The sequence below is a fragment of the Gymnoscopelus microlampas genome, assembly GCF_963454915.1.
Source record: "Gymnoscopelus microlampas genome assembly, chromosome: 5".
Lineage (NCBI taxonomy): Eukaryota > Metazoa > Chordata > Actinopteri > Myctophiformes > Myctophidae > Gymnoscopelus > Gymnoscopelus microlampas.
The window spans coordinates 4,346,630-4,418,718 of NC_139942.1; the positions used below are offsets into that span (position 1 = coordinate 4,346,630).

Consider the following 72,089-nt stretch of genomic DNA (forward strand, 5'->3'; position numbering starts at 1 on the left):
GCAGCGCTTGTACCACCAGGTACCTGCGGTCCGTAGGCCGCAGGACCCCCCGACTTATCGCCCGCCGAGGGGTGCTTAAGAGCGGGTCCGCGGGACCGGCCGGTGAGCCGGGTCCGACGTGTTAAGTCCATAATAGTCCCATGGGCGTGCGTCGCCGCTTGTACCACCAGGTCCACGCGGTGCTTTGGCCGCGGCCTGTCAGTCCACTTAATACCCGCCGAGGGGTGCTTAAGAGTGGGTCCACGGGACCGCCTGGAGAGCCGGGTGTCCCCCGGAGGCGGGGGTCCCCTGGACCGGAGCCAGTACCCAGCCTCGGGGCTCCCTGGGCCAGGTCGAGGCCTCGCCGGGGGTCCCCGTGGGTCCCCGGTCCGAGTCTGACGGCTGTTTTTCTGGCTGTCGAAGTAGCGAGGTGTCGGAGTTGCGAGGCGTCGGAGTAGCGAGGTGCAGCCGAAATCAAGCACCTATAGGACTATGGCCCACCTGGACTATTCTTCTGCCTACACATACGTCATGTCCTAGTTTGAGCGAATAGGGGAAGGGGATCAACGTTCAATCTCTGTTTGCTCAACTAGAACAGAGAAAGAGTAGCCTACGACACGTGTTGTCTTTATTTATTTATACTGAGATAAAGAAAAGAGCAATATCCTGTAGTAACTGAAACCCGCAATCTAGTTCGCTGATGTTAAACTTGCATGGAATACTTTCTTGACTTCCACGACTGGCTTCTGCTGTCTACGGGCGTCCAAAGTATTTAGCAGACAAAAATATTGTTGTGACCATTTTTAGACTGTGACTACATCCAAAAGAAAACAAGAGAAAAGAAACCGAAGCACCTTTCCCTACAACGCTGAATGAAGGTAATGTAAAACCAGCCATGAAAGGTTTTGTATTAGTGGGGCGGCGTGGCACGATATATCAGCCTAATCGTTCCCTTTTGTGATTAAAGCGCCAAATTTGGCAGAATTGTTGATTGATATATTGGGAACAAAACTGGATATTGGGCCATCACGAATTCTCACGCTGGTGGGTGTGGCAGCCATTTTTTCAAAATGGCCACCAGTGGTTGATCAAATCTTTCTAGTTTTTGTCCTACTAGGCCGAAATGTTGCTCAAGTATGTGAGTATGAAGGTGTGTGGGTGTGTTCATGTTAATTGCCTAAAAGGGGGCGTTGCAATGGGAGTGGCCTAGATAACAGCAACATTTGGGAGAATTGTTCAAATGGTGATACAAGCGGGACATTTGGTACAAATCATCTTTGGAGATCACGCTTCGATTTAGGAAACCAGGCCACTCATAAATCAAAGATGGCAGCCATTTTTTTTCAAGATGGCCACCAAAAGACTGTATTTTAATTTCTGCATATCTTTACCTATTATTTGAGGTCAATTACCAAATCACCTATTAGCACGACAGGAGTTACCATTTACAGTGACGGTGCCAGCATATGAGTAGCACATAGACTGTAAAAATGTATGGATGTAAGTGACGCCATTGGTTTCTACAGACCGTAAATGAAGCCGATTTTATAACGCATATCATGGTGATTGAAAGAAGACTTGAAACTAGCGACAAAAACCCACCCACTTGAATGGAGAAAAAATCTTTCTGACATCAGCAGGGGTAAAACAGCGAACCTACTGGCCATTCATATGAACTTTTACTTCCTATTTAGACTCTATTTCAAAGCAGGAAGCTGGGCCCTTGGAGCCTGCAGTACTCAAGCATGGCTTGAGTATGGCTTGAGTACTAGGAGCTGGTGTTAGGTGTGAAGATGAAGAATAAGAACAATGCTGTGTGGAGCTCAGGGAGGAGATAAGAAAGGCAGCCAGAGAGAAAGTAGGGAGGAGTACAAAGAGATGAGGGGTAAGGCAGAGAGAAAGGTGGTGAGGGTTAAGGAAAAGAGTATGAGTAGTTGTATGAAAGGTTGGACACCAAGGAGGGAGGACCGGCACATTTTTGGCTAGACAGAGGCACTGAGATGGGTCGGATGAGCAACAGGTTAAGGTGATAAAGGAGGGATGGAAATGTTCTAGCAACCAAAGACAGTGTGTTGAGAAGACGGAAGGATCACTTTGAGGAAACAGATGGAGGAAAGTGTCAGGAGTTTTATTTTAACAGGAGTATACCAGTGAGAGGGAAGATGTATAAGACGGGAGGGGTACCAGCCATGATGCTGTACGGCTTGGAAACGGTGGCACTGACGAAAAGACAGGAGGTGGAGGTGGCAGAATTGAGGATGCTACGATTCTCATTAGGAGTGACTTACAAATAAATGGTAACTCCTGTTTGAAAATGTTCAAAAACATACTATGGGAGTGCTATTTGGTGATCTGGTGATTGACTTCAAATGATTAAAGGCAAAGATATGCAAAAATGCAAAAACAAATTTTGGCGGCCATCTTGAAAAAAGGCTGCCATCTTTGATTTAAGAGTGGCCTGGTTTCCTAAATCGAAGCGTGATCTCCAAAGATGATTTGTACCAAATTTCCCGCTTGTATCACCATTTGAACAATTCTCCCAAAATATTGCTGTTATCTAGGCCACTCCCATTGCAATGCCCCCTTTTAGACAATTAGCATGAACACACCCACGTCTTCATACTCACATACTTGAGCAACATTTCGGCCTAGTAGGACAAAAATTAGGAAGATTTGATCAACCGCTGGTGGCCATTTTGAAAAATGGCTGCCACGCCCACCAGGGTGAGAATTTGCGATGGCCCAATACCCAGATTTGTTCCCAATGTATCAATGAACACCTCTACCAAATTTGGCGCTTTAATCACAAAAGGGAACGATTGTCGTGCTACGCCGCCCCACTATATTGAACCAACTGCTGTCCAGTGATGTAAAGTAACTAAGTACATTTACTCAAGTACTGTACTTAAGTACAATGTTAAGGTATTTGTACTTTTACTCCACTATAATTATTTGAAAACTTTAGGTACTAGTTACTTTGTAGATTTTGATTATTATTACAACACATACATTAACCACTTGAGCCCTATATGCATTTCGGCCATTTGAAAATAGCCAATCTACAAGCTCACGCGTTGTGAGCTTGTAGATCTGATATTTTCAAAAGATTTGTATACATTTGAAAACTTGTGAAATGGGACATTCTGCATAATGAGACTTTAACTTCTGGTACTTTAAGTACATTGTGATACCATTACTTTTGTACTTTTTACGCAAGTACATTTTGAATTACAGACTTCTACTTGAGGTGTGGCTCCTACTGGCGGTAGGAGACACAAAGAAGACTCTTTGTGTCTCCTACCGGAACCGCTGCCGGTCATCAAATTATTGTCTTAGGAATGCGACAAACTAAACAAAAAAATATCCATGAATTCAAGTCACTCCAGGGGGTGACTAATCCATAGGAAAACTAGAAAAAGTGCTCCTTGGAGCACAGGTCTCCGCCAGGTCAGGTAGGTTATTGTGGGCCAGCAATGTTCAGAATTTGCCAATCAGGATGGAATATAAAAAATCGGACAGAACCATCTTGATCACTTGACTATAGAGATATTGGCCCTCATTTATCAACGCGGTGCAGCCCGAATAATGAGCGTACGGCGTAATCACCGCACCTTTCGGCATTTATCAATATATCCTGACGTGGGCTTTATACTAGTTACTTTGTAGATTTTGATTATTATTACAACACATACATTAACCACTTGAGCCCTATATGCATTTCGGCCATTTGAAAATAGCCAATCTACAAGCTCACGCGTTGTGAGCTTGTAGATCTGCTATTTTCAAAAGATTTGTATACATTTGAAAACTTGTGAAATGGGACATTCTGCATAATGAGACTTTAACTTCTGGTACTTTAAGTACATTGTGATACCATTACTTTTGTACTTTTTACGCAAGTACATTTTGAATTACAGACTTCTACTTGAGGTGTGGCTCCTACTGGCGGTAGGAGACACAAAGAAGACTCTTTGTGTCTCCTACCGGAACCGCTGCCGGTCATCAAATTATTGTCTTAGGAATGCGACAAACTAGACAAAAAAATATCCATGAATTCAAGTCACTCCAGGGGGTGACTAATCCATAGGAAAACTAGAAAAAGTGCTCCTTGGAGCACAGGTCTCCGCCAGGTCAGGTAGGTTATTGTGGGCCAGCAATGTTCAGTAATAACATCAATTTACTAAATATATTTGCTGATTAATGTTGCACTATATAACTTGTCATCTTCTACCTCGGAGTTGTGAATGACTCTGAAATTGATATGGTTGGATATTCAGTCATCAAGGAAGATATAAGATGGGCATGGAGGAGGGGTGTGTATCTATGTGCGATCCAACATTAACTTAGATTTACTGTCAGACATAAGCAACAACTCTACTGAATCTATTTGGATAAAGGTAATTTATCCCAAAGCTAAACCTCTGATAATTGGTGCCATCTACAGACCCCCAGACCAAAATGCTGTTTTTACTTAATTTAAGAGTATGTGACAGACATAGGCAGCTCGGAATTCATTTTGATTGGAGACTATGACAAACTTCCTCGCATTCTTTGGACAGTTCAGAAACCTGCCTAACAGTGACATCATCGTTAGGCATATAACATTTTTTTTTCAATCAAGATTTTGACATTGGCTTCCATTATAGCATTCTAACTTTCTTTCAGGAATAGTAAGCCTGCCGTTCCTAATAGCTTGTATACCTCATTGATGATGTCACTGGTAGGCAATTTTCTGAACTGCCCACAGCCCTCCTCTGAGACACAGACCGAGTAGACAAAAATGGTATCATATTATCATGAGCATGCCGTGCGTGAGGGCCAATCATATGAAGATAGATTGAAAATGGATGACTTTTTACTTTTTAAAGATATTTGAGGGGCTTTTATCCCTTTATTAATATAGTGGAGATAGACAGGAAACAGGGACAGAGAGACAGGGAGTAACACGCAGCAAAGATCGGTGAGAAGGGGTGCACACGATCACACCAAACAAACCCTTAGGGCTGAGTGAGATCTAGTGAAACCCCCTGTAGTAGGCTGTTTGCACCACTCCGCTCACTCAGACTCTAGGTGAACTGCACACACAGGACTCAGTATATGTAGGGGGAAAGAAACACACATTAGTACAAAATAGCTCAAGCAAAGTATCAAAGCAGCAGTGCCAAGATCTAAGGGAGGAATATAAACAAACACTTAGTACACTATACAAACAATACATTCATTATTTTAACAAGTTGTTTGTGTTCTTTACATCGTCCGTGTGTTCGTATACCCTCTTGCAACATAAATGCAACTCGGCACATGACATCAGTGAAGCATGGATCAACCTGAGTGATCACACAATGTCATTATAAATGCCAGAACATAAGACATCATTAAAACATACATGAGTAACCATCGGCCTCAGGTCTTAATAGGTTAACACTCCATGTATTTTGGGGGATATTCTATGGTTAGATTGATGATAGGTTATTGGTTTACATATATGTATTAGTTTATTAGTCAATTACTATTGCTAAGCAATTAAGAGTGTCTGCTAAATGCCTAAATACATTGTAAATTGTGAATTGTAAATTGTAACCAGGACACTAAGGCCCGGAAACAGAATACCAGACTACTTCACCCTGGGAGTTTCACCCAGAGAATACCACATAAATTCACAGTTCGACCGTGTTCTTTTTTTTTACTCACAGTCACAATGGTGAGTTTTTTTTACCAAAAACCTGAAACTGCTATTTTGTCACTGCTAACTAAAAGGGCTGCTCTGCTCATAGACCGAACATTACACTACCATGCGAGGTCTCCAACTTACATAAAAAATAAACAAAGCTATTTCGCTACTCACCGAAACTTTCAACAACACAAAACTGCCTTTGTTTCGGTGAATAGTGAAATAGTTTTGTTTATTTTGATTAAAGTTGGAGACCTCGCACGGTAGTGGAATGTTCGGTCTATGAGCAGAGCAGCCCGCCAGTCAAACCGTTAAAGAGTGAAAAAAAAGTCACTTAACACTCTGGACCTCCCTATAGTTGCATTACCTTGTTACTTTTAGTTAGCAGAGACAAAATAGCAGTTTCATGTTTTTGGTAAAAATGCACCTTTGAGAAAATGACGTGAACAAACACGGCTGTATTTGGGTAGGTTGTTGAACGTTAAATCTTTGTGTGGTACAGCTGAGATCCAAGCCATACTACGTCTCTTGAATACATTGCTAGCCTCACACTGTATTCAATCTTGAAGAGGAGAGCTGCGACATGTGAACAGCTTTCTCATAGACCAGCCACGCATGTGCAGTGTGCACTGATCACTATGTAGTCGGCAAAGAAGTTCATGTTTACAACACAAACCACCGTCACTCTCTAGTCTTAAGTGCGTCTCTATGTACAGTCTGACCCCTCAAGGGCTGTAGCGTCGAAAAGGTGGGCGTGGCGAACTTTTGGTGACGCGACGTTGGTACACCCTATAGGACTATGGCCCACCCGGACTATTCTTCTGCCTACACATACGTCATGTCCTAATATGGGCGAATAGGGGAAGGGGATCAACTTCACGTGATTCCTTGTTTGACCCGGCAAAAACTTGGATGTGTCTGAAATAACATGTGTATTGGCAGAATCGTGGAGTTTAGAATATTTGGTGGTCCTGTTTTCATTTTTTTACAAGATCGGTGGTGCAGGTAAGCCTACTGGGAAATCAAACTTTCATTTAATGCAAAAATATGTCACATGAGCTGAGTTTGTCTGTTTTAGATGGTTAAGAAAGAGTAGCCTATAACTACGACATGCATTGTCTTTACTTTTTTATACTGAGATAAAGAAAAGAGCAATGTTATCCTGTAGTAACAGAAACCCGCAATCTAGTTTGCTGACGTTAAACTTGCATGGATTAATTTCTTGACTTCCACATCTGGCTTCTGCTGTCTATGGACATCCAAAGTACTTAGCAGACAAACATTTCTTTTACATTAACCACTTGAACCCTAGCATCCCTATTCTGAGGAGATATTGTTTTTAAAAACCGAAGCACCTTTTCCTACAACTCTGAATTCAGGTAATGTAAAACCAGCCACGAAAGGTTTTGTATTGAACCAACTGCTGTCCAGTGTTGTAAAGTTACTAAGTACATTTACTCAAGTACTGTACTTAAGTACAATGTTGAGGTATTTGTACTTTGTATTTCCAATTTCCAATACTTCTACTCCACTACATTTTGAAGGCAAATATTGTACTTTTACTCCACTACAATTATTTGAAAACTTTATAGTTACTAGTTAATTTGTAGATTTTGATTATTATTACAAAACATATATTAACCACTTCCCTATATTCATTTCGGCATTTGAAATATCCGATCCACAACGCGCTGTGAGCTTATAGAACTGCTTTTTTCAAAAGATTTGTATACATTTGAAAACTTGTGAAATGGGACATTCTGCATAATGAGTACTTTTATTTCTGGTGCTTTAAGTACATTTTGATACCATTAATTTTGTACTTTTTACCCAAGTACATTTTGAATTACAGACTTTTACTTGAGCTGTGTCTTCTACGGCGGTAGGAGACACAAAGGAGACTTTGTGTCAAAGGAGACACAAGACACAAAGGAGACTTTGTGTCTCCTACCGGAACCGCTGCCGGTCATCAAATTATTGGCATAGTAATGTGACAAAAACTAAAGAATATCCATGAATTCAAGTATCCATGGGGTGACTAATCGATAGAAAGAAAGTCATTTTGTAGTTAGGGAATTTTAGCAATATGTGTGGACCATCTGTGAAAAAATTTACTACCAATAGCTTTCTTCACCAATGTATTCTTATAGGTGTCTAGAATCACCTCTCAATTAATGCAAACCCAAATCCTCGTGGAAAATCCTGGAGAGCCAATCAAAGTTAAGGAGCCCAGAGGGCTTGGGTGAAAGATATTAAAAAAAATAAAAGTCTAAAATGAACTTGTGAGGTGTCTAACTAGGGGGTTTCAGGGGTGCTGAATCCATTCCAACCATTATTTTTGAGTAAAAATGTCTCCCTGGCCATCTAATATTGGTATATTGGTTATTGTTAGTGTATAATCAGTGTATAATCAATGGTAGGGGATTGGGGTGTTGTTGAATTGATTCTATTCTGAAAAATAAAGTAAGAAAATATTGCTAAACACTTGATAAGAGTGTGCACCTACTGTGCACATGCTCAGTGGGATACACTGTCTGCATGTAGGGAAGGAGCGGGAGTGTTGCATCCTGGCAAATATGTCTGGACGATTTTAAGGTACGGTAGTTTATCTACTTTTTGGCATTTATTTTCCTCTGCTGGCAAAACTTTTGATTACTGTGAATTTAGATGTCAATTGTCTCTAGCCTATTGCTTACATTGAACAACCATTAGTTAAACAATCATGACACTTGTCTTTTAGTAGACAACATGGAAGAGGATTCTGTAGCTTGTGGCTTAAGGTGCTTCATCTGTGGTGGTCCTGAGACTGAGATTCAAAAGTCACCCAAAAAGGCTATGCACATTTTTGTCTTATTCTGAGAGTGTGGATGATGCAGCATTAATCAGAAGACTTCATGAGGACTGGAAAAACTGAGATGACCCCAAACTAAGATACCATTTGGAATGCAAAACCGAGCTATACAGTCGTGCAAGAAGTACAGTATATCCACTGGATATCGTACGTTTTTTTTCATTGTGATGAAAGTTGCCACTTGCAGATTTCAATCCTATTCTATGACATCATAATTTAATAAAAACTTTAAACATAATCTATTCTTTAGAGCAAGATGAGCAAGTCCAACGGCCAGACAGGAAGAAAAGACGCAGGGCATTGTCTGGGTCAAGTAGTTCAAGTGCTAGCTTGGCACACTTGATCTACCATAATACTTGCATCCTTTGCAATGAAGGTATCAATGTTGGCACATTGAAAAGAAACCCTGGTAAGTCTTTTGTATGTAAGATTCAAATGAATTTTGATAATTGTTTTTCTTGCTCCTCATTGTAGGCTTCCACTCAAAGTCAAATAATTTAATCATGCACATACTGTATGTGGCTACCTTTTATCCAGACAGAGCTTGGCAGTTGTATCGTGCACCTGATAATGTCTACCAGGACCGACTGAAAAGGAGTTTGATGCAGAGAGCAAAGCGACGAGGTGATGACTGGGGACTTGAAGTCGCTGGTCGCCTGGTGGCAGAAGAGGCAGTATATCATATTCGATGCAGAAGAGACTTTGAGAACCCTGTTACAAAGTCTGACGTAACATTATATGGATACACAATGCAGCTGTACAATACAACTCACATTTCTTATCCTTTATTAGTCCCCCTCATTCCTGGACCCATATCAATCTTGCAGAATACATTATTTTGAAGTCAAAAGTTTCACTATTAAAAATTATATTTCTTCCCTCAGGATAAGAAATGTGAGTTGTATTGTACAGCTGTATTGTGTATCCATATAATGTTACCTCAGACTTTGTAACAGGGTTCTCAAAGTCTCTTCTGCATCAAATATGATATACTGCCTCTTCTTCCACCAGGCGACCAGCGACTTCAAGTCCCCAGTCATCACCTCGTCGCTTTGCTCTCTGCATCAAACTCCTTTTCAGTCGGTCCTGGTAGACATTATCAGGTGCACGATACAACTTCCAAGCTCTGTCTGGATAAAAGGTAGCCACATACAGTATGTGCATGATTAAATTATATGACTTTGAGTGGAAGCCTACAATGAGGAGCAAGAAAAACAATTATCAAAATTCATTTGAATCTTACATACAAAAAAAGACTTCCCAGGGTTTCTTTTCGATGTGCCAACATTGATACCTTCATTGCAAAGGATGCAAGTATTATGGTAGATCAAGTGTGCCAGCTAGCACTTGAACTACTTGACCCAGACAATGCCCTGCGTCTTTTCTTCCTGTCTGGCCGTTGGACTTGCTCATCTTGCTCTAAAGAATAGATTATGTTTAAAGTTTTTATTAAATTATGATGTCATAGAATAGGATTGAAATCTGCAAGTGGCAACTTTCATCACAATGAAAAAAAACGTACGATATCCAGTGGATATACTGTACTTCTTGCACGACTGTATAGCTCGGTTTTGCATTCCAAATGGTATCTTAGTTTGGGGTCATCTCAGTTTTTCCAGTCCTCATGAAGTCTTCTGATTAATGCTGCATCATCCACACTCTCAGAATAAGACAAAAAATGTGCATAGCCTTTTTGGGTGACTTTTGAATCTCAGTCTCAGGACCACCACAGATGAAGCACCTTAAGCCACAAGCTACAGAATCCTCTTCCATGTTGTCTACTAAAAGACAAGTGTCATGATTGTTTAACTAATGGTTGTTCAATGTAAGCAATAGGCTAGAGACAATTGACATCTAAATTCACAGTAATCAAAAGTTTTGCCAGCAGAGGAAAATAAATGCCAAAAAGTAGATAAACTACCGTACCTTAAAATCGTCCAGACATATTTGCCAGGATGCAACACTCCCGCTCCTTCCCTACATGCAGACAGTGTATCCCACTGAGCATGTGCACAGTAGGTGCACACTCTTATCAAGTGTTTAGCAATATTTTCTTACTTTATTTTTCAGAATAGAATCAATTCAACAACACCCCAATCCCCTACCATTGATTATACACTGATTATACACTAACAATAACCAATATACCAATATTAGATGGCCAGGGAGACATTTTTACTCAAAAATAATGGTTGGAATGGATTCAGCACCCCTGAAACCCCCTAGTTAGACACCTCACAAGTTCATTTTAGACTTTTATTTTTTTTAATATCTTTCACCCAAGCCCTCTGGGCTCCTTAACTTTGATTGGCTCTCCAGGATTTTCCACGAGGATTTGGGTTTGCATTAATTGAGAGGTGATTCTAGACACCTATAAGAATACATTGGTGAAGAAAGCTATTGGTAGTAAATTTTTTCACAGATGGTCCACACATATTGCTAAAATTCCCTAACTATTGAGGGTGAACTATCCCTTTAAGAGAACGGTGCCTGGGTCGTTTAGTGCGCATGCGTCAAGCACGTTGACCCCCGACCAGAAAGTACATGGCTTTGTTTAGCTACACATATAGAAAAATAACATGCGGTGAGCAACAAAAATCGTTGTGAAACTACAAGTCTCAATAGTTTAAGGAAGGAGGTAAAAATGCGTCAGATGGAGTCTGTACGGCTGAAGATAAATGAACATATGACGTCGGTGGGAGAGGAGATTGTGTTTGTTTTGGAGAAACACACAACAACAAAAACAACAACAAAAACAACACAAACACACATTAGCGTAAGAGTGTGTGTGTTGGAGCGCCTCAGTGCGGCTGCAGAGTTCATGTGCAACCTCTTTCAGAGAGAGATAGAGACTCTAGAAACTCTGCTGGAGAGACGAAACAAACTGCTGGACGTGATGCTACAGCCACACATCAAACTACACAGAGCAGGTTGGTTTAAACTACCTTTAATACGAGTTAAATAAAAGTAGCTAGGTTACTTATAGCTTATCTAATAGTAGCTACTACAAGTTACTAGACTATTTAGTGGCTTAGCTACTACTAGGCTAGTAGCTCAGCCACTTAATAAGCACGTATAAGGTATATACCAGTGGTTTTCACAGTGGGTCCTCACCAGGGGTCCTTGAGGGGGTTCCAGGGGGTCCCTATTTAGGAACCAAATTGACCTTATGTGTCTGTAACTCAGAGTGTGCAAATGGGACCAAATGGACCCGATTTGTAAATCTCTCAGAGTTAAATTAACACTGATGATATCAAATGGGGGTCCGTGGCCCTAATGCATATCAAACTGGGGGTCCTTGACTCAAATGGTTGAGAATCACTGCTATTGTGTGAGGGTCCCTGGCATATCTTTTCAGATGGGGGTATTAAAAGTCACTTTGCGATTAACGATTTAATTGTGTTTTTGTCGTTGAACACCGGAGCATATTATGAATACAAAGTACATTTCTGTATGGCTGTTAGGCTTTGAAGTTGCATAGGGCAGATATGGAAAATAACCCACAAAGAAATGTCTGACATTTAATAACTTTATATTATAACTTTATACTCTTAAGAATACATTAATTGTGGTAATAGCCGATCTACCCAAGATATCATGATCCGAAGATTTACTGCTCCATTCACTTCTTGGTTACCTTATTACTTAAAAAAGCTGTATCTCGGCTCCTGTGTTTTTACTATGTATTTTTGGCCCAGACACGTTATTTTCAAAGGCAGGCAATTAATGTCAACGAGGTCGCGATTACCCTGTTGACATTGTGAAACCACACAGTGAAGCCCTCAGTTATTAGCAACAATCAGGGGATTGATCATACTTGAGATAAATATTAGTAAGTAACTACTTGAAAAGGTAAGAAAAATTGAAAAATCTCTGGCACTTGGCAAACACAGCCATTATATTTATCTTTAGTATGATCGATCCCCTTATGGTTGGTAATCACAGGTCAAAGTCAATCTGATCTGCCGTTCACTTGCTATGGGCCGTTGAAAATAGCATGTCTCGCCAAAAATGCGGGGAGAAAAATAACTCAAGTTACAGCTGTTTCCCCACAGACGCTAACCAGGAAGTATATAGTGAGATGAGTCTTAATAATGTAGTAATCTCTCAAGAACAGAATCTGCACTGCGTTGGAATCTGTCCTGAAGGTTCGTCATAACATGTACACACTGTCAGATCAGGAAGCAGGCCGCGCTTTACCCAATCAAATGTAGTGGGCGGGATTCACGTGTCCGTCGATCCTTCCCTACTCGAAACTAACCAAAACTAATTTAACAATAGCGTCCGCGGAGCAGACAAAACCACGGAAAGATATTCACATTTGAACTTTCATCATAGAAACAAGTGGGCTTATAACCAAAACGATCCATGTTCTCTGGGAGAAGTGGTGTTAGTGTTCCGTGTAGAAATATTGTTAGTGGGAATGAAAACGTAGTCGCACCACCGGGAAGTGGAGCGGTGAAGACAGACTTAAACCCCGGTTTCCTTGCGCACTGGTGCTACGTCGGCATTGTCCCAGAGTAAACTGAGGAGGAACGAACAGCAGAGGTCGCCGTTTTTCCTTTTCAGTTGTCTCTGGGTTCCGAGATTGATAATGTAGTAACGATCCAACGTAGACTTACCACAAGGCTCCAGCTGGTTGTAAAACAATGATATATGCTCCTGTAGAAGCCACATGTCACATGTGCAAGCCACATTTGCGATGTCTTGGAAAAAGCGTTCACTACCCACAATCCTAGTGTACTATTTAGCAGTGATGTCTCTGATTGTTGGAACTGGCGTTACTGTATGTCAGCGTTTCCCAACTGGGGTGCCGCGGCACTTTAGTGTGCCGCCTGAGATGGCTTGGTGTGCCGTCCAAAATGTCGAACAAAAAAGAACGAAAACACCCCCCCTCCCACCCCAGAACAATGGATACGTGGGCTCTGTATACACCACTGTACGACAAATCTACAAGCTGTAGGACACAATCTGTTGAGCTTGTAGATCAGCAATTTCAGCTATATAAAGAACAACAAAGACAAAATCTGGTTGTGCCACTGAAATTATTTCGCAAAACATATCAGTAAGTAGGATAATGATTGTTATCCAATGTTATTGCACGGCTTGGTTGAATACTTGATTCTGATTCAGCTATGTGTTATTTTTTAATAATGGCCGCTGAGCTCAATAACCGCTGTCTAACCAAAGACTCAGAGCACCTGCTGTGTTGCTTGATTTATTCCCCATTAAAATTGACAGCCATGTAAGCAAACGCACAATGTCATTTACAGCTAAACAGCTGTTCTCAAGAATGTTTTTGAAAACATTTTAAGCGAAAAATTATTATATTTTATCAACACTTCCCGTTGTTTTCCGAGGTGACACATTGCACTGGACGCACTTGGCATAAATTAATGGACTGCTTTCATTGCCGCAAGCAATGAAATCCTTTGTTTTGTTGTTACTTTTGGGTCAATGTATTAATTTCTTTATGAAGTAGCCGTGTAATAAGCGGTATAGTTGACGGCAATCCGGTCATTGTTGAGAAATAAAACCCTTCAGGGTGATTATCACCCTGTCGTGTTTTATTTATATCACCCTGCCGTGGTTTATTTCTCAACAATGACCACCTTGACGTCAATTATCCATTGCATAAAAGCACTTTTGAGTACTACCTCTTTTCTCCTCCTGTCTGTGCGTTAAGAGGTTTTCCCTGAACATGAGAGGAGTCCCAGTCTGGTGCAGGAGGAACCACAACCTCCACAACATGAGGAGAGGAGCCCCAGTCTGGTCAAGGAGGAACCACAACCTCCACAGATTAAAGAGGAACACGTCACTCTACCTTGTCAGAATGTCTTCATTGTTATCCCCAATATCCCAACACGTGAGTGTGAATGTGCAGTGTCACTTTGGCGTTGCCGTGATGCAGGGTGTTCCACAAGCATATGTTTCATATTGTGCATTTTATTAAACCCAAATGCTCCTGACCAGTGTAAAGATTTGTTTTAGTTTTTAAAGCTTCAATAGCCACAAAAAAGTGCAATGTGCCTTAAATTTCCACATGCTTCATCTACAGGGTGGGCTATCTACTACAGTATCAAAACACTGCAACATAAAGACAAGAATAGGCAAAATTTTACCTGACCACCGACATTAACTTTACGTGCTCCAAAAGTCTCCAAACAGTTGGCAAGCCAGCAGAGAATAAGTCAGTGACGAATAAAACGTATTGAATCTTGATGCAACCTCTTCTCTCCTTCTGTCAGTGTGTAAAGAGGTTTGCCCTGAAGTTGCAGAGAGGAGCCCCAGTCTGGTGCACGAGGAACCACAACCTCCACAACATGAGGAGAAGAGCCCCAGTCTGGTCAAGGAGGAACCACAGATTAAAGAGGAACAGGAAGAGGGGGCTGATGTGTCAACATTGAGGAGGAGGTGTGACACTCTCTCAGGTAAAAAACCTACGTTGAAAAAAGACTTTGAACCGTCTTACACAGACCACAGCTGTGATCTTGCTGGCTAGAAAGCTGTCATAAAATCTAATAATGTACTGTAATATAATAATATATATTGATATGGCTTTTAAATCACACACAATGAAATACTGTGATGCAATACTAAGGGCGGGAATTGGTAGGTACCTGACGATTCAATTCGATTCCGATTCTGAGGGCTACAGATTAATTTACTTCCATTATCTTTTATTGACAATAAAAACAAATGGAAAAGATGTGTCACTGTCAACTGGAAGGTTATGTTTGCCAACATGAACAATTGCAGAAAACCAACAGTTCCTTTTTGGAAAATAATGACTTGTATAACAAAGGCTGCTCAATATTCTGCGGTGGAAAAATGTAGACACTCGCCTGATGTTCCCCAACAGCTTCACAACACGGGGCAGCTTCAGTGCTCGCTGAGAGGCCAGGTTTAGGGTGTGGGCATAACATCTTACATGCAGGAATTTACCCTCTTGAGCAGCAGCAATCATGTTTGTAGCATTGTCATTAACTACAGCCAAACCATTGGTACTGATATGCCATTCTTCTGCTGCTTCATTAACATCTCCTTCATGTGTTTGCCTGTGTTTTGCTCAGTCATTCTCCTTGTTTGGAGAACATGAGACATCAGCTGCCACTCATCGCTGATGAAGTGCGCAGTTACGGTGATATAGGAATCAGTGGCAATCGATGTCCACGCATCCGTCGTTATAGCAACCCTACTCGCTTTTTTTTAGTGACTCTGGCCTCGTTGTACAGTGCGGGGATGAGCGTATCTCTCAAGGTTGTCCGAGATGGGACGATGTACCTTGGCTCCAAAGTGCGCAACATAGCACGGAATCCATCATTCTCTACGACTGAGTATGGACTGAGTATGGACTGAGTATCTAACTAACTAACCTGCTGGCTTCAGACAGAATCAATCAACACAGTATGCTGCTGGCTGGCTCTGCCAGGCCTGGATGACTCTAGGAATGGTGTAGTGGCGCTGATTGGCGGAATAAGGTGTTTGCATTGAATGCACTGTAGACCAAATATATCCGCAGCATTCTGATGGTCTGTTAGGCCGTAGCGGTTCTCAACCTGTGGGTTGGGACCCCCAGAGAGGTCTCCACATGTTTTCAGGGGGGGGGGTCCCCTCATGATTCTGGGCAGGTCCCCAGATGACAGTGAAGTGAATTTTTGGCTAAAGTTCTCCTCAGAAAAGCGATGCTAGGGTTCAAGTGGTTAATGTAAAAACAAATAATCATATCACACAAAGATTTGGGGGACCCCCTGTAGTAACTCTGAGGACCCCCCCAGACCCCCTGTTGAAGACCCCTGGTGTAGATATCAAGTAATTCCCTGTAGAGCAGGGGTCTTCAACAGGGGGTCGGGGACCCCTAGGGGGTTCTCAGAGTTACTACAGGGGGGTCTCCAAATCTTTGCGTGATAGGACCTTTTTATTTTATTTACATTAACCACATGAACCCTAATATCCCTATATTCTGAGGGGAACTTTAGAAGAGGTAGAGGGGAAAAGAGCAGACCAAGTACAGAGCCTAGGCTCAACTTTACTAAGTACTGAGAGTTTGACATGTCTGATAAATACACTGATGACAGTGCTGTTAAACAAGTCTATGGAGCTATCTATAAAATCTATGAAAAGGTTTAATCTGCAACACAAATGTTATACAATATGTATTGGGGGTCCCTGCTTCATCTCTCCCTTAGCTAAGGGGTCCTTGACCTAAAAAACCTTGGGGACCCCTGCTGTAGTAATCAGAGTAGACCCTCTCCCTCACGCTAAACTTAAATGACTTCTAAGTTCCACTTCTCCCCAAAATGACAACTTTATTTTCCATCCTGAATGACAAGTCTAATATTATTATTGTATTTTGGCTATGTGCGATAACTGCAAGCCAATGTTCAGAGATTCAGTATTTGTCTTCATTTCTTTAATTAACATTTATTTTGTTGGCAATAATTCAACTGTCAGCCAGTGTTTTGAGACATATTGTCTTTTATTGCTACAAAATAAATGATAAAAATAAATTCTACATGCATAAATTATAATATATATTTTTTTAAATGAAAAGATCGGATCGGCAAATACTCAAAATCAAAAGATCGGGATCGGATCGGGAGCAAAAAAACGTGATCGGGACATCCCTAGAAAAAATACCATTATTGCATCAGAAGAAATAAAGAAACAGTAGTTTAAATACTCGTCAAATCATTGGCCAAATTGTCAAATAATATAATTTTTTAAAATAGCCAATCTACAAGCCCATAACACCTTGCGTCGTGAGCTTGTAGACCTGCTAGTTTCACAATATTTATCTGTGGAACCGAGTCAAACAAAATGTAACGCCTCAACTCCTACAATTCCATGTGCTTGTCAGTTCAAATATGATTATTTGGGGGGGTCACGGCCTGAAAAAGGTTGAGAACCATTGTGGTAGAGCATACAGTATAGCCTGAAAAAAGCTTATAGCTGCACTCGGCAGCAGGTTGCACGCAGGCATGTTTCTGTGAAGTATTGGCTGTTTTTTGCCAAAACCTCTTGAAGCCACATGCTGAACAGACCTATGGAATATATTCAAATGATCAGCCGTGTACTGTCTCTGTGTACATGTGTACTTATGGCTGATGAAGAAAGTGAGAAAACATGTTTTTATGTTGAAATCATATTAAAAATACCAACATAATCGTGAAGTGATAACCCACTTCTAAGTGCATTACGATCAGACAAAAACGTGATTTTTCTAAAAGTTCACAGTCCAAGAAGATACACGCCACCAGAACATGATACAGGTGCAGGATAAAAAAAAATATCTTACCTGCTGGATCTTTACAAATGTTCCCCCCTGTCTGTGACCCATTGCTTTTGTAAATCACTCCGTCGCTCACCGGTCGCTCCGCTCAGGCCTGACCTGAGTAGCAGCAAAAAAAAATGGTATTTTGCTGCGTGCCCAAAACACTTTCTCTTTTGGCAGAGATGCGTCCCAATCAGAATAAAGAGCCTAGGTGGACAGCAACTATGTTGTGCAAAACACGCCATCCAAGTTTCCTTTTTGTGTAGGCATTGTCTTTTTTTATAAGACGGGCAATATTCAATCCTGTGGGTTAATTAGTGATTAATCACCATGGTAGAGAGAGAGAGGTTCGTTCAGCCAAAACCTGTCACTTGAGTTTCAAATCGTATCCTTTGATTGGCTGATGATAGGCTATAACATAGCCTAACTGACACAAGAAATGTATGTAGGAACTGTGTGGATTACGAAGACATTTTAATGAAAGATTGATCAGGGACGTGCGCTGTGCATTTCTGTTGCAGTGTTGAGTGAGGATTTCTTTGTCTGTCCGTGCGAGTGGGCATGCTCAAACATGTGGTGCGCGGCCCCGACCGGAGCGGCAAGCGGTGCTCGCTCCGAGTTTGCTCCTACCTTTTCAGAAACCCGCTCCCCGCTACTTTAAAAATTGTCCCGCTCCAGCTCCACTCCGCTCACATGCTCTGGTGCAGACACCATATTTTAGAGAAGGTAGTCCGCTACATAAGGACAGCAGAAGTTCCATTGCACTTTGACAGCCGGGAAGATGCCTTTTCTTTGAGGATCACGCAGTCTTTAGTGCAGTTAACTGATCTGGTGGAACAGAATAATATTTCTGAATTATGATGCCCATGACCGAGTTGAACAGATAATGGAGACTTTGGCGGAATATTCTGCCGTCACAGACGACGAACATCAACGAGGTGGCTCTCTCCAATCTCTTTGCTATCCGTGATCGACTTGTTGCTCCCATAGATGCGCTGCCTGCTCCGATCAGTGAAAGGGGGCGGCCAGCTCTTGACATCCCATTCGAAGTGATCGAGAGGTATCTACTGCAAGGTTTTAAAGTGAAGGAGATAGCGGAGCTGTTTGGCGTAAGCCACCGGACCATCCATCGAAGAATGCGAAGCAACGGATTGAGGTAAATTCTCAACTCGACTGTATGTGTAACCACAAGCAACTTCGCATGCTATCTGCATCTATTGCCCTCCATTGACAGCCAATTTCATTAAACAAATGTTCTATGTGATTGTATTAAACAGCGATGTGTGTGTGTGTGTGTAGTATAGTATATGTTCTTTTTTTAAATAAAGGCTTAATACGTCTGCTAAAGATATTTTCAGAAAGGTGTATTCTTCTTTTGTTACAGAGTATCTGACACATACTCTGAAATGAGTTACGGTGAGCTAGATGAAGTTATAGCAGAAATCCTTATAGCTCACCCTAACACCGGATACAGAATGATGCGATCATTTCTGCTCGCCAGAGGACTGCGAGTGCAAAGTAAGTTTTCCGTTATTCAGTAACCACATGAATGCAGCAAGGCCATAGCAAGTGTGTGTGTGTGTGTGTGTGTGTGTGTGTGTGTGTGTGTGTGTGCGCGTGAGTGCGCGTGTGAGACAAGATGGATGGACGGATGAACAGTTTAGTGTGTGTGAATTAATATAAAAATAATATTTTATAGACAATTCTTTGGGGTACGGCAGTAAAGTTAAAGTTCTATTTTGTTATAGTAATCCTTGCTATAGAGCGTTTGTTCAGTAACTGGTCTCCCTGTCTGTCCAGTTCTTTAATGACCAGAAAATATGCTTATAGGTGGTACACCAATTTAATCCAATCAAGAGAGAGAACTCAATTATCGGCATAGGTTTTCTTAGTTTCCTGGTTCCAATTTTGTCCACTCATTCTTTTGTTTCATCACTTACAATTTCACTTGTTTATGCTACAACATGTATGAGTTCCCTCTCCTCATTGGATGAAATAACACATGTATTTTCTATTCACTAAAGAGCTGGTGAAACCGAGAGACCCCTGTTACTGGACAAACACTCCATACTATATCAATGATTACTATGGGAATATAGAGCAATTTAACACTTAAAACGTATTAATGATGCATGTTTGTCCACCAGGGTGAGCATGTCTTTCTTGTTCCCCCCATAGTTCCAAGAGTGCGTGATTCTTTAAGAAGAGTGGACCCAGATGGGGCGGAATTGCGAGCCATAGCCAATCGCACACTGAGACGCAGGCAATATTCAGTTCCAGCACCAAATGCAATGTGAAACATAGATGGAAACCAAAATGAATCTGGTATTTTATTTCAGTATTTTTACATACCTGAATACATGTATTACATTATCTGAGAGTATCATTTCTTATTGTTTCAAAGTTGACATACTGTATAAGTAACCTTGCTTTCTTTATTTATGTTAAAAACCCAGTTGTCTATTAGTATGAACATTTTTAAAAGTTCTTTAGATTTTAGGTTGGGGTGTCATCCCCTTAAGAGAGTCATATTGTTTTCAAGCTTTGTGAATGATAAATGGGATTGGCATAGCCTAGTTAATGTGTTAGAAATTAGTCTGTCAAATGGGATTGGCATAGCCTAGTTAATGTGTTAGAGATTAGTCTGTCAAATATATTTCTAATCTGTAATGTACTGTATGTCTTTTTTCCTTCTTATTAATAGCTGGAGATTTGTGGTTCATGCCGGAATAGACGGCTTCAGTCGTTTGATTTCTTCGTATATCTGTCTGCTGCTACAAACAACCGAGCCTCTACGGTACCGGAGAGTTTCCTTGGTGCAGTCAAGGCAGTTTGCCATCTCGTGTACGCTCCGACAAGGGTGGTGAGAACGTTGAGGTCACCCATTTCATGGTGGAAAACTGGGGTCCGGACCGGAACTCGCACATCACAGGAAGGAGTGTCTATAACCAACGGTACGTTTTTAATAGTACCGTGTTTTAACCACTTGAACACTAGCATCCCTAGGAACATTCTCAAAAAATTGCAGATTTACAAGCTCACAACACATCGCAATGTATTGTGAGCTTGTAGATATTGTATTTTCAGCTAAGATATTTGGAGTTGACGGGAAAAAGACCCTTTTAAATGTGAAGCTTTGATCAACTTAATAACGGACATCATACTAGTCATACATTTTAAGGACTCCTGGACCAACCACACAATTCTGGAGTGAACATTCCCTTGGAAAGCAATAATTGAACATCAAATTGAACATCAAATTACACTCCAAACATTCTAAAGGCCTACCATTTTAAACATCAGCGAACCACTCCACCGTTCATTACCGCTAAGGAACCAAACCAATGTGCTTAATCTTTTGTACTGTCACTCAATATTATTCATCACTATCTTTTTTTTTAATCAAAACTGTCTTTGTAGGACAAAGCGCCTATGGAGGGTCCTTGATGTGTTCCATGTTCTCTTCCGTAACCGTGAGAGAGGGGGGGACGTTGAATCCTGATGACGAGGCGCATCTTTTTAAACTCCACTGGACTTTTTTGCCTCAACTGCAGCGACAACTTGCCTTCTTTATAGAGGCCTGGAACCATCACAGCCTGAGAACAGCAGATAGCCAGCCAATTTTGGGCCAGGGTTTCCTGAGGGACCCTGTTTTGAAGGGGGCGCCCTGGGACCTTTGCTAGGGTTCTGTGTGTGTGTGCCTATTACTGCCCAATCAGATTCTATTGCAGTGCTGGTTTGGCGGGTGGAGTCGGAGATGATCAGTGGAAGGGGAGACACCTGGCCATTGTCTCCTCAGGCACTATAAAAAACCTGCTCTACCATGGTCTGGCTCTTCAGTCCTCCTCAGGTCTCTGGAGCGGCCACACAGAAGAGCATGTTGCCTATACTTATCCTTATCCTACTTATCCTATTAACAATATCAACTTTGGACACAATCTGATGTCTGCAGATATGCCTTTGACCAGCCATAGAGTGGCACACATAACTCAAAATGTTAATGTGTTGTGGAATTCCCCTTTAAAAATGTACATGCTGGCCTGGTTAAGTGGAGTGCACTCGCACACACTAAGGTCCAACTAAACATTCTAAAACAATGAAACGGTTATAAGATGCCACAGCCCTTTAGTTTTGCAGTCTGAATATTAGAGCTACTTACATCCAGTCTGCAGAAACAACAAAAGTCAAATAAACTGCATTCTAAATTGTCTTACAAGGTGGAGGCAGATTATTGAATTGATTGGACTGGACCGTAATGGTTACAATGACTAGGAGAGGGTTCTTCAATGTTTTTCAGCCCAAGGACCCCTTAGCTGACAGAGAGATGAAGCAGGGACCCCCACTAAATGGTGTATACCATTGTGTTTCATATTAAACTTGTTTGACAGCACTATCATCAGTGCAGATCTACAAGCTCCAAGCATAGATCTGCTATTTTTGGCTAAGGTTATCCTCAGAATATGGATGCTAGGGTTCAAGAGGTTGATGTAAAAACAAATATCCTATCACACAAAGATTTGGCTGCCCCCCTGTAGTAACTCTGAGGTCCCCCTAGGGATCCCGGACCCCCTGTTGAATACCTCTGACTAAGGAGGTCTACTGTTCCATTTCTAATTTTGTCTGCTTACTACTTTGTGTCTTCCCTTCCAATTTAACTTTTTTCCCCTGTATGAGTTCTCTCCTGATCGAATGAAATTGGTATCCATAATTGAAAATGCATTTTTTGTTTACTCAAAAGCCAGACAAACATTACTTACAGAATAGAGATCTAGTTAACACAAATGTGTAATGTGAAACACTGTTGGTATGATAAAAGCATTACTGATTGTACTGCAACAATAAAAGCTAATTTTGTTGCATTTAAAACCTCTGAGCGTGTAGATGTATTTTCACACTCTTGTATGATATAGAGCATTAGTTTATGAAAAAAACGAAGTTGACATTTGGAGATTCAAGGTTTATACCTGACAGCAATGGCCTGGATCTGGGATTTGAGGAAATCCAATCAAGGGGATCAAGTTGTACAGACACTCGTTAGCTTAGTTGACCAGTGTCTTCAGGAGTCAAACTAGACACCAGTCTTTTCTATTTCTGCCAAAAAATAGCTGATCTACAAGCTCACAGTGTGTCACAATGTGCACATTGTGAGCTTGTAGTTTTTGTTGAATGTTTGCCCCAAAATAATACAAACACCATACAGGCAGGATCAAGAGGCGCATTTATTCATTTTTTGGGACTAAAAGTAATATAGTAATGTTATTTGGTAGGAGAAAGAAAAGAAAGAAAAGAAAAATAAATCAAAGCAGAAAAGGCAACGTTTATTGTCCTAAAAAATACATAAATTCAAAAGCCTTGACATGTCATACACAGCTGGTATTTCCGCTTCTGCCATCACACCTTGGTCACATGAAGTCTGAGATCTATATTGGAGCCACGCCGTTCCAATGTAGATCTCACTGACATCCAATAGATTGGATTTCCTAATAATAATGTATAGTGCTTAACTCTCAACAGTCTAATGTATTAAGAAGCACTGGGTCTATCACTTGCGCTGCATATCTTGGAAACAGGACCTCGGCCAGGTAGGGGCGCTCCTTTATCATGTCAAGCACACCCGTGTCTTTCAGCCCCTTACGGAGTTGCCTAAGTTGTGTTTTCCGTCATTCATTTACCTGGAGAAATAACAATTAAACGAAAAAGGTAATCTCTATTAGCTTATGAGTGATGCTACTTATTTTACAGAAATCCACCTAACGCAATATAAGGATAAAACATTGCAAATGACAGTCTATTACATTACAGCTTACTCACATCATTGGCTATTGTGTACTTGATTATTTTGAAAATCAAGGTTATTGTAGGGTTAAACGTTTATTTACAGCTGCAGAGTTAGACATTAATTCTTCTTTAAATATAAAAGTGAATGGACAGATGGTGATCAATGCCAGTAACCCAGTGTAAGAACTACTATTGGCTGCACAGTAGAGGAAAAAAAGTTCCTTCAAGCCAAACACACATGACCAACTGTCTGTTGGGAGAAAAACAGTGAATTCTATTTCATTGTCTCCGCCAGGCCGAAGGCATGGCGAGAGAGTATGTTTTACCCTCCGTCCGTCCGTGTGTGTCCTGTCCGCGTGTTAGCAGCTAATCTCCGGCACCGTTGGCCCGGTTGTTGCGAAACTGTGAACACACACTCCCTGGATGCCAATTCAGAACCTCTGCCTCAAAATTTTCACATGGGCCTGTTATAGCGCCACCTGGAGGCAGATTTGTGCAAAACCCATTTCTTTACATTACTCCTACAGATTTTATCCAAACGTCATGCAAATCGGTACACAGTATCTCTATAATCATGTGATCAACACGGATCTGTCCGATTTCCCATATTCCATCCTCATTGGCTAAGGTTTGCTTCCAAAATTCGCAGGATTGGTCCCTCAAATCGTGAACGCAGCTTGCGATTTCCATGAAATTTCACAAAACACATTCCCACTAGGCCAAGGAAGAAATGCCAACCTTTTTCACATTGGCCTGTTATAGCGCCACCAGCAGGTCTAATTTAGCAAAACACATTTTTGGAACAAAATGCCTCAAATCATGAATGCAGTGTCCAATTGCCGTGAACGACCTAAGAATAAATGGCACCCTTTTCACATTGGCCTATTATAGCGCCACCAGGAGGCCACAATAACGTACCTGACCTGGCGGAGACCTGTGCTCCGAGGAGCACTTTTTCTAGTTCTGTATTTTTTTACATTCCTTGTCCAAATATAACTGTGTCTTTACAAATTTATACAGCATACATGTGAAGTGTCCCATAGAGGGAACCCCCCTTTTCCTTTTCCTTTCCTAATTTTTTCTTTTGCATTTTTTTCTTTTTTGTGATTGATAGAGCTGTTATTTTTCCTTATCAACCATATATATAGATACTTATGCATGGCAGAACATCACATCAGTATGTATATAAGTACCGGTAACTTTCAAAGGCGACAAAGGAAAAAAACAGACTCGGAACACAGGCAGCCATTGGATGTAATGAAAGATTTTGTATTCAGACAGAGAGAGTGGAAGGTTACAGTATCACAGGTATGGTAGGCATCATCGGTCGTCGTCTCTCTCCCATTAAACAGAGAAAGCACTGGTCTTTAACAGCGTCCGTTAACATAAACATATGACATCATTGAAGATAGAACGAGCGTCCAGCCGTCAGAGGTGTCATCCTGCCATTGGTGGATAGTGATGATTACGTCGTCGTCAGATGATGATGAGGATGGTAGATGATGAAGATGATGATGATGGTGTGACAGTTTATCTTTGAACAAACAGCGTCCACATGTCTCGAACAACACGTTGGCCTCGGGTCTGACCGGTCACGGGTCAGTGGTTACTTCAGTGAAACTGTGAGAAGGGTTATGCATTGGAGGAGAACACCGAGATATGGTGTTCTTAAAACAATAGATAACCACAGAAAGGCCTGTAACTAGTTTGACCTTGCATAGACAGAGACAGGAGAAAATAGGGAGAATAGACATGATGGAATTTAGGCCAATATGACAGCTATTACATTAATTTGACATTTAAAGCAGGTTTAGGACATTAGACAAATTATGATTAATCAAAATATTTCTATCAGTGATTCTATCAAACAAAGTTATATTTAGAATATCTATATATAATTGTCAGACGGCTCACCTTTCTGACGCAGCACCTTTGATGAAGCCCTTTCGGGTGCACAGGTCATGGCGGACGGTGTCTTGTGTTGTTGGTGTGGTGGAAGTAGGCAAAGTTGCTGCTGATCCACTTGTAGAGGTACGACACCGGCACCTTGTCCTCCTCAATGTCCTGCATGGCCATTCAACAGTGTGAAGCCAACGGTGGCTTCACACTGTTGGTCTTGTTGTCAACCGTACCCTGCACCACCGGAGGATCTTGCTCTGCATGCGGCTGTAGGTCGTCGCTATGGGCTTGCTGGGGATCGGTGGCGTGTCCATTGATGCCAGGTCCCCAGCCAGAGGGGACAAAAGCCCCTCAGGAGAAGCCAGCGGCTGGTTGCAGCTGAATATTGGAGGTGGCTAGTGGTGGAATGCTGGGATCTGATGTCAAGCCACCAATTCTTGATTTTGTCGCGCCTCGTTTAGCATGTGACGTCAGTAAAGGTTCGCTGCCTTGATGAGGTCTGGCTCCGTCTGCCACTCTGTTAAATAAAAGAGCCAATAAATAAGGTCAAAATACTGCTGATGTTAGCTTTTACCTTTTTGCTATACAAAAAAAAATTGCTATACATTTTGTAATGTCAGCGCTAGTAGGCCTACTTATATATTTTGTATGCTTAGTATATACAGTCATGAACAAAACAAGTGACATCTTCAAAGACACGTTTACTTTCTACTTTTGCTACTTGATGAGCTAACAGCCACTTGGGTACCTGTAGAGGTCCCTGAGGTTCCTGGTTGATGCATTGCCCATGAAGTCGAAGGCTGTGTTCCCCATGATGTTGAAGGCGGGGATCTTGAGCTCCCCTCTGACGTTCTATGTTGTTCCCCATGAAGTAGGGCTGTCACAATCAGGACATTTTACTTGATGATTACTTGTCATACAAATAATTGTGATTATTAAGGGTCTACACCATGAATTTTAACTTTTTCTTCTTTTTTGTGTGTTTTTGGTCTCCCCTACCTCTCTTCTATCCCCAAAAATACCCCAGTTTGAACACTCAGGCTTTCACCGCAAATCTGGGGTTTTCTGTAAATTGGTCTCAAAACAGGCCAAACTGGTTTGCACGAGGGTACAATACCTCCCGTTTTTCAGTTTATTTTTATTATTATTATTTTTTTTTACTTTTTCCACAAAGAAACAGGAGATAACATGCATACAAACTGTCTCAATAGCCCTCCATGCCAAACAGGACAATGTGGTATAGGGCATCGCAGTTGCGGCCACTTCCGGGTTCCACTGCAAAATACTCAATGCATTTTTCCCATTGACATTTCCAAAAATATTTATATCAATTCATTTAAGCCTAGAATCAAGCCATCCAGGGTCCTGGTGAATCATGACCATTACATTTTTTTTCTGTGATTTTATTTTATTTTATATTTAATTATATGATATACTATATTTAATAAATACCCTTTGTCTTGCCGTTTTCATTTTTCTTTTTTCACAGAATCAAACGTTTTATGGTCATGATTCACCAGGACCCTGGATAGCTTGATTCTAGGCTTAAATGAATTGATATAAATATTTATGGAAATGTCAATGGGAAAAATGCATTGAGTATTTTGCAGTGGAACCAGGAAGTGGGCGGGAACTGCGATGCCCTATTGCAGGTGAAAGTGCTTTATAAGCCAGAGAGAAGTTAGTTGGAATGAGTATATCTGAGGCTTGATTTAGGCTCAAACCTTTTGAAAAACGTTTGAGAGACATAAACAATATGATATGAAATATTAGTATTATTTTTTAATTCATGGTGTAGATCCTTTAACAATTTCATTTATTTTTTTCCATTGAACATAAACATTACATTTCTGCTAGCCTTTTAGGATTTGTAAACACAACTTGTGGGCAGATATGACAAATACCTTAAATATAAAAATAAATGACTGACAATGACTAAAGTAAATAATGTACTATGTCAGTTAGATTTTCTTGGAATGTTAGAAATAGAAAATATAGTAATGCATTAAAGGAGTAGTTCACCTTAAAAAAAATGTTCTATCGATTGCACCCTACTCTGGAGGTGAGGGGAGAGGAGGCCACTCAAGAAATAATTAAATCGACTACTGAGAGAAGGGATTAGTCCAATGATCCAGAGTCTGTCTACAAACATAAATCGCTACAATTTACAAACTTTTTTATTGTCTGATGTGAAAAAAACAACAACATGCACTTCATTTGTACATAAAGAAATAACTGTAGTAACTATAACAGTTAGATCACATGTGTTTAAAGACAAATTGAACAGGCACAGATGTCTAACTAAGTCTCAGACATCTTCAACATCCCCAGAAACACTACAAGAATATCAGTTATTCTCTGTAGTGTTTCTGAGGATGTCAAGGATGTCTTCCAGTCCAGTGAGCTGGAACATATTTGCACTGAAGCTGGGGTCCCGACATTTTGGGCAGACGGTCCCATTGCAGATCCACTGCTGGACGCATCTCTGGCATCCAATCAGACTCCTGCAGGCGGGGTCCACAATGGGATGCCTCATGGTATCTGCAATATTCATAAACATAGTAGATCAGAACAATTAATTGATCAGTACATGTCTATGTTAGCATGCAATAGTATGTGATATTCAGTCCTTCACATGGAGAACTCTGGGTTCATTGTCCAAAGAGTGTTATGGATTGACCTACAAGAATATAAACTGCATTAACCCATTCAGAACCATCAGGGGTTTCAAAATGGACCCTTACAGGTCCTCTGAGAGTACAAATGAAACCAAAATGTGCACTTTCAAAGTTAAATTAACACTGGATTTTACAGTGTAAAATGTGATCCCAGAAATAACCCATTGTACACTTATTTACAGACCAGTAAGGATCCATTTGGACCTCCTGGTGGTCCCCGAACCCAACATTGAGAAACAGTGCTAGACGTTTTCTGGGAACGCGTCTGCTAGTGATGAGCGGGTCGGGCTTTTTCATGACCCGCCCCGCCCCGCGACGGAACCCAACCCGCCTCAACCCGCCCCGCGAACCCATATATAAATCTCTGGCTCAACCCGCCCCGCGACCCGCGATTTTTTATTTATTCTGTAAAATCATGGTTAGAAAATAATCCCCAAGTATAACTGTTTTATTGTTATTATTCTTATTCTTATTAGGAATACAGACAAAACAAGAGCATGTGATTATTTTTATTTTTTTTGCGTGTGAGAGCGGCTGACCCGCTCACCCACAGCCCGCATAATTGCCTCTGAAATTCTGACTTGACCCACCCGCGCCGCGGGTTGACCCGCGGGTTACGGGTCGACCCGCTCATCACTAGCGTCTTCGCCATTAATTTCTGAAACTCTTAAACCCCATTTATATTTCACCGTATGACAGAGTTGAACGCTGAAAATAGCACATCTCGAATGAGACTGTGCTGTGAGTTTGCATATCTGCCATTTCTAAGCATAGGACGTGTCGCATGGTGAGGTATAAACAAGAAGGCGTTTTTAGTCATCCTCAGGTCTGAAACGGTTAAAAAAAAATAGAAATGCAAACCTCTGCAGATCAGACACCTCAGAGTGACTCAGTGCTTGAGTCAAGGCGATCGTGGACACTCTGCTTTGGCGCATCAATTGAAGAAGTTCGCGGATGTTCTGGGTGACAGCTGTCATCCCATCAGCTGCCAGCGCAAGCTCCTCAGCGTCGTTAACAAGAAGGGACGCAAGGAGAAAAGAATAATAATTCAGAGAATGCACCATTGACCTTCCAAATTACACTTGCCAACATTGCAATAAGTCAACATGCTTCTGTTCTTTAGATTTGTACAACGGCTAAACATTAGACATTAGCTAGCAAATATCAAAATAAAAAAGTTGGCTTAGCAAGTGACATTTGAGGCTTGTCATTTACCTCATGTGTCACCTTTCTCTTGTTCCAAGCAGATCTGCAATATTCTAATTTACTGGCTTGTCATAGCCACATCTTGCCCTTTTTACAATGTGCATAAAAAGTCAAATTTACGGTCAAAGATAGGCAGACTGTGGCATACAGTCACCAACATAGACACCTCCCCATTCAAACACATGAAACGTTTATGTCTGTGTTTAGAAAAGCTGTTAATTAAATGCAATGCTCATTACCTGCTTCTGGGCCTCTTGCCCTGGAGTTGGTGGAAGTCACTTTCGAGGAGGACGATGACCTTCCTAGTGCTGCATTTCCACACCTTTGCTACAGAACAGAAAATGGAGCAACGGTTGATTTGAATTCCAAGATCTTGTTACATTTAAAACCATCATCACCAACTTTAAAAATACTTTAACGTACCGGAGTCTGTGTTGGAGACAACCAAGCGTTTCCACACCCCATGAAGCTTTGAATTCATGGATATGTATTTTGTTTTTGTCCCATTCCTAAGCCAATAATTTGATGACCGGATGTATATCCGGTAGGAAACAAAGAGTCTACTTTGAGTCCCCTACCAGATACATCTTTCCGCCGCTAATGAAATGATTGGCTTAGGAATGCGACAAAAACAACAAAGAATCTGCTAAATTCAAGGCTTCATGGGGTGTGTGCAATTGATACATAAAGCTGTCATTAAAGGGATATTTCACTTTCAAACAAACTTTGGGTCATTTTATCGTCTACTCAGGCTTTTGTGAGCCCCCCCCCCGACAGTTTTTAAATTCCTTGATTCAGTATTTCGATATTTGATATACATGTTATCAGACACCCCCTTGTTAAACCCATTGTAACTTCAAACTCCATTTTAACCATGTTAGATTCATCAAAAACACCTGTCCTTGGTTCTGGTGACTGAAATTGTCCTTCTAATACGTGAGGAAAAAAAAAAAGTAATTGAAAGTTTTTTCAAGTACTTTTTTCATTTATTTAAAAAAAAGAAAATACAATAAAAATAATAATAAATGAATGAAGTAATCGAAAACACATGGCCCCCTCACATATTAGGACGGCAGGATGAGTCACCAGAACCAAGGACAGGTGTTTTTTTATGAATCTAACATGTTACAAATGGAGTTTGAAGTTATAATGGGTTTGTATGGGAAGGGAGCGTGTCTGATAAAATGTATATCAAATATCTAAATACTGAATCAAGCAACTTGAAAACTGTCTGGGGGGCTCACTCCTGAGTAGACAATAAAATTACACAAAGTTTATTTGAAAGTGAAATATCCCTTTAACATCTTTGACAAAAATCCCTCGACATTTGTATATATCTGTCAAAATAACAAAGCTCGAGATCTTAATTCCATTGCAGTCTTTTGGCTTTTAAGTGTATGTCAACTGAGTGCCGTGTGTTAAAGGAGAGTTCCAGTCATTTTAGGTGTTTGCTTTGATGTGTCGCTAATTACTCACCAACATACCAGGGGCAGTTGGCTTTTTTCATAGAAGCCCCTGTTGTCCATTGTGGAGACCCCTTCCACTGGCATAATGGAGCAATGTGGATAAACAAAAATCGCCTATTTTAGCAGCTCCAAAGTTCGATTTTTCACTAATCCTCATTATGCAGTGTACTGACACTCAAACATGCACTGAATGTCCCTTATGAGATGCCACTCATGCAGAACGACGTGAAGCTAGTCCTCGGTGTTGCCAGATTCTGTGAGAGAAACAAGCAACCAGCTCCATGTCGTCCTGCATGAACGGCAGCTCATGCCGCCTCCCCCATGACAGCCGGGGCGCCTGATGGAGGAGAAGGGAACTGGTTGGAATAACATGAATCATTTTGAACCAATTAAGGTAGCGTATGTGATTAAACGTGTGTACATTCTGTACAACTGCCTTTCTACCGTACGGAGCGAGTCAGCTTGTGTGTGTGTGTGTGTGTGTGTGTGTGTGTGTGTGTGTGTGTGTGTGTGTGTGTGTGTGTGTGTGTGTGTGTGTGTGTGTGTGTGCGGTGTTGAGTGTGTGTTGACAAAAAGCGAGAGTCGTACCTGATGTATGCTTCATTGCACGATGGTGTACTGATCTACTGTTTTAACTCAAATAATTATCTCTGCTTCGTGCTTTTCTCACAAGTGTGTAACTGGATAGTTGTTGCGAACGCGGAAGGAGGCCTCCGACCAAGTGGAGCATACTATGACACTCGGCTCGGCTTGTGTGTCTGTCTGTGTGCAGTATGTGTGCAGCCGCGCCCCCATGTCACTCACGCTCTCATCGGCTGCCCCCATGTGAGTCACGCTCTCATTGCCGTGTGGCTGAAATTCGCCTGTGCCCCTGGGTGACTCATTACACTCCTCTGAGAAAAATATAGCAGCGACAGTCAAAAATAACACATCTACAAGCATCTACACGAGTTCATCTATTGGGATATCTAAGAATTCCATGTCATTTGTGCATATTTCAGGCCGGATGGCAAGTAATTGCTCATTCCTTTCTATTCTTCTTATTGTTATTTTCGAGCTGCGTTCGCTTCCAGCGTTCGCGCGTCTTACTTGTGTCTGTACTGGTACGGCAAATTAATATAATTACATTTATGAAGACATAAGATGGAGCCGTCTTTCATCGTTACTACTACTACTACTACTACTACTACTACTACTACTACTACTGATAATAATAATGATTAGACATCGCATAAAAAGCAGTAGCGGTCATATTTTATGAGCTCTAATTTTGGGCATTGGGGATTAGCATATGCCACCGTGGTCCACAAAATAAAATAAAATGTCAAACACAGCCGTGCAGAATCAAGTTGCTGTTATGGCATTGCCATGTTTGTTTGCATTCAGTATGCAGCACCACCCTCTAGTGTCTAACATGATGAATTATACCTCTGTGTGGAAGATTGATTGAACTGTGCATATTATTATTGGATACATTTAAGCTGTATGGATTGTGTATTAACCCACCTGTCAACATAGCTCAATGGACTCGGGTTTGTGGTCCTAAACCGGTGTGTTTGCTCTCATGTTGTCAGAGCAGTATTGTGTGCATGCCTTAAAATGCGCGCACACACACACACACACACACACACACACACACACACACACACACACACACACACACACACACACACACACACAGCTATAAAACAGAGGAAACACTGCATAGAATTACCGTAATTTTCGCACTATAAGGCGCACCTGAATATAAGCCGCAGCAGCTAAATTGAATGATTTGTACATATATAAGCCGCACTGGGCTATAAGCCGCGGGTGTTTTAATGTTTAATTACCATATGTAAGGGTTTGTGCACAGAGAGGACTGTCGGGAAAGAGATGGCTGTTTGGGGAAGCTCCCATTTATTAACATTTCAACAAACAAGTAGAGATTAAGGGCAGGTACACACTGTAGGACTTTTAAAGTGGTCGGGGGTCGTCTGATCGTTAAGTATTACACACGGCAGGAGTTTATTTCTTGAAATCGGCTGTCATATATCGTTGTGGTTTTCCATATAGATTGATCCCCGACCAGGGATTACACACTGTAGGATAGTTCACTAAGATGCTATCCAGGATCAGACCCAATACACACATTTGTTTTTATTCCAAGTAATTTTAATCGATGTATCCCGTGGGCCGTGATGTGTCTCTCTCTTTCTCTCTCTCTCTCTCTTCAAGTAGGCTACGCAGCACTAGCGTTGCCATGTCCGCTTATTATAAGCGAGTTTGGTCTTGTTTTTTCTGTAAAGTTGCTTGACAGTTTAGTTGCTTATTTGACCTTGTGTCCTAATGGTGTTTGAACCAGTTGTTTTCAAACATTTTCATGGCAAGGACCCCCAAATTAATATTTGTCTGCAGACCTCCCCCTTTCGGAAAATATGTTGTGCCACAGACCCCCATACAAGATCTGTGTGGATCTTTTTTTCTCCATTATGTTCTTCTTTGAAAATAGCCTATCTACAACGTGAGCTTGTAGATTGGCTATTTTCATAAATCCAATGTATTTGTATATACCGTTAAAAGTGCTCATAGTCACTTTTCTTGGGCTTGTTTTCACAAACCTGCTTGCTTATTTCTCTTGCAAAATCTGGCAACACTCACAGACAACGTCAAACGACACACACACACACACACACACACACACACACACACACACACACACACACACACATACAGATCGCTCGCTCTCTGTGTGTGTCTCTCTCTATCTCTGTCTGTGCAATAGTCTCAAATAAACAGCCCCCCTTTGAGCACGCTCGCTCACTCTCATTCTGTTTTATAATAATGTTTAACTTAATACAGGTCTGGACGGTAACTATGCGGGGGATCTGTTTGTTGTGGTCAGGTCCACCGACCTTCCATAGCCACGGTGGCTGTAATAATGTGCTCTCATTGGCTGTAGCGTACATCTCCTCGCAGCTCCTTTCATCTTACTTGTTTTGACATGTCTGTAAAGCACTTTGGAACTTTGTTTAGAAAAGCGCTATACAAATAAAATCATTATCATTATCATTATCATTATCATTATCATATTGTATGATATTGTCTGCTGTCCTGTATACTGAGATCGAATCGCATCACAGCGAAAATGCCGATCAAACGCTCTGATCAAAGCACTCCATTCCAGTACTCCACTCCAGCAGTTCTATGCAGCACTTATAACCAGCATGCTGTGAAACTTTGCTGACTATGATTCTGGAGAGGTTATGTTCTCTGTTTGAGTAATATCACTTGATCAATCCTTTTTTAACATTTAGTTTTAACATAATATCAGTAATAAAAAGTAAGAGCAGAGCGTGGACCGCGGTCGTGGCCGCGCGCCACATGTTGTACGGGCTGACACATTGTCTGTGCGAGCAACACAGAAGTGCGCAGCGCGTCCAGATCCAGACTTCATTTAAATTCTCCGTCACCGTCATCCACACAAGTATGTTTATAAATACCTTGTGACTGTTAAGTTATATCACCAGCCGATTAAACAATACGATTTGAAACGCAAATGATTTTGGCTGAATAAACAACACTGGCTTTTGCGACGCGAGCGGCGAGCCTCTCTCTCAGTGGTGTAAATGAATGCCCTTCTTATCTTTATCATCCTACAGCGTCACACAAAAGCAACAAAAGTAGATCTACAAGCTCTATGAGGTTTCCACCCGACAGAGACGATATTATGTACTGTATAGTCCCTGTCCACTGCCAACCCTAACCAGTATTGGGGAGGGTGTAGACTACTAGAGACAACCACTTTCTTCTGTCGTTTGTGTCTGTCTCTTCCTCACTCATTCTCCCCTCTCATCCCCTTTCCTCTATGCCATTGGTTTTCAACCTTTTTCATATCAAGGTCCATTATTTATTCCACATTTAAGCATTTAAGATTTTTTTCACTGCCTGTTTTTCAGTCTTTTACTTTATTTTCTAGGGGATGCTAGATTTTAGTTGGGCAGGCGTCCGTCTGCCTTGCCTCTATGGTGGGTACTGATTGGGACGCATTTGGGATAAAAGAGGCCGCACCGTTATATAAGCTGCAGGGTCGAAAAAAGGTCGCGGCTTATAGTCCGAAATTTACGGTAGTTCAGACGCTTAATGATAATCTCAATCTCAATCTCTCTCTCTCTCTCTCTCTCTCTCTCTCTTTCTCTCTCTCTCTCTCTCTCTCTCTCTCTCTCTCTCTCTCTCTCTCTCTCTCTCTCTCTCTCTCTCTCTCTCTCTCTCTCTCTCTCTCTTTATATTTTGACTAGACTTCCTGCACCTCCCTGTTTGTAAAGACGATGTTTCCCCTGAAGAGAGGAGCCCCAGTCTGGTCCAGGAGGAACCAAAGCCTCCACAGATCAAACAGGAACAGGAGGAGCTACTTCAAAGGCTAGAGCAGGCTGATGGGTCAACAATGACATTACTAGAAGTGATGAGTGAAGGTGATGATGAAAACATAAAGATGGAGCCCGTTGCCAGCACCTCAACTGAATACATGAAAAAACAAGCTGATAAAGAGGACTGTGGAACATCACAACCAACCAGTGATGACCAGCTCCTTTCTTCACACTGTTCTCAATCCGACACTGAAGACAGTGATGAGTGGGAGCCCACGGTAGAATCTGACACCGAAGACAGTGACAAGTGGGAGACCAGGAAAGATCAGTCGCCTGACCAGCTCCTCTCTTCACACTGTTCTGAATCTGACACTGAACAAGGTGATGAGTGGGTGGAAGCCAGGGTAGATCATTCAGCTTTAAACAAACTGAAATCACAGAAGGCCCAGCATGTGGAAGGACATGGATTGTCTTTGAGAAACAAGCTGTCCCAGTCCCAGAAGCCATCAAAACAAAGTCAATCCACTAGGAGTCACAACAAGAAGACAACTTTTACTTGTACAGAGTGTGGCAAAATGTATAATCGTAAGGAAACTCTGAAAAGGCACACAATTATTCATACAGGAGAAAAGCCATTTATTTGCACAGTTTGTGGCAAAGGCTGGAATGACAAAGGTAATCTTAAAAAACACTTGAGGACTCATACACGTGAAAAGCCTGTTCACAAAGGTAATGTAACGTTTAGCTGTACAGAGTGTGGCAAAGTGTTTAATCGTAAGGCAACTCTGAACAGACACACCAAGATTCATGCAGAAGGAAAAACTACGTGCACAGTTTGTGGTAAGGTCTGTAATGACAAACGTAACCTACAAGTACACATGAGGACTCATCCAGGGGAAAAGACGGGTCACAAAGGGAAGAAAACTATTATTTGTACAGAGTGTGGCAAAATATTTAATCGTAAAGATAGTCTGGACAAGCACACACTGATTCATACAGGAGAAAAGCCCTTTACTTGCACAGTTTGTGGCAAAGGATTTAATAACAAACGTAACCTACAAAGACACATGAGGACTCATACAGGGGAAAAGCCATGTACGTGCATCGTTTGTGGCAAAGCCTATAGAAACACGAGTCATCTTAAAGTACACATGATGACTCATACAGGGGAAAAGCCGTTTAGGTGTACAGTTTGTGGCAAAGGCTGTAAGCGTAAGATTGAACTAAAATTTCACATGAGGACTCATACAGGGGAAAAACCGTTTGCATGCACGGTTTGTGGCAAAGGCTGTATAAGCACGGGTCTGCTCAAATTACACATGAGGACTCATACAGCAGAAAAGCCTGCTTTAAGTTAAGACATTGACACAGAGTTAAAAACGTACAACTAAAATCTACAAATGGATTCAGAATCAAGGTGTTGCAGAAATAACATAACATAAAATAACTAGGGATGGGACAATATGAAAATGTTATGTTACAATTATTGCGACTTTGGTATTACATCCATTCCTATTTTAAATGCTTATATTTGGGTTTTTATCAACTTAGCATCTTGCAAAAGAGCATCATGATACTACTTGGTCAAATTTAATGTGCTATCCAACAGAAGCCCACAGTGGTAAAGCTGGTTGTTTTCTTTCACATAATATAATGTGTATTTGGTCAACACAGTCTCACTGCCCAGAAGTCACGTGTTGACTTTTGTGCAGAACGCCTTCCAGTCACATTGTGACTTCAGGGTAGCTCCATAGACAACATGCTAAGATACGTGGTTTAAATGCAACATAACACACGTCACTACCCAAACAAACCTGGCAATATTCTGTGCATTTTCATATTTTGTTAGTCATTTTTAGTGTTTGTTGAGAACGAGGGATTTGTTTAACTTTTCCAACCCTGTGACGTCACTTTAGATTACTTCCGCATTCCGCGTGTTCGTACTGATGTCTTTATCAGTGTCAATAAAGATCTGACAAAAAAAAATGTTTCATGATCTATCTAATTATCTCTCTCTCTCTCTCTCTCTCTCTCTCTCTCTCTCTCTCTACATAAACGTTCAAATGTTTTCAAAAAGTGCTGACCCTATGGCCACGGATGTTACAATTATGCACGGGTCCTCAAAAGTACCCGTATCTTCTGTACTTTTTAATAAAAATCATTTTAATCTTATTGCTGGCTATTTTATCAGAGAGTTATAATGTTGCGTGAGTGCAGTACACCTCTCAACCCATAGGGTTGTGTCAAAACATATGGAGAAAATGGCCAGTAATTGGATTAAAAGGCTTTTTATTGAACATTTATAAAAGATACGGGTACTTTTGAGAACCCATATATAATTATAACATCCGTGGATATATTTATATTTGAAATTTGAACGTTTATGTAGATGTACAGGTAGTAAATTGAGAAGTGCAAACACCAGGTTGAAGTTCCGCCATGACTGCCATAATTTATTATGGTTTCCCTAGTGCTCCGGCATATACTGCATCCGGATCCGGACATGAACATTCCATTTCCGTATCCGCTCTTGATACGAAGTTGGTAAACCAATCACGGGACTTGCGTCATGCGGAACTATTTGCACTTTTTCCATTTACAGCCCGTACATCTACATAAACGTTCAAATGTTTAAAAAAAAGTGCTGAACCTATGGCCACTGATGTTACAATTATGTACGGGTCCTTATAAGTACCCTTACCCTCCGCATTTTCTAATAAAAAGCATTTTAATCTGATTGGTGGCCATTTTATCAGAGAGGTATAATGTTGCTTGAGTGCAGTACACCTCCCAACCCATCACGTCAAAGCATATGGAGAAAATGTCCAGTGATTGGATTAAAAGGCTTTTTATTGAACATTACAGAGGATACGGGTACTTTTGAGAACCCATACATAATTATAACATCCATGGCCATTAGTTTTGATTTGAAAATTTATTGGAGGATAAATCCCTTGAGATGTATCATCTCGTCTTCCAGGGTGTCCTCAGGCACAACATACAAACAATGACAAAAAACAATCACAAAACATTCACTAACGACAAAACATACACATGAGACATACACATAAGGGCTCTCACACCATCCCAGACCGTACTACATCAACAACACATGTCATCTAAAAACTGAAAGTAAATAATGAGAAAATAAAAGTAAAAAGTGATCTAAATACAATCAAAAACAAAAATCAGAAGCAAGAACAGTTCGTTTTAAGTGAATCAAGTAAGGACATTTTGAAAACAGGAAATGAAATAATTGATCTAATTGCAATTGGTAAATTGTTCCAGTCAGTAGGAGCTTTAAATTTAAAAGAACGTCTCCCAATTTCTTTTTGTATACCAGGTGTAACAAAATAAGGTTGTTGAGTGTGTCTTGATGGATAGATTGAACTGTGTGGATGTAAAAGCTCTTTTAAATAAGATGGATAATTAAAGTAAATACATTTGAAAACAAAAAGCAGCCAATGAAAATGTCTCCTATCACGAGGCAATAGCCAATTTAGCGTATCATACAGTACACAATGATGTGTACTGTAGGGACACCCAAGTACAAATCTACAGATATTATTGTGGACTACATTTAATGCATTAAGATGGGTCTCTGAGGTGTTATGATAGATGATGTCACAATAATCAATGATAGGGAGTAAAAGCTGCTGAACAATGTATTTTCTTATTTGAATAGTAAAACAATTTCTTGATCTATACATTAATCTGAGACTATTATTTACTTTACTCCTAACAGAATCAATATGATGTTTAAAGGATAATTCAGAGTCTAACCAAAGGCCTAAGTATTTGAATGTCTCCACTGTCTTGAGTGGTGATCCATCTGCAAAATAAATAGTAAATTCCGAGGATGTACGTTTGAGAAAGTGCCTAGAACCAAACAACATGCTGTACGACTTTTTCTTATTTAATATGAGACAATTATTTAAAAGCCATTTTTGAACCAAATTAAATTCAGATTGCAAAGAACTTTGAATTATAGATATATCAGTATCGGATGTATAAATAGCCGTGTCATCAGCATATAACTGGATGGAACAATTGGTGCATATTTTAGGAAGATCATTAATGAAAATCGAAAAAAGTAAAGGACCTAATATCGATCCTTGCGTAACACCTTTTTCAACTACCAAGAAATCTGATTTAACTTTATTAAAAGAAACACACTGACGTCGATTATGAAGGTAGGAACTAAACCAAAGTAATGCCTGTCGCGAAAGGCCAAAATCATAAAGTTTATCCAAAAGAAGATAGTGATCAACTAAATCAAAAGCCTTAGTTAAATCAATAAAAATAGAACCTAACAATTTACTATTGTCAATAGAGGAGTATATATCATCACAGAATTTCACCAGAGCGGTAGTAGTGGAAAAATTAGAACGAAAACCTGATTGAAATGGGGATAAAATATTGAGATCAGTAATATATTTAGATAATTGATTAAAAATTAGCTTCTCAAATATTTTAGCCGTTGAGCAAATAATAGAAATAGGTCTATAATTATTAACCTCCAATGGATCACCACCTTTAAAAAGTGGCGTAACCTTTGCGCATTTCCAAATAGATGGGAGTTGACAAGTTGATAGGGACAAATTAAATAAATCTGCAAGCGGGAAAATAAGAACTTGGGAAGCTAATTTAATGAACTTGGCCTCTAGTCCGTCTGGACCAGTGGCACATCCAACTTTAAGTTCTGAAATCACTCGTGAAATTTCTATAGGTAGTATACGTCTAAATGAAAACGAGCCATTTATAGGACTACTAACATGATTATTTAAGTAAGGAGAATCAAAAGAGTAAGAATTACCAACAGAGGAAAAGTAACGATTAAAAACATCAGAGATAAGAGCAGGGTCTTGGACAACTTCATTATTTACACGTATCTGAGTAACAGGATTTTTGCTTGGATTAAGAATATTCTTCAACCTATTCCAAAATTGTTTTGGATTATTGAAATCTTGAGAGAGTCCATTTATTCGCCTTTGCATTTCTAGTCTGTGTCTTACAACTATTTCGCAATTGTTTGTAGAAGTCCCAATCAACTGAGTCCCTAGTAGATCTATATTTTGCCCAAGCCATATCTCTGCGTTTAAAGAGGCTTATCAGATCTGAATTGATCCATGGTAAATGTCTACCTTTAACTCTTACTTTTTTCCACGGGGCATGTTTGTCAATTACTCTCCCAAGTTCACTTAAAAGAAACTCCCAAGCATCCTCAACAAAAGGTATCAACTGAAACCTATTCCAGTCTATTGCAACCACATCCTGAATAAAATTATCTGTATTTATGTTTCTACACTGTCTCATATTTATATATTTTGGAGGAAGACGTGGAATACTTATCTTCCAAACACAATATATTCCAGAATGGTCACTAAAACAGTCGGAGAGGACCCCAGATTTAACAATCCTATCTGGATGTGAGACAAATATTAAATCTAATAGTGTTGATGTTGTTTCAGTAACTCTGGTCGGCTCAGTGATAAGTTGAGTTAAGTTTATGTTGTCAAATATTTTTTTCTCATTTGAGGAGAATCGAGGAAGCCAATTCCAATTAAAATCACCTATACAGATTAATTCCAAGGGACAATTAAGAGAGTTAATTGTGGACAATATAGATCTACTAGTTTCCACAGGAGCCGATGGGGGCCTATAGAAATTACCTATGATCAACTTCTTGTTTTGATGAACAATTAACTTAACATAAAGACAATCAAAATTCAACGAATCAACTTGGGGAATTATAAGTTGTGAATTCAGACTAGAAATGACATATGTTGCCACACCACCTCCTGCTCTATCTCTATCTGTTCTATACAAAACATAGTCATTTATCTGGATTTGTTCATCAGATATAGTACTACTTAACATAGTTTCAGAAAGAGTGATGACATTAGGCTTATAGGTAGCTGCCCAGACTCTCAACTCATCAATCTTTGGAAAAATGCTTCTGATATTAAAATGGATAATTTTTAAACCTTTAACTGTATTCATGCTTTAAATCAGAATAATCATGACAGAGTGTATTTGTGACAATTGCATGTAGACATAGTTGGTCAGGTGGAGGGATGAACAATGGAGAGAGCCACACAAAAACACTACACTCAAATACACATCTACAAGGACAAAAGACAAACACAAATCTAACAATTTGTTAATATATCTTTATCTTTATATTTGAAATGTGAAGGTTTATGTAGATGCAAACACCAGGTTGAAGTTTCGCCATGACTGCCATGATATTTCTAAATGTCACATGACATTGATGCTCCTATGACCCACAATTCATTGCTACTCCCCATTAACAGGTAAGGAGACGTCACTTGTTTTGTCTTCATTCATCTAATAATAAAATATTTAATCTGCACCACTAAATGATACAACTACACCACAGGGTCTTTGTTAGTGTGCTGTCCCCTGACCTCTTTAATTGTTATTGTGACATGCCACCCTGTGGTTGCTTTATGTTATTTCAACCCCTCTTAAATGGTACATTCCAGTTTTGCCACCCTGTGGTTACTTTGTGTTAATTATTTCCTTGAGATGGTACAGTCCAATGCAAGTAGTTCATTCCTACGTGGTCTTTGGAGGAGCAAGCAGTGTGTTCTTCACAGCTCTCCAAACTTTGTGTGTGTCTTGGAGTAGATATGTCTGTAAGTTAAATTTGAATCTTATGTATTATGTGTAATGTGTATATGTTTCAGTTGCAAATAACAACAGGAATATTTGTTTGTGATTTGAATGCTTTTCTGAAACCATGTGTTTGTTTATTTCTATGTTTTACAGTCTTACAAAAAAAATCAATGTGAACCCAATGCAAATCTACAGTAAAGACTCTTCTAAAGATATTGCCTTGGGAGTTTGTACGCTATCTGTCTAGCCTTTGCACAGACACGCAAGTGTGAGGACAGAATAGTAAGAAGACATATACTCAACGATCAAACAAATGGGAGCTGTCTACAGATTGTCACTCTGCATGCTCAATTAACCAGAAGATACCAAGCTGCAATCAATCAAGTAGCCAGTATGGATCAGACTGCAGAGAATATGGAGAAGACCTTTGTGACCAGGTCAGAAGCTTCTGGCTCAAAAGATTCAAAGCAGTCCAGCAAGGCCTCACTGCACTCCTGCAAGGCTTCAGTGCATTCCAGCAAGGCCTCAGTGCACTCCAGCAAGGCCTCAGTGCATTCCAGCAAGGCTTCAGTGCACTCCAGCAAGGCCTCAGTGCATTCCAGCAAGGCTTCAGTGCACTCCAGCAAGACTTCAGGGCGCTCCATCAGATCAGCAGCCAGTGCTGCAGCCACCAAAGCCAGAGCAAAGGCAGAGGCAGCACGGGCAGAGGTCTCCTACGCAGAACAGGAGGCAAACATGATGAGAGAGAAAGCAGGACTTGAAGCTGAGGCAACTCGTCGTAGAGCAGAGGTGGAAGCTGAAAATGCACGACGCATAGCAGATGTGAATGCCAACCTACATGTGTTGCATATACAGAGAGCAGCAGTTGCAGCTTCAGCAGAGGCAGAGGTCCACGAGGCTGCAGTTGGCTGCAGTTACTGGGCGTGGAAGTTCTCCTTCCAAAGTGTTATGAGAGACCTCAATTTAACAGACAAAGAGGAGCTAGATCTGCTCACAAAATGGCTCGGCCCAGAGTCCTCTCAGCTGGCCAAAAGACTCAGGTCAGTGCATATTAACAATCCAAACGCTGGGGTCAATATGATTTGGAAGAGATTAGAGGAAACTTATGGGAGCTCAGAGGTGATAGAGAATGCCCTGCTGAAAAAACTAGATGACTTCCCTAGACTCTCAGACAGGGACAACATAAAGTTAAGAGAACTTGGCGACATCCTATTGGAACTTGACGCAGCTATGTCAGGTGGTTACTTGACAGGATTATCATATCTTAACACACCCCGTGGAATAAATCCAATCATGGACAAACTTTCATTTCGGTTGCAAGATAGATGGATCTCCTGTGGCTCTAAGTATAAGGAGGACCACAGAGTCTCCTATCCACCATTTAGCTTCTTTACCAAATTCATTGTCGACCAAGCAAGGATTAGGAATGATCCTAGCTTTGTGTTCTCTACAAGTAGTCACCAGAGCCCTACAAAAACAGACAAGCCAGGATTAAGGAATGTATCCAAAACATCTGTGTCAGCTAAAAAGACTGAAGTTTCAGCTACAACAGCAGACTCTCAGACCAAAGGCCCTGAAAAGAAAACTGAGGAACCAGACACTCAGTGTCCAATCCACAACAAGCCACATCCACTGTCCAAGTGTCGGGACTTCAGACGTAAGCACATAGACGAGCTTAAGGCTTATCTGAAAGAAAAGCGGATTTGCTTTAAATGTTGTGGTTCCACTAAGCACATTGCAAAAGACTGTAATGTCAATCTCAAATGCAAAGAATGCAACAGTGATAGACACACCTCAGCGCTGCATCCTGGTCCAGCTCCCTGGATAGCAGAGGCACTTACAACTGTGAGAGATCAAGGCGGGGAGTCAGAGGAGACTGCCTCGTCTGCTGTGGTCACATCAAAGTGCACAGAGATATGTGGAGTAGCGTCAAAACCCAGATCATGCTCCAAAATCTGTTTAGTGTCTGCTTTTCCCTCCGGTCACCCTGACAAAGCAAGGAAAATGTATGCTGTGTTGGATGACCAAAGTAATCGGTCATTAGTGAAATCTGAATTCTTTGATCTTTTTGGAATTAGCGGTGACTCAGCCCCTTACACTCTGAGAACATGCTCAGGCATTATGGAGACAACAGGGAGGAGAGTATCTAATTTCACTGTCCAGTCCATTGATGGGCAAACACAGGTAAAACTTCCCACTCTAATTGAATGCGACATGATGCCGGAAGACAGATCAGAAATTCCAACACCTGACATTGCCCAATATTTCCCCCATCTGAAAAAAAGTAGCAAACCAGATCCCAGCACTAGACCCAAGAGCCCAAATCATCCTTCTCTTAGGTAGAGATATTTTAAGTGTACACAAGGTACGTGAGCAGTTTAATGGGCCCCACAACACGCCTTATGCACAACGGCTAGATTTGGGTTGGGTTATAGTGGGAGAAGTATGCTTGGGAGGAGCTCACAAGCCATCAGATGTGAGCATCTTCAAAACAAATGTGCTACACAACGGACGCACATCTCTGCTCAGTCCTTGCGGGAACAGGATTCAAGTGAAGGAGAGATTCACTCCTGACACACAACAGCCGTACAAAACGCCTCAGTGCTGTCTAGAGACTGTAACCCCTAGCACAGACAGCTTGGGAGATGGTGTGTTTGTTAGGACTCCAGATGACGACAAACCCGCTCTGTCCGTGGAGGATAGCATGTTCCTGGACATAATGGACAGAGAAGTGTACATGGATGATGCGAACCACTGGGTGGCACCGTTGCCATTTCGCTCACCGTCGTCAGTTGCCGAACAACAGAAAGCAGGCGTTAAAACGTCTCTCCACTCTGCAACGTTCACTAGAAAGAAAACCTGACATGAGAGAACATTTTGTCAGTTTCATGCAAAAAATGTTTGAGAATGACCAAGCAGAACCAGCTCCACCATTGAAACCAGGTGAAGAGTGCTGGTATCTGCCCATTTTCGGTGTCTATCACCCACAGAAACCAGGGCAGATTAGAGTAGTATTTGACTCAAGCGCTCAGTATGAAGGCATCTCCCTGAATGACACACTCCTCAGTGGACCCGATTTAAACAATACACTCCTAGGTGTCCTTATGCGTTTCCGCAAAGAGCAGGTTGCAGTCACTGCTGATGTGCAGCAAATGTTTTATTGCTTCGTAGTAAGGGAAGACCACCGCAACTATTTAAGATTCCTGTGGTGCAAAGATAATGACATCACCAAGGAAATAGTGGAGTACAGAATGAAAGTGCATGTGTTTGGTAACAGTCCCTCCCCAGCTGTAGCCACCTACGGACTTAGACGTGCAGCTGAGCAGGGTGAAGCTGAACATGGAGCAGACGCAAAACAGTATGTCACAAGAAACTTTTACGTGGATGATGGACTTGCCTCTGTGCCTACAGAAGCTGAAGCAATCAGCCTCTTGCAGAGAACTAAAGAGATGTTAGCAGCCAGCAATCTCAAGCTACACAAGTTTGCATCCAACAGTAGCTCAGTCATGGAAGCATTCCCCAAAGATGACAGAGCGAAAGATCTAAAGGACCTGGAGATAGGCGTGGACCCTCTGCCCCTTCAGCGGAGTCTTGGGGTGAGTTGGAACTTACAAACCGATAGTTTCACGTTTAAAGTGTCCCGAGATGTAAAGCCATTTACACGCAGAGGCATCTTATCCAAAGTAAATAGTATTTACGACCCCCTAGGATTTGTATCCCCCATAACTGTGCAGGGTAAGGCCTTAGTCAGAGATCTGTCCTCAGAACAGTTAGACTGGGATACTCCGCTCCCAGTAGATAGAGAAGCTCAGTGGAAGGCATGGACCGACCAGCTGATTGATCTTGAGCAACTCAATATCCCCAGACCCTATGTGCCAGTGTCACTCTCATCTACTCAGCACAGAGAGGTATGCATATGTTCTGATGCCTCTACTACAGCAATATCAGCTGTGGCCTATCTTAGGGTTATAGACAGTGATGGCCAGTGTCATGTAGGCTTCATCATGGGCAAATCAAAACTAGCTCCACGCCCTGCCCACACAGTGCCACGCTTAGAGCTGTGTGCAGCAGTCTTAGCAGTCGAGCTGGCGGAGATGATTACTGAGGAGATGGACATTGATCTTCATGCAGTTAGGTACTACACTGACAGCAAAATTGTGCTTGGCTACATTCACAATGCCTCTCGTAGATTCTATGTATATGTTTCAAATAGAGTGACACAAATTCGAAAATCTACTCACCCTAACCAGTGGCATTACATAGCTACAAGTCAAAATCCAGCAGATCACGGTACTAGACCAGTCCCAGCAGCTCTTCTACAGCAGACTAACTGGTTCTCAGGCCCGGCATTCCTGTACCAGGCTGATGCAGAGGAAAACATAGAGACAGAATCCTTCAACCTCATTGGCCCAGATTGTGATGACGAGATCAGGCCTGAAGTGACAGCCCTTGGTACTAAGGTCACTGAACAGCAGCTGGGGTCACACAGATATAACAGGTTCTCCACCTGGAAGTCACTAGTGAGAGGTATGGGTACTCTCACCCACATTGCTAAATCATTCTCCAGCAACACACACACAGACTCTTGTAAAGGCTGGCATCACAGTAAGAAGCTGTGCAGTTCCTCAGAATTCTCTCAAGCTGAGAGGTTCATAATCAGGTGTGTGCAGCAAGAATCTTTTAAAGATGAACTCATATCTATGTCAAAGAGAACAGAAATCTCAAAACAAAGCCCTATCAAGAATCTGAACCCTATTATTGATGAAAAAGGCCTGATTAGAGTAGGTGGCCGCTTGTCAAGTGCAGACCTGACAAAAGAAGAGTCACATCCCCTGATCATCCCAGCCAATCATCACATAGCCACTCTCTTAGTTAGACACTATCATGAGAAGGTGGCTCATCAAGGGCGTCACTTTACTGAGGGCGCTTTACGCACAGCTGGCCTATGGATTGTAGGGTGTAAAAGGCTTCTTTGCAGCATCCTGCACAGATGTGTCACTTGTAGAAAGCTGAGAGGGAGGTTAGCGGAACAAAAAATGTCAGACCTCCCTGCAGACAGACTAACAGTGAGTCCCCCATTCACTAATGTAGGCCTAGATGTCTTTGGGCCATGGAACATCATTTCACGCCGGACAAGAGCAAACAGTGCAGAGAGCAAAAGGTGGGCTGTGATATTTACCTGCTTGAGCACTAGAGCAGTTCATCTAGAGGTCCTTGAATCCAAGTCAACCTCAAGCTTTATTAACGCACTAAGGAGGTTCCTGTCCATCCGTGGGCCTGTCAGGCTGCTCCGGTCTGACAGAGGAACAAATTTCATAGGAGCCTGCAGAGAACTGAAAATCAACTCAGATGATCCAGAAATACAGAACTATTTGCTGGACCAGGCCTGTAAATGGATTTTCAATGCACCTCATTCATCCCACATGGCAGGAGCGTGGGAGAGACTAATTGGAGTAGCGAGACGCATTCTTGATGCAATGCTGCTCAAAAACGGAAACACTCGGTTATCACATGAGGTTCTTACCACACTAATGGCTGAAGTCATGGGCATCATGAATGCCAGGCCATTGGTTTCTGTTTCAACTGATCCTGACATGCCAGAAATTCTCACACCAGCGATGCTCCTGACTCAGAAAGCTATCCCAACATCAGCACCGCCTGGAGACTTTGACCTGAAGGACCTTTACAAATGTCAGTGGAGGCAGGTTCAGAGTCTCACAGACACTTTTTGGAAGCGCTGGAAGCAGGAGTATCTGTCAACACTCCAAACACGCAGAAAATGGAAGGATGACAAACCCAACATTCAGGAAGGAGATGTTGTTCTTCTCAAAGACTGTCAGGTGAAGCGCAACGAGTGGCCAGTTGGGCTTATCGTCAAGGCTATCCCCAGCAATGACAAGAGAATTCGCAAGGTTGAAGTAAAAATTGTTAAACAAGGGACTGCCAAAGTATACCTTAGGCCTGTGTCGGAAGTGATTGTTCTCTTTTCAGGTGAAAAGTAATATTCTATGCTTTATTATAGACAGAGTATTAGTGGTATACAAGTTATTATACCAGGCAGGGAGTGTGCTGTCCCCTGACCTCTTTAATTGTTATTGTGACATGCCACCCTGTGGTTGCTTTATGTTATTTCAACCCCTCTTAAATGGTACATTCCATTTTTGCCACCCTGTGGTTACTTTGTGTTAATTATTTCCTTGAGATGGTACAGTCCAATGCAAGTAGTTCATTCCTACATGGTCTTTGGAGGAGCAAGCAGTGTGTTCTTCACAGCTCTCCAAACTTTGTGTGTGTCTTGGAGTAGATATGTCTGTAAGTTAAATTTGAATCTTATGTATTATGTGTAATGTGTATATGTTTCAGTTGCAAATAACAACAGGAATATTTGTTTGTGATTTGAATGCTTTTCTGAAACCATGTGTTTGTTTATTTCTATGTTTTACAGTCTTACAAAAAAAACAATGTGAACCCAATGCAAATCTACAGTAAAGACTCTTCTAAAGATATTGCCTTGGGAGTTTGTACGCTATCTGTCTAGCCTTTGCACAGACACGCAAGTGTGAGGACAGAATAGTTAGCATGTTGGTGTGGAGTGCATCCCGCCATTCCGACATCCCCCCATTCCGACATCCCCCCATTCCGACATGTTGCCATTCCGACATCCCCCCATTCCGACACATTTTAGTCCCACCATTCCGACACATTTTAGTCCCACCATTCCGACAGTCCACAAATCTTAAATGTATTTTCAAGGCAATTTTTTAAGGGGTGTGTAGCAACTTATAATGTAATAATCAGCTCATAATGTAATTAAAAGACGAGCGCATAACTTAATAGATTTTTCTATAATGTAATAATGTGTTACATAAAGAACCTCCACATAGGCGACTCATACTGTAATAAAACTTCATAATGCAATAATGTCTTTATAATATATGAGCTGATTATTACTAGGGATGTCCGATATTATCGGCCTCCCGATATTATCGGCCGACATTAGCATAAAAATTGATATCGGGAAAATAGCGGTATCGGTTTTTGAAAAAAAAAAAAAAACATTTTTTTTTTTTTTGCTTTATAAATAAGTTACAGGAGTTCTTACTGTATATGGTGTGTGTGATATGAAATTTGAGCTTACCCTAATCACAATAATCCCCGCATATATCGGTATCGGTTGATATCGGTATCGGTAATTAAGAGTTGGACAATATCGGTATATCGGTTATCGGTAAAAAAGCCAATATCGGACAACCCTAATTATTACATTATGAGTTTTTATTACATTTGAATTATTACATTATGATACACTGACCATGACACCAACATGATACCAACATGACACTGACCATGATATTGACCATGATACTGACATGACACTGACATGACACTGACATAATACTGACCATGATACTGACATGACACTGACATGACACTGACATGACACTGACATGATACTGACCATGATACTGACATGGCACTGACCATGATACTGACATGATGATGTTTATGAGTGTTTAGAATTTTCCTATGAAGAGCTATGCAGTTTTAAACCAATAGACAAGCCATTACACAAGTTTTGTAATTTAGTTCTCTAAATAAATTCCTCTTAATCATTTATTGATACTTCACAGTGGCAAAATCTGGCGCAACTCCTGGGAGCCGGCAGAGAACTACCCTGAGTGATGCCCGAGCCTCCTTCAGCCAACCTGTTTTTTTTTTTTTTTACCATGCGGACTGCTGTTGTGCTGCTACGGTTTTTGCACCCTATTCTCTTGTTCTCTTGCACTGTTTTTGAACTCTTGAATATTAAAAGCCATTTGCACTGTGAATGTAGTGTTTCTTCCAAGAAGTCAATTTATAATTGTATGAACCGGTGTTATAATAGTTTTCCATGTAAAGTCTCATATACTATATATGTTATGGTTTTATTTGTTTGAGAGTAACCGCTAAAAAACACAGGCAGTTATTGTGCCCATGCATAGGCTACCTAATTTCACTAGCTACATTATTGTGGGTCCTATTATTATTATTTTATTTTTTTGTGACATGTAACAGAATAGGCTTTATCTCATTTGAGTGACTCCCTTCTGGTTGGTGCCTGCAGAACTTGCCTATACATATCCCAACATGCATTTATTACAGTATGCAGCCTTTTTACAGTAGTGTGTAAAAAAAAAAAAGCTTTCACACACCTAGATTAAGAAGTTTAAAAGTGGGTGTGTAGGCAACATTTACAATAAATGCACACCTGTTTACTTGGTACAAGAGAATTTAATGACGCAATGTTTTGGTCTAAGACAGGCTCTACTTTACAGTAGACTAAGATGTCTGATCTTTCATTGGATTGACAGTGTAATGAATGAAGTGAGTACAATATGGGTATAATTATCACCAGTAATATGAACATACGTCTAGTCAACAAATGATAGCGTACTGTATATGTACATACTGATAACTGGATATAGGCCTATATATGAGGCAGATATGTGTAAAGTGTCATCTATAGGCTCCCTCCAATTGTATGAACAGTTAGAAAGATGATTATGTAGGCTACAGTCAATCAACAGCATCTGTCAATTAACATAAGCGGGCAACTGTCCTGCTTCTGTAGTGTACAACCTGGTAGCCGATGTGTTAATGAGTCATTCATTCCAAGTTATCTAAGAAGAGAACGTATGGTTTATACAATTAAATTAAGGTGATGCACGTACATACACACAATATGTCAATTGCAAAATGAAAAAAGTGGACATTGAAAACCCATACAAACCTTTACTTAATGATTCAGCCTACAAAAGCAATAGAAATAGCTCTTAATGTCTATCGTTGGCCTATGCAGCACAGTGTGTGAAGGAGCTGTCTCCATCAGACATGCCTAATGTATGCTTCGTCATAACCAATCTATAAGCTCACAAGTAGCAACCACGACCCGTTGTGACCTTGTAGATTGTCTATTTTAGGCGCACAACGCCATCATACGACAAAATATACATCTAAGCGCATTCATGCTTCTTGGTAGACCATTGTGATCCTATAAATTACTATGTATTACCACTCTATTACCAGCATATACTTTCTCAAGATATAAAGAAAAACATCACATGGATGCAACTCGGACGTATCATCAGTGTTGTAGCCTGGGGTCGACGGGTGTTTCGGGTCTCGCAACAACATACACCCTCGACCATGTGTATTGATCAAGCCCTGACATCCCAGTAGCTACCCGCGGTCAGCCCTCTTAGGGAAAGACAGGGCCACTCAGTCCGCTTCTCCGGAACTACTCTGCCGGGACTGGGGGAGAGGAGAGGCTCTGGCACGTGGAGGGACTAGGCTCTGTGGATGGCCTCCAGGCCGAGCTCCTCCTTCATCTCACCAGGTCCAGGACCTGAGTGTTGCACCAGACTCCCCCAATCCAAACATTTCCTTCTGGCGTGATGGTTTCTTGGGCCATGGTGGTACTGCAGGCTCCACTTGCGGCTTGCTTGAATGACCTCCTAAAGGCCTCACAGTGGATTTGTTGGGCTTCTTCCTCACGGAAGACACATGCTGGGGCGCTAACCCATACTGCTCCCGGATATTATTTTTTTAATGAACAGACAGATGTTTTCTAAATCCTAACTTCACAACAATTATCCCACCCCATACAATACCCAGGCAGTTAAGCAGTTTTAATCTTATCGGTTTTGGGTGGTGGGGAACACTACTGTCATATTTACAGGGACAGAGCTCTCAGCTCTGTACCTGTTTTATTATTGGCAGTATTCTGTCACTTCTTCTTCTTCTGCCACTTTTTGCAGTTCTGGCTGAACCGTGCTGTTGCTTTTTACGAAACTCGGCCATATGGTAGATGGTCATGAAAAACGATCAAAAAATAATTCTCACAATCTTTCGTCCAAAGGTGGCGCTATAGCACTCAATTGAAAATGCCAACTTTGAACAGGTACAACTCATGCCCTGTTTGACCTACAGCCATGAAACTTGGATACACATATGCGTCTCCTCATGCTGAACAACTTTCACACTCTGACTTTTGACCTCTGACCTTTAGATCTCCCACCATTTTGAATTATATGAAAAACAGTCATTGGCTCCTAACTTCTGCATTTTTTCACTTATGGAAATTCCGCCGCCTAGAAGTTGTCGGCAGAGGTCCAAAGTTCAAGTGTTAAACGTTTCGTGCAGATTGCTCCAAAATCCTAGGATTCCATAGATTTTAACTATTGCAGTTTTATGAAAATTATTCATCTGCGCCTAAAACATACATGCAGACTCACATTTCTTTGAAACTTTGCAGAAATGTACAGGGTCATTCCAAATATCACTGAAACCAATCTTACTCCAATTGGCCAAAGGGGGGCGCTATAGCAATTTTTTGAAAATGCAGACTTTAAACAGGCATAAGTCATGCCTCGTTTGGCCGAAAGTCGTGAAACTTGCTTACACATGTGCCTTGACTCATGAGGAACACACCTATCGATTTGACCATTAAGCTCCGCCCTTAGATTTTCCGCAATTTTGAGCAGTTTGAAAAATACTTGTTTTTGCCAGTTCTGGCTTAACCGTGCATACGCTTTTTACGAAACTCGGCCATATGGTAGATGCTCATGAAAAACTACCAAGAAATAATTCTCACACTCATTCGTCAAAGGGTGGCGCTATAGCACTCAATTGAAAGTGCCAACTTTGAACAGGTACAACTCATGCCCTGTTTGACCTACAACCATGAAACTTCGATACACACATGCGTCTCTTCATGCCCGACAACTTTTGTGGTCTGACTTTTGACCTCTGACCTTTAGATCGCCCACCATTTTGAATTACATGAAAAACAGCCATTGGCTCCTAACTTCTGCATTTTTTCACTTATGGAAATTCCGCCGCCTAGAAGTTGTCGGCAGAGGTCCAAAGTTCAAGTGTTAAACGTTTCGTGCAGATTGCTCCAACATCCCAGGATTCCATAGATTTTAACTATTGCAGTTTTATGAAAATTATTCATCTGCCCCTAACACATACATGCAAGACTCACATTTCTTTGAAACATTGCAGTAATGTAGAGAGTCATTCCAAATATCACTGAAACCAATCTCACTCCAATTGGCCAAAGGGGGGCGCTATAGCAATTTTTGAAAATGCAAACTTTAAACAGGCAAAAGTCATGCCTCGTTTGGCCGAAAGTCGTGAAACTTGCTTACACTTGTGCCTTGACTCATGAGGAACACATCTATTGCTTTGACCAGTAAGCTCCGCCCTTAGATTGTCCGCAATTTTGAGCAGTTTGAAAAACACTTAAACCCAGGATTTTTCAGCTATTTGTGTGAAACTGTATCATCTGTGTGATCTCCTTTTTCACAGTTCCTTGTCTGTTGGTCCAATGGCGTCTCCCTTAAATGAGTGCCTCACAATCTCAAGGTCGTCAGTTCAAGCCTCACTTGCAGACTTCATTTAAGTTGAATTGCAAACAACATGACTGTATCAATGAATACATGTGCAAATGGTAAAGATAACCTGAAATGCTTATTTGAGAGTACGTTTTTCAACGTATGACATACTTCATTCTGAAAATAGCCGATCTACAATCTCAATCTATTCCGTTTCCATGGCGCTCTCTCTCTCTCTCTCTCTCTCTCTCTCTCTCTCTCTCTCTCATCAAACTATTCCGTTTCCATGTCTCTCTCTCTCTCTCTCCTCTCTCTCTCTCTCTCTCTCTCTCTCTCTCTCTCTCTCTCTCTCTCATCTATTCCGTTTCTATCTCTCTCTCTCTCCAGTTTCCATGTCTCTCTCTCTCTCTCTCTCTCTCTCTCTCTCTCTCTCTCTCTCTCTCTCTCTCTCTCTCTCTCTCCCCAGTATCCATGTCTCTCTCTCTCTCTCCAGTATCCATCTCTCTCTCTCTCTCTCTCTCTCTCTCTCTCTCTCTCTCTCTCTCTCTCTCTCTCTCTCTCTCTCTCTCTCTCCCATGATGGCTTTGTTGTGTAGTCAAATGGAGCCACTAGTAAGCTGTCAAACACACAAACACCTCTCTCTCTCTCTCTCTCTCTCTCTCTCTCTCTCTCTCTCTCTCTCTCTCTCTCTCTCTCTCTCTCTCTCTCCCATGATGGCTGTGTTGTTTAGTCAAATGGAGCCACTAGTAAGCTGTCAAACACACAAACTCTCTCTCTCTCTCTCTCTCTCTCTCTCTCTCTCTCTCTCTCTCTCTCTCTCTCTCTCTCTCTCTCTCTCTCTCTCTCTCTCTCTCTCTCTCTCTCTCTCTCTCTCTCTCTCTCTCTCTCTCTCTCTCTCTAGTTTCCATGTCTCGCTGCTTGCAGCTATATTTTACATTTATAATTGGTAAGAGGGTGAAATGAAGTGTTTACATTTTTTTCTATATACCATATTCAGTGGCTATGCCTATTGGCTTCGGTATGGCAGGAAATGCCAAGACCTTTCCAAAACTGATTGACCCCATGTATTTAGCACATTCTGTTGCTGACTTATAAGCCTTCAAAGGCTGCAGCAGTGCCCTACTGATGATTCCAAAGTCTTGACTTGCCTTGACGGCTTTTGCTGTGCAGGTCCCTTGGCTGTGGAACTCCCAGCCTGGGGCTCTCAGGCAGGCAAACTCAGTATCATCTTTTAAATCTCACTACATTTTCACAGCTGTTTCTTAATTGATGAATAGTTAATATACTTCACTTTTTATTGACCTTGGGTCAAATAACAAGAGTAACAGCATGTTATTAAAAGGTGTATGCTTTTGTGACTCACTAATATCCAAGGCTAAGCAAAACAAACAGCTTTATTTGTTTTGAATACACAATTTATACATCACTGTAAAACGTTCAGTCAATCGGTGGCCCTTAGGGGACCCCCAGTTCTCTGATGTTCATTATTTTTTTTACACACACACACACACACACACACACACACACACACACACACACACACACACACACACACACACACACACACACACACACACACACACACATGCAGTACACGTTTTGCATTACAGTCTATGACAGCAGTCATCTCCATATTTTGGTATCAACAGACAAACACACGACACAGATTCCTGGAATGTATTGGTCTTTGAGGCACATTCCTACAGGCAGGTAAGCCAGTAATCATCTTTTAATTTCCCATTATGGCATTCTGTGGTAATATGTGCTGGTGTACGACTTGAGTGGGAATGAAGGCATATGATTTCATTTTTGTATGACAAAGAATTTAATAGGAATCAGTGTTATCACATCACAGGTTTACAAGTGTGAGAGTGAAGGTGAAGTTCCATCATTCGTTATTTTCAAGAAAGGAGGGGCAGAGAGAGGGAAAACATATTTACATGTTACTCATTTCACACCTTGGTTGGTTGAATGCTTGATTCTGAATAAAGCAGTGTTATTATTGAGGCAGATATGTCCTCAATAATAGCACATCAGCTCATTATAATGTGAATGCAGCAGTATGTTGATAAAGATACAGTATATATTTGTGAATGTGTTTATCTAATAAATGAGGGAGTAGGGAGACTAAAATAACATTACATCACAATCTTCACTATATTGGATTATTACATGGCTAGGCTTTGTTGAATACTTGATAGTACTGTGTAAAAGAAAAGAAGAGAACATGATGATGTTGAGTGACATTTTACACGTGACAACGTCATGGTTGTTTGTGTATAAGCAAGTGAGACTGTGTTGGTATAAAATGTGACAGAGGTAAAGTTATTACATTTTCCCATTCGTAAATAACTTACAAAACCACATAAACCCCCCCAAGGTCATTTCAACCATGGGCATGCCTTAATAATAATAATATGATTAATTAAATGTATGTATTAAAAAAATCCCAAATGTTTTAAAATGGAGATAGTTGGTTTCTGCCCGACAGCGACAATATAGTGTCAGTGGTGGAAAGTAATTAAGAACATTTACTCAAATGAGTGTGCTTAAGAGCAAATTTGAGGTAGTTTTACTTTAATGTTTCAACTTTCAGCTTTGGTACTGTAAGTATTTTGATGCAAGACTTCTACTTGTAACTTCTACATTGTTGTATTTGCTACTTTTATTGAAGTAAATAAAAAAAACACAGCTATGATATATCACAGATACAGTACACTTTCTTTGCTTTGAATGTAGTTTTGTGGATTCATTTGAATATCAACTATTACAAAGAGAATGCCAAAAAATATATATTTTAGGGGAAAAAAAGGGAAACATTTTGGAAACATTTCAACAACACAAACCTGGTACAGGGGTCCCTGGCACAACATGTTTTCAGATGGGGGATACGTGGACAAATACATATTAATTCGGGGGTCCTTGACATGAAAATATTTGAGAACAAACATTAGGAAGAAAGCCCAAATAAACAACTACACTTTATAAACAAGCCCAAATAAACAACTACACTTTATAAACAAGCCCAAATAAACAACTACACTTTACAAACAAGCCCAAAAAAACACAACCCGCAACTGCCAATATTTACAGAAACAACAAGCCTAAAGTCGCTTATAACAAGTGGACATGGCAACCCCACACACCCCCCACACCCATCAAGTACAGTGTATTAACCCATTAAGACCTGGAACGCATCTGTGTCACTTTTTGACGGGTGCATTTCTCCTTTCCGACATGTCGCCTTTCCGACGTTGACGAACCCTATACCTAACCCTAACCCTAACCTTAACCGCACGCGGAAGCCACTAGTCGGAGTGGTGAGATGTCGAAATGGAGAGTGAACACCCTTTTTGACTCGTAGTGCGGCACCGAGTGCTGTCTAATCAAACACTCAGCACCTGGCTCTTATCAATCTGCATTGATTTTTTAAAATGTATTCAACAGTGCAACAACAGTAAACAAGTCCAACAGTAAACAAACACAATGTCATTTACAGCTGAACAGTACACTCAAGTATGTTTTCAAAAAATTTTGCAGCGAGGAATAGACAATGGCGTAACCCGAATATTGATTCTATTTGATCAACACTTCCTGTTGTTGGAAGTATGGATAGGTCCACAAAGAGCAGGTATGTACATGAGGTTAGACTTGAGGTGCAAAAAGTAGTGGCACAACAGCAGGTCCACAAAAGAAGGTAGTCTGCATGAAGCAAAAACATCACAGGTAAAAACTCCACTGGAAAGGGTAACAAGTCGACACCAAGCGTGGTAATCCAACATAGGAAAAGCAGTCCGTCAACGAAAGTGTTCCAGTGTTCCACCGTTTTAGGTGTGCATAGGAATGAGAGAGCCAGAGGGACAGTGAGAGCGAGAGAGACAACCAGATGAGAGGCAAATCAGATGGTATCCAAGCTTGCAGATGGATGCTATTCCTTTGTTAATCCAGAATATATCTTTTTACCATCCCCAGTTTTAGAAACCTCTCACAGGCTTTTGCTGACTACAGTTCGTCATCAGACATTTCAGAGTGAATGTCATATTCATCATCATCATCGTTGTCGTCCAAAAAGTTGATTTTCTCTGCTCCAGACAAAACTTGTAGGTAACAGTCTTGTGAGTGAGTCATCATTTATTTTGTTCCACAGCTTTCTTTGAATGATGCTCTGCAGACCTTTCAATCCCTCTTCACTTAGGCCCCACTGTGAATCTTATATGTAGAACACAAGATAAAGCCTGTGTTAGTAACTTTAACAACAGTCATCAGAGTTGTGTATTATGTCTATGAATTATTATATTGCAACACATACCATCCATTGCCTCAGAGGAAATAATGCAGGACAGCTCCTTCAGGCCTTTGGCACGAGTTGAAAGAGATTTCCAGTGGTGATTCATCTCTGTCACGAGGATCTTCTTCTCCTCCTCAAGTCTCCTTACAGCCATGATGATGTCGAATGCCTTTCTCTTCGTCCTAAATACATTGACTGCCAATCGCCTAGATCTACAGCGCAGCGTGCCAATCGTGTAGATCTACGCGAAGTGGTCCTTTTTTTTTTTTTTTTCTCGCAGTGACACATTTCATTGTAGCACACCCGGTCAATTGAAGATTTCCGTTCCCATCTGCCGCCGCTCTAAAGCTTCCGCTAAATCGCCATTATCTCGGTGTTATTTTTCTCCGCGCTGAACGCTGTTTGAAACGTTTTTTATAAACTGCGACTACTAAAAAATGGAATGTCGCCGATTGAAAATGTCTTCTCTGGGCCACTCACACAGCTACCCTGTGTGTCTACAAACACAACTACCCTGTGTGTCTACCAACAGTTGAACACGCGATCATAAGGTATTTAGTCTGTGGCGAGGTAAAAAAAAAACAATAAATCGCTGGCAGAGGGTGAGTACATTATGAATAAACTCTGGCATGGAATGTGTTAAGTCTGGAATGCATTTTTGACAAAGACAAAGTTAGTTGGATTTGCCAATTTGGCCACTCCCCACCTCAACAAGCAAGTGAGCATATGATCTATTATGTGTCGTTATGTGTCAGATTTGTTGGTAGTCAAGTAAGTAAGTAAGTAAGTAAGTAAGTACATTTTATTTATAAAGCACCTTTCGAAACAAAGTTACAAAGTGCTATACAGTGGCAAGCAATAAAACAATCTAGTAAAACAAGTTACAACAAGGCACATGAGAGCAATAGCACAACAAGAAGTCAAAAAACAAAAAGAAAACATTGACCTACACAGGTGGGACAGGTAAGAACTTCATTAGACAAAATGCTTCCGAAACAAATGTGTTTTTAACAAGTTCTTAAAACCGTCAACTGACTCAGCATTTTTTATCACTAAAGGCAGAGCGTTCCACAATGTGGGAGCAACCACTGCAAAGGTCCGGTCACCCTTAGTTTTAGGTTTGGACGCGGGTATCTCCAGAAGGCCTTTGTCCGAAGACCTGAGAGATCTCACATTGGGCTTTGAGTGCAGTAAGTCTGTGATATAAATAGGGGCAAGGCCATGTAGTGCTTTGTAGGTTATTAAAAGGATTTTAAATCAATTCTAGCCTTAATGGGCAGCCAATTAAGTGCAGCCAATACTGGTGTTATAGGTGCTCTACGATTGGTGTTGGTGAGAATTCTGGCAGCGGTATTCTGTACTAGTTGTAGTCGATGAATAGAGGAGCGGCTAAGGGAAGTATAGAGTCCATTACAGTAGTCAAGACGGGAAGAGACAAAGGCATGTATGATTTTTTCCAGGTCCTGAGAGGTAAGGATTGGTTTGATTTTTGAGATGTTGCGTAATTGATAGAAACAAGACTGGGTAACCTTCTTTACATGGAACTCAAAGTTCATGTGGTTGTCAAAAAAGACACCTAGGTTCTTTGCAGTATGTGACACGTTGGATGCCAGAGAACCAAGGGACAGCTGTATTGCATTGGAAATACTCTCCGGGCCTATAATGAGGATTTCTGTTTAGTCTGCGTTGAGCTGTAGGAAGTTTTGTGCCATCCAGTTTTTGATTTATGTTAGACAGTCACGCATGATTGTGATTTTGCTAAAGCCAAACCAGTTAAGCCCACCCACTGTTGGAGCCTGTTGAGAAGGATAGAGTGGTCTATGGTGTCGAATGCTGCGCTTAAGTCCAGCAGCAGCTGCACCGAGCACTCTCCCACATCGGCCCTCATGATGATATCACTGGAAACTCTAAGGAGTGCAGTTTCACTGTGTTTTTGACGAAAGCCAGACTGGAATTTGTCAAATATATTATTGTTATTGAGACATGTTAAAAGTAGTAGGTTACAAACCACTTTTTCCAAGACTTTTGAAATGAACAGGAGTTTAGAGATTGGTCTGTAGTTGCTGTGGATTAATGGATCAAGGCTTGTTTTTTTCAGGAGCGGTTGGATGATTGCATGTTTGAAATGTTCGGGCACACAACCAGAGGATATAGAACTGTTTATGATAGACAAGATGTAAGGGCTTAGGCTATTAAAGACAGATTATAAGAGTGAGGTTGGAATAGTGTCAACAGGACTAGAGGAGGGATTCATATGGGAGACAATTGGTGTAAGATCATCTAAGGAGATTGTGTTTAACTGGCACAGTGAGGAAACTGGAGGAGGATGGTCAGCTGTGTGTGTACTAGGCGGAGTTATCTTGGACCTTATATTGTTAATTTTGTCTATAAAAAATGATAATAATTGTTCACAATCATCATCAGAGAAGACAGGAACTGGGGGAGGAGCTGGGTTAACAAGAGTGTTAATAACAGCAAAAAGAGCTTTTGGCTTATTTTTGTTGAGGTCGATCAAATTGGAAAAATAAGCAGATCTTGCATTTTCAATTTTCTGATTAAGGGCAGACAGAAGGTCCTTCATGTGGATAAAGTGAATTGCCTCCTTGGACTTTTTCCAGCGACGCTCTACCTTTCTGCATTCCCTTTTTAGGCTGCGGATGTCATCGTTCATCCATGGGGACGAGTTGATTGCACAGACACATTTATTTTTTGTTATGAGGGGGGCAACTAAGTCTAGGGCAGATAAACATATGTTATTAAAGTGGCAGACAAGGTTCTTGGTATCAGTTGGAACTGTCACATCTTTGCTAAGTTCTGCGAGAATAGAGAATGTTTCAGCAGAACAGCTGTTGAGAGTACGACAGCGGATTGGACGTTTGGTGGGTTGGGTCTCAGCAATGAAATCTATATTAAAAATAATATATTTGTGGTCCGAGAGGAAGAACTTACCCACACATAGAGTACTGAGGTTCAGACCCAGCGTAAAGACCAGGTCCAATGTATGACCATGCTCATGCGTCGGCCCAGATACATGCTGCGTCAGATTTAGTGATTGGGTGATACTAATAAACTCATTGGCTGAGTTATCGGAGGGATTGTCAATATGAAAGTTAAAGTCACCTGTCAGTACCAAGTTGTCAAGTTTCATAACAAGAGAGGATAAAAATTCAGAGAATTCTGTTAAAAACTTGCTTTTAGAGCCTGGTGGGCGATAGCACAATAAAATAGAGGATTAGCTGATCCAATCCTGAGCAGGAGTGCTTCAAAAGTATTAAAATGATCTGTGCCCACAGCGCAGCACGCAAACTGCTTAGAATATACAGCCGCTAAACCACCTGCACGGCCAGACAACCTATAGGAGCATTGACGACACTGCAGGCAGCAGGACATAGCTTATTCACGGTTACATTGTCTTTGTCTTTCAGCCAAGTCTCTGTTAAAAACAAAAAATCAAGGTGTTGCGTGTTAAAAAAGGCTCTTAAAAGGAAGGGCTTGTTACAGGCTGACCTGGCATTAATTAAGGCCATTTTGAATGGAACAGACTTAGTGGGAGGAGCTATAGGTAGGCAGAGAATGTGAGTGAGGTTTGATGGAGTGACTGTGCGAGGGATGATGTTGATGGGTGAAGGGTGTCTGGACCTGATAAGAACAGGGATGGACAGAGGGCGGACGTGGGATATGGACACAGCATGACCCAATGGGAGATGCTCATGATTATTGCAGGGTGAAACTACTATGGTGGGATCATGCTGAGGTGCATGTCACTTAGAGCTACAGGCAATGTGCTGAATGTAATGGGAGATTAGTAGATTGGTGCCTTTTGGATTGAGGTGCAGGCCATCTCTTTTATATAAGTGATTATTGTTCCAAAAACAGTCAAAATTGCTTATGAAACCTGCTCCTGTGGCCTGGCAGAAGGCTTTTTGCCATTCATGCAGGCTCCAAAGTCTACTAAAATGTTCGGGACTCTTTGAGGGGGCTGGGATGGGGCCAGAAAGCACACATGTTTTGCCCAGGCTCTGTACAGTGGTGGTACAGTGATTCTAGATCTTCCCTGAGTTTGACAGAAAGTCTGTTCAGAACATCATTTGAGCCAACATGTAAAAACAGTGTATGTGCTGTGGGATGAAGGTCAAGGATAACAGGGGCCAATTCAACAAGATTGTTGACTTTTCCACCAGGGAGACAATAGGTGATAGCACCAGGGATCACAACTGCTCTAATAATAGAGTCACCAAGAATCACAATCTCTGGGGACCTGTCCTTGCATCCTCCCTTATAAATGGAGAGTTTGGACCAGAGGGGGTTGTTCTTACGTTCCTCCGCAGCTGCGTCCATCGCGTCATTGGGGAAACCCCCGTTAACATTACTGGCAGCTGGGACAGGCACTGGAGTTTCGGCTGGGATTTCCTTGCCGATGGTGACGTCGGAAGGGTTAGTGACGTCACGATTAGCAACAGCAGCATTCCGTTGGTCAGTGGAGGTGAGAGCTGTAAGCTAGTAGTGGGAATGCGCTCGGACAGTAGGAGGCGAGGAAGTTCGCCGACGAGAGCATTTACAGTGGATTACTGGGGTCGAAGGACAGGAGCGCTTTCTATTGGAGTTGTTGTGGCTCGGGTAAACACGCCATTGGAGTGAAGAAGTTGGTCAGTGGGACAGGGCTGTCGGAACCCCCAGGAGAGAACCAGGGAATGGAGCGCTTTCTCCCATTTCTGACAACAGACGACCAGGAACGACCCAGAAATGGACTCGAGCAGCGGGGTCAGTTTGGATCCAGTGTATCCAGCCTGGACTGCAGCAGCGTCTTCCTCCGGAGGACATCCTTCAGGACCCCCTCGATGATGTGGAGTTCGGACCTTATGGTGACCAGCTCGGAATCATCAGGGGTAAGTGGCGACATCTTATCCACTTTGCCTTTTCTTTGTCCTGATGTCAGCCTGTATCGAATGACGTCAGGTACACCAGTGAACCTCGCCGTGACCGGAAGATCAATAGCTTCCATCAGTGTGTTGTCCATGTCATGTCCAGCACTAGGGTTTTCTTTCCTGTTATTTTTGGCCCTAGCAGCCGGCGTTTTAGTGGAGGACCTTTTCGATATCCAACCATGATTGCCTCTGGGATTGCGATTCTTCTTTCAAGTTTCGCTCTGAGTCTGGGTGATTCTTCTTCCGCGTTTCATGTAATGTAGTCATGTAAGTAGTCAACAGACTAGTGTACATACCACTGTGTTGTAGTAGCTGCCATGGCCACGCATGCTCCACAGAGAGGATGGGTTCCATGCACAGGGGTTCTGTGCTTGGAACCATTCTGTTGTATTGCTCCACAACAAAGGACAGGATCTCTTTCTCCCCCCTGATCTTGCGGCGGATCCTGGCACGACCTTTGTTACCGGCCTTATCGTTTTAAAGGCGCTGAGACCTCCTCTTGAGACTCACCACCAGTATCTCAATTTTGTTGGCCAAGGCATCGGGCTCACAGTTGTTGCTGCAGAGAAGAAATAGGTGGGTTGCACTTTAAGTGAACAATTATTCACAATTGAATGCAAGACCGCAGTAGAGGATCTAAGTGCTCATGAAGGAAAATAAAACAAAATGTTAAAGCATATAGTGAGAACAGCCTCACCTTATTCTGCCCACTCCTTAACATCCTTGACCCAGTCTACTAACTGGCTCTCTGCCACTGCAAATTGGACCTTCACCGACTCCAGGTTCTGCAACTGGCTTTGCAGAGCTTTGCTGGTCTACAATGACAAAGAATCATCGACAATAAAACAAATGTTGTCTCTAACACTAACTAGTCAAATACTGAAACATGGAATATTAAACATCTAACAGAACATTACTGATGTCATTACCTTAATAATAATAATACATTTTATTTGTAACGCACTTTATATTTGAAACAAATCTCAAAGTGCTACAGGTTTAAAAACAAAAAAAAGAAAGAAGAAGACAACAATGATAATAAAACAGTGAAATGAATAAACTTCAAATCAAGTCAGCAAAACACAGTAGAAGTTTAAAAAGATAAAACAACTACATCTCTATCTAGGCAAATGCCTTGTTAAAAAGGAAGTTTTTAGGCCCCTTTTAAAAGTGTCAATGGACTGTGGTGCTCTCAGATGGTCTGGGAGGGCATTCCACAGTCGAGGAGCTGCTGAGCAGAAGGCCCGATCCCCCATGGTGCGGAGATTTGTTGTGCGGGGCTCGAGTGCGTTTGAGGTTCTAGAGCGGAGTGAGCGGGTGGAGCGGGTGGAGTTTGGGGGTTTGAGGAGTTCCTTTAGGTAGGAGGGGGCATTGGTGTAGATGCACTGGTGGGTGAGGAGGGAGACCTTGTACTCGATCCTGACGGAGATGGGAAGCCAGTGTAGTGAATGGAGGATGGGTGTAATGTGTTCGTATTTCCGCACTCTCATCAGGATCCTAGCAGCACTGTTCTGGATGTACTGGAGCTTCTGGATGCTCTTGCTAGGGATCCCGATGAGAAGTGCGTTACAGTAGTCAAGCCTTGAGGAGACAAAGGCGTGAACTAGTTTTTCGGCATCTGGCAGGGTGAGTGTGGGGCGGAGTCTGGCTACATTTCGGAGGTGGAGAAATTAGGTTTTGCAGAGGTGTTTGATATGGGAATCGAAAGTCAGGTGGGGGTCCATTTTAACACCGAGGTTGGTGACTACAGGTGAGAGGGAGAGGATCTGGCTGGAGAAAGTGATGCTAGTTATTGGGGATGATTTGACCTGGTGTGGGGTGCCGATTAAAATGGCCTCTGTTTTTGAACTGTTTAGCTGTAGGAAATGTTGAGTCATCCACGCCTTTATCTCCTCAAGGCAGGTGGTTAGTGTGGATGGTGGTGTTGAAGATGGTGACGGCAGAGAGGCAGAGTGGGTTGGGTTGGTCCTGATGTAAAGTTGGGTGTCATCAGCGTAGCAGTGGTAGGAAATCCCATGCCGGCTGATGACACGACCAAGGGGGAGTATGTAGAGTGTGAAGAGGGTGGGGCCGAGAACAGAACCTTGGGGGACGCCACAGGTGACAGGCTGTGTCCGGGAGCTTGCACCTCCCAGGGAAACACGCTCGGTTCTGTCTGTGAGGTAGGAGGTGAACCAGTTTAGTGCAGAGTCGGAAAGTCCTATGGTGGAGTGAAGACGGTTGAGGAGAATGTTGTGGTCGACTGTATCGAAGGCCGCCGAGAGGTCCAGGAGGATGAGGAGGGAGGGGGAGCCAGCATCAGCCGCCATCAAAAAGTCATTAGTGACCCTGACCAGAGCTGTTTCTGTGCTGTGGGCTGAGCGGAAACCTGATTGAAAAGTTTCGAAAAGTTTATTGTGTTGGAGATGTTGTTGGAGTTGAGTGGCGACAACCTTTTCCAGCACCTTGGAGATGGGTCTGTAGTTGGTGAAGACTTCCGGGTCAAGGGTGGGTTTTTTCAGGAGGGGTGTAATGATGGCTGTCTTTAAAGCAGGTGGGACGTGGCCGGCTTGGAGGCAGTGGTTAATGGCTGTGGTGATGAGCGGACTTATGGCAGTGATGTTGGTTTTTACCAGGGCTGTGGGGAAGGGGTCGAGGGCGCAAGTGGAAGATTTCATCTTGCTGATGGTGTCCTCAACCTCTCGCTGTGAGATGTTCACAAAACAGCAGAGAGGCTGGGAGATCACTGGCTGTGGGGCAGCAATCAGGACAGGTGGAGTGGGGGAGACAGAGAGAACAGAGCGGATGGTATTTACCTTTGATCTAAAAGAATCAAGGTACATTGTTGCATTGTACTTGTTGCACTGATCCTCTGTGGTGGTGGTGTGGGTGGGTGATTGTGGTTTGAGGAAGTTATTTATGGTGGAGAAAAGTTGCTTGGAGTTACCGGAACTGTTATTAATGATGTTTGAATAGAATTTTGACCGTGCGTCTCTGAGGGCCGTTGAATAGGCTTTTACCTTCTGATATCGGCGAGTCAGTGCGGTGGCCAAATTGTCCCTCTTTTGCTGATTCCAGTTCATAGCCATGAGAGTCAACATGTCGATGCGTCCTGCCAACATAAATCGGTGTTAGCATATATTATGATTATGAAAATGTTATAATCCTATGTGTACTTATGTTATGTTTTTGAACTAGTGCTGTATGTGGTCATCTCACCTGCTTTTGACATGTGCTTTGTGGTCACTGCAATCCTAGAAAGGAAGGCGTTGCATTGCTCCACCTCTTCCCCTAGTGTTAGACCAGCCCCATCCTGATACTGCCCACTCCATTTCACCTGGGTAAATATATAACAAATACAATGTTCAGATGATGGTGATATTCATGTACTGGTGTTCAGATAAAGTAATGCAATCACATGCTAATGTTTCCTTACCTCACATTTGAAATCATGGGCTTTGGCATGAAACACTGACAGGAAAGGTTTCATGTTAAGCAGATGCTTCAACTCTGGGCATTTATCTGCAACTCTTTGTAGGTAGGGCCAATATTTGCAGGTCACATCCATACAAAAAAACCTGATTTGCCTACTGGCCAGCTTTTGTTGCAGGTACAAAGGGTAGGCAAAAATGCCCCCCCTGTACATATTTAATGCACAGAGTAGCAATCCATGCCGACACACCGCAAGCTCTAGTCCCTCTTCGTCGATATTGCTGGTAGATTTTTTTGGAGGTCTCTCTCGCTGCTGACCACTGCCCTCCACAAACACCTCTTCCAGGTACCTACAATATGGAATATGGAAGATGAAAACCTTTTTGTATGAGGGTATTGTAGTCACATATAATTATAGTATGCAATCTTACATGTTTTGTCGTCTGGTGTAGGTAGTCAACACATCTTGTCACGTCTTCATCCTTGGCTATGAAGGTGCCATCAAAGATGGCCTGTCCCTCAGATCTAAAGAAAACAAAAAGGTACACAAACAGTTTACAAAATCTTACAGTATGAGGTTACTTGGTGCATATTAGACTTGTTTTCCTAGTAACATAAATGCTGTTATAATATACTCATTAAGGGCGGTTTCACTGGTACGCTTGAACCGGAGCGTTCCCGAATGCGGATCGCCTCTCCCAGCAGGGCCAGCATTCACATTGGCCAAGGCTCTAACGCACCCGAGCACACTTGCATATATACCCCCAATCCTATAGGTGGCGGCATGCACATGTGTATCGCCAGTGGACACAGACGTCATCAACTATGCGACAATGTTTGTGCTGGTCGCGCATAAATATAGGGTTGCAGCTGGGGAGAGAGCGCAGTGAGCGCTCAGCGCAGTAGTCAAGGCACAGACTGCTGTGTTGTTGACAGACAACGGATGCACGCTTATGAGAAACAACACAAATAAAACCTGGTGAAACAGTTGTGTGCATTAGCGCAAGATGAGGATACAGGAAACATTCAGTCTAAATGTCCAGTTTGCTAACCTTCACAACTACTACTACTTTTGTATTTGAAACTTTAAATTTCTCTAAATATTAAAAACTTTCACGACAGCTTAAGTACAAAAATATATAATTTATGAAAAGGCAACTATAGTAGCCTATCCACTAGTGAAGTCGGACTGAATGACTACCTTGTATTGTGAATTGTCTTCCATGTACTGTTTCTCATGTCTTACTAAATAAAGTAACGTCTTTTCTTTTTTTACTCTCTTGGGGTGGGGATTATCTGGCACATGTATGTATCTGTTATGAAAGAGAAATTGTATCTTGAGTGAAACGGCTATAGTCCTTGGGAAACCATTAACCTACGTAGGCCTACATCTAAATGAGTTACCATATTTACTTACAAATTTCAAATTACAAAGCCTTATAAGCTATATATTTCTGGGATGCATAGTAGCTGAAACTCCACAAGATACCACCTGTAACAATCGCCCTTTTACTTTCAAGGGAAAATGATTAACTAAAGGAAATACAACAGGATCGGCAGGTTTTTAACTTAAATACTTTATATAATAAAGCCACAAAATAAATAATTGACAACTCAAATGGTAGACAAATAATACACCTCGGGTTTATACTAGGTTTCTGTCCCTGTATCTCTTTCCTTAAAGGACGACTTCACCACTTTTCAACCTATCTTCATATAATAGGTCCTTGAGACATTTGATAAAAACAAAAATGAAAATGAAAAAACAAAACATTTATATGAAAAGGAAATATCATAATCAAAACTTGATGTGCCGGAGAGGCCAAAAAACCCAGCTGGGCTTGTCGAGTGGCCTTCCTAAAAGCTATCTTCAAAGCTTAGAATATATAGATATATACTAGAATATATCTAAAACAATAATAATAATAACAATAAAAAAATATATAGAAATATCAAAATATCCTTAATACATGGGAATATGACTATACATATATATATTTATACATACACATACCTGTATCTAACTATATAAATGGCGAGCAACTTCCGCACCCTCGGTGGCGACACCCCACAGCTCTGTTATCGAATAAACAACGCACCGCCAGACCACATGTCGCCTACTGACTCGCCACGGCGGCCGCGCTGAATTTACGCCTCGCGTAGGGGACATCTCACTGTTCACTACACCTTTTCCACCGCGCAACATAATTAATTCTACTCACCAAATGTCGGACAAAACGGAAGGGGAGCCAGCTTCGTACCGTTTACCGTGCGCACGACCTCATCACCACAACAGCAGCCAGCCGCTGCGGGTTTTTTTTCCTTTTTTTCCAAACTTTTTTTTTGGTCACCATTTTCTCCAGGCACCATTTCTGGTGTAACGTCGGGTGTTTCTTTTCACCAGCCAATCACCTTTCACGTTGCCACGTCCGTTGCCACGTCGCGCTGACGTACGCTAAACAAGCGCTGCCGTGCGCACAATGCAAACGAGCCCAAAGGCGCGCAAAAATAAGCCGCCCATTGCTTACACACAAAGTCAGACCTGGCAACGCAGCCTACGCCAATCATGTCTGAGAGATCTACAAGCTATGGGGCAGAGACGCCACCGTATCTTAGCAACAACTACAGCGCTCACTCTCATTGGTCGTGTCACGCTAACAGCAGTCTCCAGACAATGGCATCGCAGACAGCTTGCTGTTACTGCTGTAGCCATCACAGGCAGTTGCAGCACGACGGACAGGGCGCTGTGATAGCTGCCATGTCGCTAACGCTAACCTGGTTGTCATGCCTGCAGCGGCTGTGCAATCACTTTGTCAACAATGCACGTTCGTGTGGTGAATGTCTATATTGCTGCTCAGTTCGTCCATTGTACATGGTGTATGTTTGTGTGTGTCTTCTGGAGAACTATGTAGCTCCACAGCAACTACAGTAACTAACGTAATGGCAGGACCGCCCCGTGCAACGCATGTTACGCTGCATTATGCTCATGTAGTAATTTCAGATAATTTCGCTCCGATTAGAGCAGTGTTTATCAACCCTTTCACGCCGCCCCCCCCCCCCCCCCCCCCCCCCAAATACACGTACTTGATCTGGGACCCCCCCATTCTGTTTGACTCCGTTCCACAAGTAAATATTGTGAAAATAGCCGATCTACAAGCTCGAAACGCCTCACGTTCAGAGGCTTTGTACGCTTGGAGATCGGCTATTTTCTACATGATTGCCTCTTTCTTACATTCTTTGCCAATGTGGCCCATGTTTTCATAGCATAGTTTATTGACTACTTCTGTTGCAGAAATGGCCATTTCCCTTACTTTCGGTTTTTTATTGTCTCCGCCAGGCCGAAAGGCATGGCGCAAGACTATGTTTCACCCCCTGTCCGTCCGTCTGTGATAGCTAATCTCTCACATCGTTGACTTGATCGCAGCAAAATAACAGCCCGATGTGGAGAGTCAGTGAGAGCTGGATAAACGACGTAAAATGTGTCAAAAGGAGTCTGTACGGCTGTCGATAAATGAACACATGACGTCGGTGGGAGAGGAGATATTGTGTCTTTTGGACAAACAGCAGCGTGGTGCTGATGTTTGTTGTGTGAAGCAGCTTAATGTCAGAGTGTTTGTGTTGGAGCGCCTCAGTGCGGCTGCAGAGTTCATGTGCAACCTCTTCCAGAGAGACACAGAGACACTAGAAACTCTGCTGGGGAAAAAAAACACTGCTGGGCATTGACTTTCCTATGGACATTGATCTACACACTGCAGGTATATCTGCTACACACACAACATCAAACTACACACTGCAGGTATGATGCAGCGTTTGCATTACAGCCAGCATGCCAGCGTAGTTCCCATATGGTTTCAAGGTGGGCTAAACCATATGGACCCCATGTCAGCAATGTCAGCGCCATCCACTTCAGTCCCAACTGCGATGCCCATGCAGGCTATAAGTACCTTCTACCTGGCCCTTAGGTGGGCCCCAACTAGCCATGTTTATGTGGGACCAAGGCGGGTCCTAACTGGGTTTGCCCATGCAGGCTTTAACTGGCTTCTACCTGGGCCCTAGGTGTACCCTAACCAACCACAGTGCAGTGCCCATCGCTCCAATTGTTGTGACGTCAGGGCTCTCAATACTGCACATTGGTGGAGGAGGAGGGGCCGCAGGGCGACCGCACACATCGCTGAACCAATGGTAGCCCACGGATGTTTCCTCTGTGGATTTACAATCTGCCCCTCTATGCCACATATCATCCGCACTACAGGGTCTTCACTGACCGAGCCACGGCCCCACTGACCCTCATGACGCTACGCCACTTAAACGTGCGGCAGCATGCGCTGGGTTGCCAGGTTTGCACAGCCTGCGCCAGAAACAAGCAACCACCTTCATGAAAAAAAAAAAAACACCGAAATGGTCCGCAATGTTCCAGGGGTGTCCCTGCGCGTCCCAACACTCCACAGGGGGTCAGTGGACCATGAGGGGGTCCGCGGACCCCCTGTGGACCCCCTGAAACATAACAAATATTATTTCTTCAAATTTTTTCCTTTTTCAAAAAAACTTTTCCACAGTTTCACTCCGGCGATTTGGGTCCCCCAATATACACACGGCCACGCTGGGCCCCGTGCGCGGCTGGGGTTGAGGGGGGCGTAGCCCCCCGAAACTCTAGTATTATATAAACACAAACATACATATACACCCTACAGCAGAGTGGTTAAGGTGTGCTACTTAAGTTGGATAATAATAGCTGCAGTGTTTGCCTCTTGAAAGAGCTGAGGCTAGTACAGTCTCTAATATGAGGCGGCAAGCAATTCCAAAAGTGGGGTCCTCTAAATTTTATGGAAAATTGGGCAGTTGATGTTCTGCAGAAAGTGGAATGAAGATCACCAGCTGACCTAGTGTTATGGCTATGAATTTCATTATTAAACTGAAATCTATTTTGAAAACAGATTGGGAGTCATTTGTGAATTGATTGAAACAAGAAAATGCATATTTGAAGGTTATTTAAATCAAAAATGGGAAGAATTCTAAGAGACTGAAACAAAGGAGTGGAACTGGTACATTTGTTAGAAAAAGTAATCATTTTGATAAAACGTTTTTGAAGCAGAAAAATACAATTGAGATTGGTTTTGAAATTGCTTGCCCACACCATATTGCAGTATGAAATGTATGGATAAGTCATAATATAATATAAATTAATTAGGATTTTTTCTTGCCACAAGGTGGCGTATTCTTCTGATGACTCCAATATTTTTACCAATTTTATTAGAAATGAGTGCTATATGATTTTTACAGGTGAGTTTTTCATCTATAATTACTCCAAGAAATTTGGTAACAGTAACTCTATCTAGAATATTATTATCTATTTGTATTTTGGGAAGAGTACTTATTACTGGATGATTATGAGGCATAAACATCATGTATGCACTTTTCTTTACATTCAAAGATAATTTGTTAGCCTTGAACCAGGTGTCTACCTTTCTTAACTCCTGGTTCATTTCAACTATTAATTTCTGTTCATCTTTACCTGATAAAAAAATATTGGAGTCATCCGCGAATAGAATAAAAAACATATTGGGTTAAATCATTTATATAAATAAGGAACAATAGGGGTCCAAGTATTGATCCTTGGGGGACTCCACAGGAAATCAACTTGCAATCAGAAGAGATTATGTTATTCCACATTACAAACTGATGTCTTGCTGATAAGTAGCTCTGAAACCAAGACAAGGCTATCCCATTTAAGCCATAAAGTGAGAGTTTATGTAATAAAATGTTGTGATTGACCGTGTCAAATGCCTTGGATAAATCAACAAACACGCCAAGTGTAATTTCTTTGTTGTCACGAGCTAAGGAGATATTATCAATTAATTGGGTGAGCGCCATTGCAGTAGAATGTTTTTCTCTGAAACCATACTGGTGGGTATAAAGCATATTGTTATCATTAAAATATGTACTAACGCGGTTGTATACCAATCTTTCTAGGACTTTGGAAAAGCATGGAAGAATGGATATGGGTCTATAATTGGAAAATGATGCGGGGTCATCTGCTTTAAAAAGAGGGATTACTTTGGCCAATTTAAATTGTTCAGGAAAGGCATTTCTTCAGAATAGGTGATTTGAGTTCATCGTGGCCAGCTGCACATGATTTAAGTTTGTTAGTAATTTCAGTAAGCTCATTCTCCGTGATGGGATTAAATACAAAGGGATGAGAGGGACATTTCATACCAGAGATAGACAGCGGGGTATTTGGTATTCTGTCTGCTAAAGAAGGACCAATATTAACAAAAAAAATATTAAATTCATTAGCTA

The 72,089-nt window shown here is 41.7% G+C and overlaps 1 protein-coding gene across 1 annotated transcript; it reads left to right on the plus strand.

The window, feature by feature from the left end:
* Positions 1-1,788: 1,788 nt before the first annotated feature.
* Positions 1,789-36,902, plus strand: LOC311044837 (uncharacterized protein; the record flags this gene model as incomplete). The annotated part of the gene is made up of 6 exons (XM_084056653.1): positions 1,789-1,864; positions 14,188-14,367; positions 14,759-14,932; positions 35,080-35,289; positions 35,404-35,529; positions 36,823-36,902. The coding sequence occupies 6 exons, from the start codon at positions 1,789-1,791 to the stop codon at positions 36,900-36,902; spliced, it is 846 nt and encodes a 281-aa protein (XP_083912779.1).
* Positions 36,903-72,089: the final 35,187 nt, after the last annotated feature.